The sequence below is a fragment of the Aegilops tauschii genome, chromosome 1, assembly GCF_002575655.3.
Source record: "Aegilops tauschii subsp. strangulata cultivar AL8/78 chromosome 1, Aet v6.0, whole genome shotgun sequence".
In the NCBI taxonomy this organism is placed as follows: Eukaryota; Viridiplantae; Streptophyta; class Magnoliopsida; order Poales; family Poaceae; genus Aegilops; species Aegilops tauschii.
In genome coordinates, this window is record NC_053035.3 from 15,915,699 (window position 1) to 15,987,787 (window position 72,089).

General features: G+C 42.7%; 3 protein-coding genes across 3 annotated transcripts; all 3 read right to left on the reverse strand.

Moving 5' to 3' along the window:
- Window positions 1–20,161: 20,161 nt before the first annotated feature.
- On the reverse strand, window positions 20,162–24,968 carry LOC109738036 (probable inactive methyltransferase Os04g0175900). The gene is made up of 4 exons (XM_020297146.2): window positions 24,541–24,968; window positions 23,993–24,303; window positions 21,613–21,677; window positions 20,162–20,887 (listed from the first exon to the last, which is right to left on the reverse strand). The coding sequence occupies exons 1-4, from the start codon at window positions 24,966–24,968 to the stop codon at window positions 20,588–20,590; spliced, it is 1,104 nt and encodes a 367-aa protein (XP_020152735.1). The 3' UTR covers window positions 20,162–20,587.
- A 7,384-nt stretch (window positions 24,969–32,352) lies between these two features.
- Window positions 32,353–32,973, reverse strand: LOC109775502 (chalcone synthase 2-like). Its single transcript, XM_073503718.1, has one exon. The coding sequence runs from the start codon at window positions 32,947–32,949 to the stop codon at window positions 32,353–32,355; it is 597 nt and encodes a 198-aa protein (XP_073359819.1). The 5' UTR covers window positions 32,950–32,973.
- A 4,902-nt stretch (window positions 32,974–37,875) lies between these two features.
- LOC109775497 (chalcone synthase 2) lies at window positions 37,876–39,479 on the reverse strand. Its single transcript, XM_073506609.1, has one exon. It carries the CDS (start codon window positions 39,061–39,063, stop codon window positions 37,876–37,878), a length of 1,188 nt encoding a protein of 395 aa, XP_073362710.1. The 5' UTR covers window positions 39,064–39,479.
- Window positions 39,480–72,089: the final 32,610 nt, after the last annotated feature.

Below are 72,089 nucleotides of genomic sequence, written 5' to 3' on the forward strand. Positions count from 1 at the left end.
CTACATAAAGATGAGAAAACAAATAGAAGATGAAGAGAATACTACTGAAAGGGAAGAGACTTCCCAATATCGTCCTATTATTTTTTATGATGAATCAGGTAACGAGGAGGAGCCTTCTATTCATCCAATCTCATTAATAAGGAGCTCAAAAAAGAGGGTTGAACCCACACATGATGTGAAGAAGAAAAAGAAAAGACGGAGAAGCAAAGGTAGAAAGGTATCACTCTCAAATGATGTTGCTCCTATTACTCACTATGATGATGACAATTGCTATTCTATTGGTGCTATCCATCCTATTAATGATGAGAGTGATTATGCTTATGATATGAAAAGACCCAAGCTTGGGGATGCTATGTTTGATGAGAATGACATGTTTGAGAATATATTTGATGCAATTAATGTTTGTCCCAAGCTTGGGGATGCTACGTTAATTGAAGATGATATTTCTAGCCTCCCAAGTTTCGATGAGCAAATTTATTATGATGATAGCATGCCTACTATTTCTGATGGCTATATCGATGAAAGTGGGTTTGGAAGAGTGTCAACTTTAGGAAGTAATGATCCCACTATTTTGGAGGGTGTTGAATCATATAATAGTTATGAAAGTGGATTTGGAGAGGTCATTACTTTATTTAGTGATGAATCCACTATTTTGGAAGAGGTTTCAATTGATTGTGATGAGAAAAAAGTTGCTACTTATGATGATTATATTTATAAAACTTGTCATGATTATGATTACCCTTTTTTTAGCATTACTCTTTTAATGTGAAAACAATTTATAGTATTCGAGTCTCTTATGATACTCCTACCATTCCGAATGAGAAGAAATTTGCTTATGTGGAGAGTAATAAAATTTATATGCTTGTAGATCATGAAAAGAATGCTTTATGTGATGGTTATATTGTTGAATTCATTCATGATGCTACTGAAAATTATTATGAGGGAGGAACATACGCTTGTAGGAATTGCAATAATATCAAGTTTCCTCTCTATGTGCTTAAAGTTTTAAAGTTATGCTTGTTGATTATTGTTCCCATAAGTTGTTTGCTCACAAAATCCCTATGCATAGGAAATGGGTTAGGCTTCTTTGTGCTAGTCATATTCTTCATGATGCTCTCTTTATGTTTCAATTCTTATCTTTTATGTGAGCATCATTGTCATCATCATGCCCAGCTAGAAAGGCATTAAAGGAAAGCGCTTGTTGGGAGACAACCCAATATTTACCCTTACTGTTTTTGTGTGTCCACATGATTATGCTACTGTATTAATCATGTTTTATAGCATTTGTTTCAATAAAGTGCCAAGTAAGACCTTTAGGATAGCTTACGGTGATAGTTGTGTTGATCCTGCTGAAAATCGGGAACTTTTGCGCCCAGTAAATTAGTTTTGATAATTCAAAGAAACGTGATTTTGATCTGATTCTTTTTTCTCTGGATTGGTACACAAATTGCTCAGGTTTTCCTAATTTGGTAGAATATTTGGCGTTACATAAGTATTCGAATGATACAAATTACTACAGACTGTTCTGTTTTTGACAGATTCTGTTTTCTATGTGTTGTTTGCTTATTTTGATGAATCTATGTGTAGTATCTGAGGGTATGAACCATAGAGAAGTGGGAATACAGTAGATATTACACCAATATGAATTTAGAATGAGTTCACAACAGTACCTAAGTGGTGATTTATTTTTTTATACTAACGGAGCTTACGAATTTTCTGTTGAGTTTTGTGTTGTGAAGTTTTCAAGTTTTGGGTAAAGATTCAATGGACTATGGAATAAGGAGTGGCAAGAGCCTAAGCTTGGGGATGCCCAAGGCACCCCAAGGTAATATTCAAGGACAACCAAGAGCCTAAGCTTGGGGATGCCCTTGCCCCGGAAGGCATCCCCTCTTTCGTCTTCGTTCATCGGTAACTTTACTTGGAGCTATATTTTTATTCACCACATGATATGTGTTTTGCTTGGAGCGTCATTTTGTTTTATTTTGTTTTGCTTGCTGTTTGAATAATATCCCAAGATCTGAAATTCTTAAATGTTAGAGAGTCTTCACATAGTTGCATAATTATTCGACTACTCATTGATCTTCACTTATATCTTTCGGAGTAGTTTGTCATTTGCTCTAGTGCTTCACTTATATCTTTTAGAGCACGACGGTAGTTTTATTTTGAAGAAATAGATGAACTCTCTTGCTTCACTTATATTATTTTCAGAGTCTTTATAACAGCATGGTAATTTTCTTTGGTTATGAATTCAGTCCTAATATGATAGGCATCCAAGAGGGATATAATAAAAACTTTCATATAGAGTGCATTGAATACTATGAGAAGTTTGATACTTGATGATTGTTTTGAGATATGAAGATGGTGATATTAGAGTCGTGCTAGTTGAGTAATTGTGAATTTGAGAAATACTTGTGTTGGAGTTTGCAAGTCCCGTAGCATGCACGTATGGTAACCGTTGTGTAAAAAATTTGAAGCATGAGGTATTTCTTTGATTGTCATCCTTTGTGTGGAGGTCGGGATCGCGTGATGGTTAACTCCTACCAACCCTTCCCCTAGGAGCATGCGTGTAGTGCTTGGTTTGATGACTTGTAGATTTTTGCAATAAGTACGTGAGTTCTTTATGACTAATGTTGAGTCCATGGATTATACGCACTCTCACCTTTCCATCATTGCTAGCCTCTTCGGTACCGTGCATTGCCCTTTCTCACCTTGAGAGTTGGTGCAAACTTCGCCGGTGCATCTAAACCCCGTGATATGATACGCTCTATCACACGTAAACCTCCTTATATCTTCCTCAAAACAACCACCATACCTATCTATTATGGCATTTCCATAGCCATTCTGAGATATATTGCCATGCAACTTTCCACCGTTTCATTTATTATGACACGTTTCATCATTGTCATATTGCCTTGCATGATCATGTAGTTGACATCGTATTTGTGCAAAGCCACCATGCATAATCTTTCATACATGTCACTCTTGATTCATTGCCCATCCCGGTACACCATCGGAGGCACTCATATAGAGTCATATTTTGTTCTAGTATCGAGTTGTAATCTATGAGTTGTAAATAAATAGAAGTGTGATGATCATCATTATTAGAGCATTGTCCCTTGAAAAGTAAGGTCAAAAAAGGGGGAGAAAGGACAACTAAAAAAAAGAAAGGCCCAAGAAAAGGGGGGACAATGTTACTATCTTTTTCCAAACTTGTGCTTCAAAGTAGCACCATGATCTTCATGATAGAGAGTCTCCTATGTTGTCACTTTCATATACTAGTGGGAATTTTTCATTATAGAACTTGGCTTGTATATTCTAACAATGGGCTTCCTCAAATGCCCTAGGTCTTCATGAGCAAGAAAGTTGGATGCACACCCACTTAGTTTCTTTTGTTGAGCTTTCATACATTTATAGCTCTAGTGCATCCGTTGCATGGCAATCCCTACTCCTTGCATGGACATCAATTGATGGGCATCTCCATAGCCCGTTGATTAGCTGTGTCAATGTGAGACTTTCTCCTTTTTTGTCTTCTCCACACAACCTCCATGATCATATTCTATTCCACCCATAGTGCTATATCCATGGCTCACGCTCATGTATTGCGTGAAAGTTGAAAAAGTTTGAAAAGGCTAAAGCATGAAACAATTGCTTGGCTGAAACCGGGGTTGTGCATGATTTGGATATTTTGTGTGACGAAGATGGAGCATAGTCAAACTATATGATTTTGTAGGGATGAACTTTCTTTGGCCTTGCTATTTTGAGAAGACATAATTGCTTTGTTAGTATGCTTGAAGTATTATTATTCTTATATCAATATTAAACTTTTATCTTGAATCATTTGGATCTGAACATTCATGCCACAATAAAGAAGATTACATTGAGAAATATGCCAGTTAGCATTCCTCATCAAAAATTCTGTTTTTATCATTTACATACTCGAGGACGAGCAGGAATTAAGCTTGGGGATGCTTGATACGTCTCCAATGTATCTATAATTTTTTATTGTTCCATGCTATTATATTATCTGTTTTTGGATGTTTATGGGATTTATTATACACTTTTATATTATTTTTGGGACTAACCTATTAACCGGAGGCCCAGCCCAAATTGTTGTTTTCTTGCCTATTTCAGTGTTTCGAAGAAAAGGAATATCGAACGGAGTCCAAACGGAATGAAACCTTTGGGAGAGTTATTTTTGGAACGGAAGCAATCCAGGAGACTTGGAGTAGACGTCAGGGCAGCTTCGAGGTGGCCACAAGGGTCCAGGGCACGCCCTACCCCCCTGGGTGTGCCCCCCACCCTCGTGGGCCCCTCGTGGCTCCCCTGACCGACTTCTTTCGCCTATATATATCCATATACCCTAAAACATCGAGGAGCACAATAGATCGGGAGTTCCGCCGCCGCAAGCCTCTGTAGCCACCAAAAACCAATCGAGACCCTGTTCCGGCACCCTGCCGGAGGGGGAATCCATCACCGGTGGCCATCTTCATCATCCCGACGCTCTCCTTGACGAGGAGGGAGTAGTTCACCCTCGGGGCTGAGGGTATGTACCAGTAGCTATTTGTTTGATCTCTCTCTCTGTCTCTCTCTCTCTCTCTCTCTCTCTCTCTCGTGTTCTTGAGGTGATACGATCTTGATGTATCGCGAGCTTTGCTATTATAGTTGGATCTTATGATGTTTCTCCCGCTCTACTCTCTTGTGATGAATTGAGTTTTCCCCTTGAAGTTATCTTGTCAGATTGAGTCTTTAAGGATTTGAGAACACTTGATGTATGTCTTGCCGTGCTTATCTGTGGTGACATGGGATATTCACGTGATCTACTTGATGTATGTTTTGGTGATCAACTTGCGGGTTCACCTTGTGAACTTATGCATAGGGGTTGGCACATGTTTTCGTCTTGACTCTCCGGTAGAAACTTCGGGGCACTCTTTGAAGTACTTTGTGTTGGTTTGAATAGATGAATCTGAGATTGTGTGATGCATATCGTATAATCATGCTCACGGATACTTGAGGTGACATTGGAGTATCTAGGTGACATTAGGGTTTTGGTTGATTTGTGTCTTAAGGTGTTATTCTAGTACGAACTCTATGATAGATCGAACGGAAAGAATAGCTTCGTGTTATTTTACTACGAACTCTTGAATAGATCGATCAGAAAGGATATCTTTGAGGTGGTTTCGTACCCTACAATAATCTCTTCGTTTGTTCTCCGCTATTAGTGACTTTGGAGTGACTCTTTGTTGCATGTTGAGGGATAGTTATATGATCCAATTATGTAATTATTGTTGAGAGAACTTGCACTAGTGAAAGTAATAACCCTAGGCCTTGTTTCGAAGCATTGCAATACCGTTTTCGCTCACTTTTACCACTTGTTACCTTGCTGTTTTTATAATTTCAGATTACAAAAACCTTTATCTACCATCCATATTACGTTTGTATCACCATCTCTTCGCCGAACTAGTGCACCTATACAATTTACCATTGTATTGGGTGTGTTCGGGACACAAGAGACTCTTTGTTATTTGGTTGCAGGGTTGTTTGAGAGAGACCATCTTCATCCTACGCCTCCCACGGATTGATAAACCTTAGGTCATCCACTTGAGGGAAATTTGCTACTGTCCTACAAACCTCTGCACTTGGAGGCCCAACAACGTCTACAAGAAGAATGTTGTGTAGTAGACATCACTACGATTGTTGGTAATAAATCAAAACAAAAATACAATACTCTTTCCTTACAACTTCAAGTGAGTGTTACTGTCTTGTGCATATTCGGTTTCCCTTAATTATTACTCGAGGTTATAGTAATTAATGTAACGTCTTAGACTCGAGACGAAAAGATCCCGAGGACTATGCGGACATGTCTAAAATGCTCGACAAGTAAGTTGAATCGATCATTACCGCACCATATCGGCAACTTTGTTCGTTTCATGATATCAAGTAATTGTTTTCACTAGTAGAAAACAGGGCTCTGGTTCGGCCAGAAAAGAGCATTAATCCCGGTTGCATTACGAACCAGGACTAATGTGAGCATTAGTCCTGGTTCGAGCAGCTAGGGCACCGTACAGGCTTTAGTCCCGGTTGAAATGGGACCTTTAGTCCCGGTTGGTGCCACGAACCGGGACTAAAGGGTGCGATGCCCATTAGTACCGGTTCGTGGCACAAACCGGTACTAAAGGTTAGACCTTTAGTCCCGGTTCGAGCCACCAACCGGTACTAATGGGGTTTGAGGCATTAGTACCGGTTCGTGCCACGAACCGGTACTAAAGGTCCCATTTTCAAACTCTACCCCCCTGGATCACCTTTTCAGTTTTGTAAAAAGCAAAAGAAAATGATAAAAACTTCGAAAATTAAAATCCTTCCAGATGTAGTTATGGTACTACATGTACTAGTTAGGAAAATTTAAAAACTTAAATTTGGACATGTTTTGCAAAAAGTGTAGGGAAAATGTAAAACGGCTATAACTTTTCCATACGATGTCAGAAAAAAAACGTATAATATATCAAAATGTCCAGCAAAAAAATCTGCATCCGATTTTGACTGCCTACAGCCTGTTTGCAAATTTTCAGAATCCTCAAATTCTAAAAGGAAAAAAGTTATGCTCAAATTTCATTTTTTTGAATTTTGGTTAAATCAGGTCAAACTTTGGTCAAACTACTTATTCAAGAAGTATTAGTGTTACTAAATAATTATTCAATAATATTAGTGTTACTAAATAATTATTACAGTTTTTTAGAATTTTGGTCAAAACTGGTCGAACTATGGTCAAATCTGGTCAAACTGTGGTCAAACTACTTATTCAAGAAATATTAGTGTTACTACATAATTATTCAAGAATATTAGTGTTACTAAATAATTATTACAATTTTTTGAATTTTGGTCAAATCTGGTCAAATATGGTCAAACTACTTATTGAAGAAATATTAGTGTTACTAAATATTTATTGTTTTTTAGAATAATAGTTTCAAACTCAAACAGTGAAACGTGTGACTTAATGCTCAAGCTAAACTCCTGAGGGTTAATAGGATTGACATCTTACTATTATCAGGAAAACAACAAGTGCAGACTTGGAAACGAGGGGGAATAGAACCCGAAAGTTAAGCGTGCTCAGGGTGGAGTAGTCAGAGGATGGGTGACCGGCCGGGAAGTTAGATGATTTGGAATGATGATGGGTGATTAGAGATTAGAGGGGTGATTAGAGATTATATTGAAAAATAATTTAGAAATTTGAAAATCAAAAAAAAATCAAAATTTATTTTCGTAAAAATACCTTTAGTACCAGTTGGTGTTACCAACCGGGACTAAAGGTGGAGCTCCAGACAGCGGCCACGTGGACGGCCTTTAGTCCCGGTTCGTGTAAGAACCGGGACTAAAGGGGGGAGGCTTTAGTAATGACCCTTTAGTCCCGGTTTCCAGAACCGGGACTAAAGGCCCTTATGAACCGGGACAAATGACCCTTTTTCTACTAGTGTTTCTTTGTCTCGCAGGGTTTGGAAAGTATTCACCGCACAAGTTCCGGGACTGCCGCGGGATCTGCGATGGAAATACCCGAAAGTAAGTACTACTAGCTAGCTAGTTCCGCGCATCTCCCGTTGATTCTAGCTACTTTCATCAATGCCATTTATAATGCTTCATTATCAGTTTGATTGACCTCTATTTTTTGTAAAGTGCTTGTGGCAAGAAGCCGGGAATAATTACTGTGGATACTACGTCTGCGAGTTCATCTACAACGCGGCGGCCAAGAATAGGCGGGGCTACTCTGAAAGACAATATGAAGTGCGTAAGCCAAAATATTCACAAGTTTATTTTATTACCATCATTTCTCTTGAGTTTCATTCATATATATGTATTGACCTCCTTATTCAAGTTAGATGTGGCAGATGCGGAATGAACTCCTACCACAAGATCGCATGCGAGCAATTCAAGAGGAATTGGCTGGATTTTTTCTTGACCACGTCATCAGTAAAGCCGGAGAATACCATGCATGTGGAAGTTGAGTTCGTATGTTAGGGGATTGTAAGAGATCTTACACATTGCATATATATATATATATAGATCTCTTACAATCCCCTAACATATGAACTCAACTTCCACATGCATGGTAGCCAGTAGCGTCGGTAAGATATACAAAAACTTGTTGGTCGACCAATCTCTCGGAGAAGGAGAGGTCTATCACTTCTCTCTGTATATGTTCATGAAGATCTTCTACTTAATGGTTTCCGTCATTTGCTTACTAGCTAGCTAGCGTGTCGAGTCCTCTCTATACATATAGTACGTAGCGTCGACCAAGATGGAGATAAGAGAGGACACTTCTCTCTATTAGCTAGCTAACACAATATATGAAACCCCTAAATTAACCCTACAAAACTCCCAAAACCCCCAACCCCCCCCCCCCTTTCAAAAAAAAATTCAAAAACCCCAGCCCCTGAACTACTGACGTGTGGAAGCCTTTTGGTCCCGGTTGGTGGCATCAACCGGGACAAACGGTCCTCCTGCCTGGGCAAGCGGCAGCGGCCATGTGGAGCCACATCTGTCCCGGTTCCTCGGCGAACCGGGACTAAAGGTATAGGGCTTTAGTACCGACCCTTTAGTCCCGGTTCGGCAACCGGGACAAATGGCCCTCACGAACCGGGACGAATGGGGCTTTTTCTACTAGTGAGATTTCTAAATATCTTATTGGACTCATATTGAAATGAGCATTCAATAAGCAAAACCAAATCGTAAAATAAATAAGTATTCAAATTAGCATGCATTCAATAAGCAAAAGTAAATCATCTCTTGCGTCCGTACATCATCGAATATTATCATTAATACATCCCGAATAGTGTCATACATATAACATCACTAATACAACTAAAACCCTAGCGAACGACGGGTATCGGCGCGAGCGGTGGACACCCAAAGAGAAGGAACCATCACATGATCATAGCTCCACTGAGATCCCTAGAGAACCTGCCAGGTATTAGAGAACCTGTGCTCCAGCGCAACCAAGTAGCGACGGACGTGCGCGTCCTCCTCGCTGACACAATGACGTACCACCTCTGTGGGGTCCTCAAGCCTATCGATCGTCCTTGGCCCATGCGACCGCCACCAAAGAAGGTTCGGGTCAACGACGGGCTGACTCCTCACCAAGCTGTGCCCCCCGGTAGGTTGCGCCTCCCAGTACCAGCCCGACGGAGCCCAGTCCCGGACATGGCCCATCTGGTCAAGCAGGTGTCCTCCGCCGAGTCGACGACGAGGACGCGGGATAGGCATCGTCGACGTCGATGCGGGAAAAAATGCTTTAACTAAAAAAATAACAACAAATGTGACATGTTCAACTAGTTCTATTAATTCAACTAGTTCTTACTAAAAATAAACTTACTATAAATGAAAATAAACTAGTACCTAATTAGTACCTAGTTCGTACTAACTAATTAGTACCTAGGAACTACTTCCCTAATTACCATCTAATTTGATGAACCTAGGGGTGGAAAGTGGTTGCGGATAATCCGAAATTTGATGCAATAGATGAACCCTAACTAATTTGATGCAATTAAAATTTGAAGAACCCTATGCAGAGGTAGGGGAGGGGGAGGAGCAGGCGTGCTCACCTCGGGTGCCTGCGGCGAGGGAGGGGCAGGCGGCGTCGAGGTCGGGGTCGGGGCTTGGGCGCGCGGCGGAGGGCGGCGTCGAGGTCGAGGTCGGGGTCGGGGGCGGCGTCGAGGTTGTGCGGAGAGCGACGGGAGAGCGCGCGGCGGCCGGCGGGCGACGGCGGCGGCGATAGCGGAGGAGTTGAGATTTGGGGGGAAGTGGCCGTGGGAAGAACGAACCACGTGGTTAAGTCAAAAGTAGCAGTAACGCTTTCCGGGAAGTGCACTACTGCTAAGTTAGCTACAGCGCGTTCCTGGACACGTGCTACTGCTACTCCTTTCTATTTTCCCCTTTTTCATTTATTTTTCTTTCATTTTCATTTACTTTTCTATTTGCTTTCCATTTAATTTTATTTCCTTTATTAGTAGCGCCTTTCTGCGTAAACTCGCTGCTACAAAGCATTTAGCGGTAGCGCTGTTCGTTGTAGATCACTACTACTATGTGTAGCCTATCGGCTAAGTAGTTGGAATTTTAATAGTAGCGCTTTTAGCTTTAGGCGCGCTACTGCTACAATTGTATCTGTAGCGCGGTTTACGCCTACGCGCTACTACTACTTAGCACTAGCGCGGTTTTTTGACACGCGCTACTACTAAAGTTCTACGTATAAGGTTTTTCCCTAGTAATGATATGTTAGTAAACTCACTCAGATCAGCTCCCATCTCAGTTGTTTGGACAATTCGAGGACCGTAGTAAAATATGAACTTCACTACATCAGACATCTCGGCTCACCTAATTTTTTTCAACAATGACAGACAAGTATGAAGCAACAACTTAAAATATCCGCACTACAAAATATTTTACATATATATATATATATATATATATATATATATATATATATTACGGAATATTAACGGAGAAAATAAAAATATTCACATACCTACAAATATAGTAAGAAAATTTGCCGGAGCAACTACAAATATTGACATATTAAAATATTTGACATCTACATATATTACGGATATTACCAGAGCAACTTGAAATACTGACAAACCTAATTTTTTGACATCCACATATTGTACGGAATATTACCAGAGCAACTTCAAATTTTCAAAGAACTAAATAGTTCACATCTAAATATATTTACGGATACTACCGTAGCAAATAACAATAATCACACACCTAATTTATGTCACATCAAAACATATTTTCAAATACTACCAGAGCAACTACGAAAAATAAAATGATTGTTAAAATATACCCTTGAAGTGTGCGAGTGAACGATGAACAGCGGCCTTCAATCACCGGAACCGGAGCTTCGCCCTCCACCACCTCCACCACACTGCCCCCACTTCACCACCACCACCTCCACCTGCACTGCCGCCACAACCTCTACCAATGTGCTAAAAAAAGCTCCAACAAAATGCTCACCACGACCACCACGAGCTACCCCATCAGTAGATCGAGGTCTCCCTTGGCTCCCCTAACTACATAGAACCCATTCATGGTGCTAAATCCACAAAAAAACCGGCTCATTTTGGTGTAGAAATTGGAGGCATTTCTTGCAAGAAAGAGGAGGAAGAAAGAACAGATAGGATGAGCTGCTATGCGCGTGGAGAAAGGACGGAGAAAGGGGAAGGAGAGAGGAGAATCCGCCAGCCGCTATGGGGCCCGCACCCTGTCGGCCTTCAGCTGACCTATCGGTCTATAGTGGGCCGACAGGGGCGCCCCGTGACAGACCGCGCTGACAGCCCCTCGCGCCCCCGCGCGATGTGGCCTAGCGAATAGGCGGGCTACACATGGCACACGGACTAGCTGTCAGCCGGCTGTTGGCTCACTAGGTGCAGTCGGCTTGCTGTAGGCTGACTAGGCCCTGTTGGCCAGCAACGGGCCAACGGTGTATTATTTTTGAAAATGTTATATCCAGCATAATATTTATGAAAATTAATAATAAAATGTATTATTTAAAAAAAATGGCAATAAAATAATCATCGGCCCATCACCACCGCTGACTGGCATGTTGTGTTGCCAAGGCGGTGTGCAGTGGCGCAACAAAGGAGATGAGATGGGTGTGATCGAATCTTGCCTACGGAGATGAGTCACGCACTGCGGGCAATATGATCTTTAGTCTTCACCTCCGTCTATAACACGCAAGAGTAGCAAGGGATAGATGGGACATGGAGTATGCAAGCTCGAGCTAACATGCACCCTTTGCTACAGTAAAATCGAAAAACATATTTAAAAATTCAAAAAAGAATTGATTTTTTTTGCAACAAACATTGATCCGTGTTTCACATGCATGCCAGTTTTGGTGATGAAATGACAATTGTGGAGGCTTCGGTAAAAAAAAGAAAATCATGCGGAAAAAAAATGTCTTTGGATGCATATTAGAGCATCGATTTTGTTTTTTTATCGAGACCTGCATGAATGTCGTTTTGTCATGATTTTTGCACGCATGTGAAAAAGACATCAATGTTTGTTATGAAAAAATCAGATATTTTTGAAGTTTATAAATATTTTTTTCGATTTTACTGTAGCAATGGGTGCATGTGAGCTCGAGCTCACAAGAGAACTTTCGGGGATAGATGCACTGACTAACAAGAATAGTACATGCATCGAGTTATAGAATACTACCTCCCTCCTTGTTTATTGGTCCCTTTAATATTTTACGTCAAATTTTGATTCCGGATTTTATTAACAAAATGTTAATGCATGTTACAAAAAAGGTATCATTGAAAACTATGTTTAAATACGAATCTAATGATGTAATTGTGTTGGCATGCATTAGAATTTTGTTAGTTTAAATCTATGATCAAATTTGACACGAAATACGAAGAAGACCAATAAATCAGGATCGAGTACAACGCAAGAAATTTACTTGCGATGAGAGTTTACCATCCCTGCACGGCTGCACGTACGTGTGTTGTTGATTTTGACAATGTAGAAGAAATTATTTGTTAGATCGTCGCTGATTTTGCTGGAATCCTCAACATTGCGGCCGCCGGCCGGACGTAGTTCAGCTAACACTACCAATATGATGTTCCGCTACCAACCCAGGTATATGTGGGCAAATAACGCGCATTCCAGTCCTATTTTCATGGAACGGAACCTGATCTATGCAATGGGGCTCCGTATCTTACATCTTACATTTTTAAGAAGTTGATCCCCACTACCATCAATTCTTTTAACATGCACACTATCCACATCAGCATGATGACACATCAGCGTTCAGTTTCCAAGCAATCTGCCACATCAGCGGTTGTCAACAGCGTTCCATCTCACAAAAATAAAACTGACATGTTCCAAAAAAATTCTGATTAATTAAGTCTGTTCCAATTCCATGCGTTCAGTGTCCTTCGGAGGGTCAATAGCAAGAACATGCAGCCCATTGCTCCACCCACGTGCACAATATTAAATTCTCACCAAATAATTCGCGATAAACAGCAGTGGAATCTTATGAAAGCCGCCGGTCTCTTTCATCTTCTGCACAAAATCTTCTACCTTTTCCCTCATCGTATTTCCTATCGCAGCGCTTGCAGGTTGGCGATTTTTCTTTCTCCAGTGTGTTCACATGCCAACGCTTCCTTTCTTCTACAACGCGAGAGTCATTTATTTCTCCTAGACACCTACCACATCGTTCCATTTTCCATGCCATCAAATCCTACTACTGATTTTCAGTACAAATAGATGGATTCCCTTCTCCTTCCTCGCACACTCCATCTCTCACTTCTTCCCCTCTCCGCAGGAGAGGCTCAGCTCAACGTACTGCCACCACTCTGGCCTCGCTGTTTTTTATTCATGTTGCCACCGGCTTGATCTTTGAAGTGGTACATCTGGCCATCATCATCTTGCTTAGAGTCCTACAAGTCCCGTTTCCTCTTCCTATTGCTGTTATCTTGGCCAGGTACTGTACACCCATGTTAATTTGTTTTGTGGGGATTCTTAGTTTCCTGTTGACAGCAAGTTGTGTTCGTGTGAGAACATTTTCCATTTTCCGTAGTGGTCTAAGCGATTTTTGGTCCGTGACTTTCCCATGTCACTGGCCACTATTCTACTAGAGTAGCAGTATTGGGTACGCTGAAGCTACAAGCATGTGAACTGTCATGCATTTGAATATTCAATAGAAGGTGTCTATATGTTATATACAAATATGTCTAATCAACTCTCAAACAGATTCTGGATTTTTTGAGATATATCGATTACGAAACTACTCCACACACGTCGTTCAGTGAATGATCTCTGGGCGACAAGAAATCAAATGGCTGGGGTTATACTTTGTTTATTCAGCCGTCCACATAGGGTCGCTCTATCCATTAATACATGCCTTGAGGACTCGCCCCTGTTAACTGATGGATGGTAATTTTTCATATCTTACCCATCATTTGTGGACTAGATTAACTAAATTGGATTTCATTATTTTGCCAGGTGTTTTTCCCTTGATTGCAAAATTAGCAGCTCAATTTCTCAATTAGATTGTCACTCCAATTTGATGTGGTTTGGCGGTGGTTATCCCTCTGATGATTCTTCTGTACTATTCATCATGTTGTATTTTTAGTTGTAGGATTTCTTTATTTGCATGCATGGCCATTCTAATACAGATCAATCATTTGAGGTTCAGATCTTTCTTGATTGATGCAAGCAACTCTTCTTTATTTGAGATCTTCTCAATTGTTTCTTCATGTATGTAGATGTTGTAGGTTGTCAGTCAAGATCGAGTATGACATTTTCTCTGTGTGGTCGCTAATGTCAAGTATTAACATTTACAGACGCTTGCATCCCTTCCTGCACCACATTTCTTATATAACATTTACAGGGTAGTTTATTTTTGAAGTGTACTTAAAAACATCGAACGTTCTCAAAGTTAATCTCATAGGTGCATTCGATCGTATAGTTCGTTGGCAGTCAGACTAAGCAAACCTCATTTAAGCTTTGCTAAGCAGCCTTTTGGTTAACCTTTTAGTGCCCACAATAAAAATTTGTAGCACCACACCGCCAATATTTTTCTTCATGTTATTTTCTTCCTCATTCTGCTGATTGGCATGCTAACGGCCCGCAGCAACGCGCGGGAAATCATCTAATTTATATTAGTATTTACTAGTACATATGACCGTGCGTTGTAAAGGGAGAGATATTTCTTTGCGAGAAGAAATCGTAGAGATATTTGATGTGTCCACCAAAAACGATCTCTAAGCGATGCGGTGGAGGAATTGTGGTCTTATCACGGATCATGTTTGTTCCGCGGGATCTGGATAGTGGTGGGGTTAGTCGGCGTGGCTGCAACCATCCAACTCGTGCCTTTTTTTCCTCCGGGTCCGCCTCTGTCTCGTGATTGTATCTACCTCCTCATTTGGTAGCTATGCGGCGACCATCGGGGCATGGTTGTTTCGACCACTCTCTCTTACGGTTGCGTAACAGGATGGATTACTAATTATAGCGCATAAATCTCATTTCATTAGCATATTTAGCGCATAACCAGACATCAATCTCCGTTCTTCATTAGGATTTATTCTCTTTGATTATTTTAGCACTCAAGTTCCCATCATTTTTTTATTCGAGTCAAACCAACATATTTCCATTTTTGGCCTAAGAAAAAAAAGTCCTCCCTCAGACGACCCAGTAGGGGAGTGCGGCTGAGGCCCAATACTGCCTGTGCGACGGAACAATTTTTTTTCCTTGGGCTAACTGCATGGGAGCTACTATATGACGCTTGTTGCGCAAAATAGCTCGTGGGATGCACATCAGTTCGTGTATGGGCCATCGCACTGGTAGGCTCAAAGACGACCTGTGTTTGTAAGCAGCGAAAAGAATCCAGAAAATGAGTTGAAGGATTAAAATCATGCTTAAAAACCGGACTACGTGCTGCTAGCCACTCGAAGAAACGAGTCCTACCAACTAATGGCCAGCTCAAACCATTAAGATCATACTCCAATGTCAGATTGAAAACATTTTTTATTTTTTGAACTTTTCAAAAAATATAGATTGCTGAATATTCCTGGAAACATGAATGATTTGAAAATCCTAAACAATTTTTTGAAATTCTTTATATTTCCAGAAATACATAACAAAATTTTAAATGTTTGAAATTCACAAAACATGAACCTTTTATAATAACATGATTTTTTTTTTTTGAATTTGTGATATCTTTTGAAAAAGGAAACATATTTTCAACATTCAGAATAATTTTTTAAAATGTGTTTCTTTAAACTCGGACATTATTTTGAATTTGCGAACATTTCACTAAAACAGGAGTATTTTTTGTATTGGAACATTTTTCAAATGCAATTTCTATTGGAAAATCTCAAACAATTTTGGTAAACACAAAGAAAAAATGAAACATTTTTTAATACTCTGGACCAATTTTGGAATGAGAAAAAAGATTTAATGTTCTGAACATTTTTTAAAAGAAATATATTTAAATTTATGAACATTTTTGAAAAAAAATAAGTTTTCTGATATTATGAACTTCTCAGAAAATTATCACTTTACTGAAAAAAGGGAGAAAGGAAAATAAATTTGAAAGGAAAAATCACAACGGAAATACGAAAGAAAAATAGAAAAAAATGGAAAATGAAAAATAGAAACATTGCACAGACCTAGAAAAGGAATACGGTTCAGCCCAACTTGGGCGCCCTGTACAACTTTGCGACTATTTTGGAATGAAAACAAAGATTTATTAAATGTTGTCATCTCATCAGAAGTGCCATTAGAAAATTATTTGGCACCGCTTCAGCAGTTTGTGCAGCCAATTTTGATCCACACATCCGAGCAGCCAAGCAGTAAAATACTAAATCTTTATGGCACAAAGGAACTGGGCATCAGAGCAACTAGGTGCTCCGGAGTCTGGGTCCCTGATTTTTTTTCGCTGCATCGGCTCGCCAGTGCAGGGCACCAATGCGCAATGCAGCAACAGTTGTCTTTACACCGGTTTTGGCATACATAGTGGACGGTCTTAGTGCTATTAGTTTTATGTTACTAAATTTGTGGATGTACACACCTGTTAGTATCAATTTGTTGTCATCCAAACATTGTCGCTATGTTGTTGAAGTTATACTTACCTTTCTCATAAAATGTTCAATTTGTTATTTATAGTACATGAGAAAGAACTTGTAGCGTTGTTGTAGTTTATTATAGCTTCTGATGTTTCAGAATTTAATTATTGTCTCAGTAGCAATTAATTCATTTGCACATTGATCTTTTTGAGAAGATATGTCATAATTAACGTTAACCTGTTTCTTCGGTGTTTCAAAATAAGTATTGATGATTTTCTATGTTCCTGTAAACCCATTTCCCCTATAAATGTTACTAATCTAGTTCTAAATATTATAGGATGAACGGGAGTGTTCTTACTTGGAGTGGGTTGATCAAGAGTGGCCATAGTCTTTGAAGATGTGCCTAGCAAAGCTCTGGAGCATGTATGAGGAAGAGAACAGAGGTAGGCTTAGAGAAAGTGTTGTCAACGCTGAATAATATTTGAAGATGCGGGATAAAAAGAGGAAGCTGGAGAATGAGTTCAGATTTTTTAAATCAAACTTTGCTAAGATGGTGTTGGCGAAGGAGGAGGCACTTTCCCAGTTGGCCAGTGCAACACAGGTTCTTACTGAACTGAAAGTAGAGGTGGATAAGACGAGCCTGGATGATCTCGATTAGGGAAATGAATATATTGTTCTAATATTGTTCTTATGAAGTTGAACTACCTATATGATGTATTGTGCTGTTTTTTCAGGTAGCTATCGTACTGTGGCGTTAAAATATATTTATGTGCCGGATATGAAATTGGCAAACATCTGTTCGATAGAAAATGTGAATTTGTGTAATACTGAAATTATTAAATGTAAACTAATAAACCTGCTAAATGGGTCATGGAACTTTACAGACGGTTCTAGCAGTAAAAGCGCTTGTGATGGATAGCCCAATGCCACACGGTTAACCAAGGCAGAGCGTGTGTGATAGTTACACCTATCATACAAGAGCCTATACATAAACCTGTGTGGGATGTACATAGGAACGGAAACTTTTTTCCTGGATTGACTGTGTGGGATGTACATACGAATGAAAACGTTTTCCCTGGATTGACTGTGTGGGATGTACACACAAACGGAAATGTTTTCCCTGGATTGACTGTGTGGGATGTACATAAGAACGGAAACGTATTCCTTGGATTCACTTTGTGTGATATACATACGAACGGAAATATTTTTCTAGGATTCACCGTGTGGGTTGTACATACAACGGAAACGATTGGGTTCCGATGCCACGCCCGATCGCACACGAGCTCATTTTGCCCCAGCCAGTGTGACAGGTGAAGGAAATATGCCCTAGAGGCAATAATAAAGTTATTTATTTCCTTATATCATGATAAATGTTTATTATTCATGCTAGAATTGTATTAACCGGAAACATGATACATGTGTGAATACATAGACAAACAGAGTGTCACTAGTATGCCTCTACTTGACTAGCTCGTTAATCAAAGATGGTTATGTTTCCTAGCCATAGACATGAGTTGTCATTTGATTAACGGGATCATATCATTAGGAGAATGATGTGATTGACTTGACCCATTCCGTTAGCTTAGCACTCGATCGTTTAGTATGTTGCTATTGCTTTCTTCATGACTTATACATGTTCCTATGACTATGAGATTATGCAACTCCCGTTTATTGGAGGAACACTTTGTGTGCTACCAAACGTCACAACGTAACTGGGTGATTATAAAGGTGCTCTACAGGTATCTCCAAAGGTACTTGTTGGGTTGGCATATTTCGAGATTAGGATTTGTCACTCCGATTGTCGGAGAGGTATCTCTGGGCCCACTCAGTAATACACATCACTATAAGCCTTGCAAGCATTGTGACTAATGAGTTAGTTGCGGGATGATGTATTACGGAACGAGTAAAGAGACTTGCCGGTAACGAGATTGAACTAGGTATCGAGATACCGACGATCGAATCTCGGGCAAGTAACATACCGATGACAAAGGGAACAACGTATGTTGTTATGCGGTCTGACCGATAAAGATCTTCGTACAATATGTGGGAGTCAATATGAGCATCCAGGTTCCGCTATTGGTTATTGACCGGAGAGGTGTCTCGGTCATGTCTACATAGTTCTCGAACCCGTAGGGTCCGCACGCTTAACGTTACGATGACGGTTATATTATGAGTTTATGTGTTTTGATGTACCGAAGGAGTTCGGAGTCCCGGATGAGATCGGGGACATGACTAGGAGTCTCGAAATGGCTGAGACGTAAAGATCGATATATTGGACGACTATATTCGGACTTCGGAAAGGTTCCGAGTGATTCGGGTATTTTTCGGAGTACCGGAGAGTTACGGGAATTCGTATTGGGCCTTAATGGGCCATACGGGAAAGTAGAGAAAGGCTCCAAAGGGTGGCCGCACCCCTCCCCATGGACTAGTCCGAATTGGACTACGGAGGGGGGGCGCCCCTTCCTTCTTTCTGCTTCTCCCTTCCCTTCTCCTATTCCAACAAGGAAAGGAGGAGTCCTACTCCCGGTGGGAGTAGGACTCCCCCCTTGGCGCGCCCTCCTCCTTGGCCGGTGGCCTTCCCCTTGCTCCTTTATATACGGGTGCAGGGGGCACCCCATAGACACAACAATTGATCATTGATCTCTTAGCCGTGTGCGGTGCCCCCCTCCACCATATTACACCTCGATAATATCGTAGCGGTGCTTAGGTGAAGCCCTGCGTCAGTAGAACATCACCATCGTCACCACGCCGTCGTGCTGACAAAACTCTCCCTCAATACTCGGCTGGATTGGAGTTCGAGGGACGTCATCGAGCTGAACGTGTGCTGAACTCGGAGGTGTCGTGCGTTCGGTACTTGTTCGGTCGGATCGTGAAGACGTACGACTACATCAACCGCATTGTGTTAACGCTTCCGCTTTCGGTCTACGAGGGTACGTGGACAACACTCTCCCCTCTCGTTGCTATGCATCACCATGATCTTGCGTGTGTGTAGGAATTTTTTTGAAATTACTACGTTCCCCAACAACAGGAGGGCCTATCCCTGACGGTTTCTGGGTCGTGTGGGAAGGACCCCCTATCGACTGCACTCACTTGGCGACGGTTCCAAATGCCGTCGCAGAAAGGGTTAGAAACCGTGTGTATAGCACCTCGTTGTATCAGTGGTTGTCCTAATCCTTCCCTTAGAGTCATCCTCCTATCCCGTTCGTGGAGCCCTCCCAACTTCTTCCTCCGCTCCTATCGAGCTTCGCCCCCTGTTTCCTATCACTCATTTCGCTTTGTTGCATTGTTGAATTGGTTATGAATTTGTGCTATATGATGGATTTGCATGAATTTGAGGGTTTTGATATGAAGAGTGTGGTTGTCTAGCACGACTCTTGAGGGGTTTTCCTGTGCTATCTGAGGTGACGCCCCTTAAAGGCAGACCAACAAGACATTGTGCTATTTGTCGGTCAAAAAAACTTGAGTCTAATATGACTTTGATATTTACTGGTGTTTTTTTTGCATGCTTGTGTTAGTGTTGACTGTGTGCACCTAACTATGTAGAGGCTGGATGTGTGCTTATTGTGTGTGTACCCACTCGATGATTCATCTTGAGCTTACAAACTCCAACCTTTATTGAAAAACAATAAATTACCAATTTTGTTGATCTATTGATTTTTTTTTACTGTATGAACAATTGTTTTATTATTATGTAACTGGGAAAAAGCTACAGTGCCAAAGTGAGACATTGTGAACAACAACTACTCTGTGCTTTTATGTACTTCTTCATGGTAACATATTGGCAATACAAAAATACACCTAGAATACCTCGATAACAAGTTTTTAACATTTTTATTAAAATATAAGCGATACACACAATTATACCAACATCATCATTATATTAAATGGTACAAATAATGATACATATGCATTATATATTTTGATAAAAAAGTCCATCATTATTGGAACAAATAATACAAACAATTATACGAGCCAACCTCACACACATTATCAATAGTAGCCAGCATGGACATAAAATGTGATGGTTACTATTTGGTAAATTCGAGAGCCCAAAAGTTTCCAAAAATGTAAGTTGACTGGAAGGTGCCGCTGAAACCCGATTCCCTAGCCAGCTTCAGAAACTCTTGCACAGTTCTCTCCTTCCCACCCTCTGAGTTATTTAACATCATCACATCGAGAATGTAGAGATTTTGTGCTGCCCTTGTCACCTCTGGAGTAGCCGGCAAGACAAACTCAACAGCGATCAATCGCCCCTTGTCTGGCAAAGCTTGATGGCAATTTTTTAGAACCTTTATGCAGTCATTGCCATCCAACATATGGAGTACCGTCTGTATGTACATTCAAGAAATATTCAGTATCTAGAATATGTTATGTAATATTAAACCTACTTTGCTCGAAGTGTAGTTTAAGTCAGCTCTGCATTCTCAAATATTTAGGGGATTTATTTAGCACAACAGAATGTTCTTTGTTTGTCACAATGAAAACATTGCAGATTCACTATTGTACACGAACGTTGAATTCAATTTTGGCATGTTTGAATTGTTGAGTTGTGGTACGTTTCGCTTTGTTGCAGTGCTGGATTGTTGAATTGGTGTTGAATTTTGCTATATGATCGATGTGCATGGATCTCCATGGAATTGAGGGTTTTGATATGAGGAGTTTGGTTGTCCGTCACGACTTTTGAGGGGTTGTCTGGCACTGTCTGACATCGCACCGCGGAGAAAATCTTAGTAAGAGAAAACATGTGGTTCGATTACTTCTGCACAAGTGCAGCCACCTTAATTGCTTGGACCCTAGATAAATACTTTTATTACTTTACCAATGTGTTTATAGAATTACAAGTCGAACGCGTTGTTTGGCAATAGTAGAAAATTATTTTGAAGAAATATTCTATAGACATCATTTCTATATTTTGGTTGAAAAATACTTTATATATGAATTAATGAGGGTGTGCATCACGTATCTACAAGGTTTTGAGTAATATTAGACTTTACACCATATGGAATACAGCATGACAGAGAATGGAACTAGATACAGTAGTTCGTATATATACCTTTAAGAAAATGACATCTCCAGTGGGAACATTATCAAACATATTTCCAGCTATATGTTCGACACCTGTATTGGGTTGACATTACTAGCTAAGTTCTCAATTATCTCACAGGAAAGCATAGATGAAAGAACTCAACAATAGAAAATGATACAAATAAGATCTAAATGTATAGTCAAAACATCCATGCAAAAGAAGAGAATACAGTTGCAATACAAAAACAAGGATAGACGAAAGAGTTGAGTGATGGGTGTTTGGTTTTGCTGGATAACAACATTTTTTTTACCAGATCCCTTATGAACTCGTGAGAAAAAGATTGGCGTCGATGCTTTTTCTAGTAGAAATTAATCCATTGAATTGAGGAAACTGATGGTATTCCTACTGAGTTGAAAGTTCCGCGCGTACGTGTGCACAACACGTACTCACATGTGTGTTGATCATTCGATCTATAGGCTTTAGTACTTAAAATTAAATTGTTGAGTTTACATGAGACTAGTGATGATGCATACGTCTGGGAGATAAGAATAAGCCGTTTGTGTATATGCTAACAACCAAAAGTACAACCCCTCCAATTAAGATATGCATTCCCAATTTCTCAGGCATTTTATTTGGTAGGCCAACGTGGATGATAATGCCTGGAAAGGAGACTCCAGGCCGGGAGACAACCCAAACAGTCCGATAGGCCTGGAATAATCATAACAAGTCTAATTCCATGAGAATATTACAATGAAGTGGTAGAATGTACAATTATTAATTAATGCAATTTATTAATAGATATAGGATAATCCACTCTTTCGGGATGGGAACATAAGTTGGGCATGTGGTTTTAGGTCTTCAATTTGAGTGACGAAAGATGTGTTATAGCATGTTGTAAAATATATATTTTTAGATTCATCGACGAATGAAAGTTCGAAACTAGTAATTTTATGCAATTTACACATATTTCGCTAGTCAAACTGAATGCCTAAAAACCCATGCCTGGCTTATATTCCCATGGAGGATGTTATATAGGATGTACGCGATGTTTTGCATAATATATTGTATTCTTCATTGTACTATATTCACTAATTCTTATCTGGACACAATCTCCTCCAATTTTGAGAAATTATGAGGTATGTGTTATTGTTTTCATTTGCTCCATTTTTCATACCTAGGTGTGAACTTTGCATGGAGTCTCCATGTGTACTATAGTCAACTAATTATTCTGTTTTATCTCCGTATCCTGCGTTCCCCACCAAATGAAGCTTAGGTGAACCCAGGAAGAGTGTGGAATTTTTATAACCCAGGGTAGGTGATATACACATGGAGACTGACATTTTTGATTTTGTCTTCAGGTGCACTTTGTCGGCCCGTGAACAAAGCGGTGTTTGTCTGTTCAATCGTGTCTCTACTCCTGGCCTTGTAGGGGAATCCATCTGGTTAGAGTATGGCAGAAACTGAAACAAGAAAAGCGCACGCACGCGCGCACACACAGAGACGGAGATTGGTGCATGCAAAAATGCTTCCTAGAACTCGCACGTAAAGCTCAAGCATAGAGGAAAATAGGAGAGTGAGATAGAGAGTGTGTGTTGGCAGCCCGGACCAGCTCCCGGTCCATCGACATAGGTTCAAACATTTTCGGTGTGCATCGGAGAGTTCACTAGAAGCAGAGAGCTCACTGCATTCCAAAACACCAGCCTGAGGAGAGCGTGACACTCTCCCTTATAAGGAGGTCCTAGCTTGCTCCTGTATCTGAGGTGGGACTAAAGTTATTGGCACTGCCCGAGTGTCTGGTTCTTGACACCCCACCCCCTAGGGAAGCCCCCCTTAGGGTGGCGTGGGGCCAGCTCTAATACCACTTGTTAGCAGCCCAGGCTCAGCTCCAGTCCATCGGCATCTGTTCGGACGTTTTCGATGCGCATCAGACACTCAACTAATAGCAGAGAACCCACTACACCCCAAAAGACTGGCCTGGGGCTAGGAACGGCTCTGAACCCACTTGTTAGCAGCCCAGGCCCAGCTCCCGGTCCATCGACATAAGTTCGAGCATTTTCGGTGCGCCTCGAACACTCCGGTATAAGCAGAGAGCCCACTACATCACAAAAGACTGGTGTGGCGAGAGTGGGGCACTCTCCCTTGGAGGCCCTAGCCTCCTCTCATATCCGAGTTGCGACTAAAGTCACTAGCACTGCTCGCGGGTCAGGTGTGTGTGTGTGTGTGTGTGTGTGTGTGTGTGTGTGAGAGAGAGAGAGAGAGAGAGAGCGCGCGCATACAATGGTTAGGAGAGTGTGCTAAGAGAGAAAGAGTAAACGAGCCGTGTGTAAAAGTTTATAGAGAAAGCGCACATTACCCTATTCACAAGGTGACGAAACCAAGTCAAATTCATAAGAAGGAGGTGACATACCGAGAATAGACGGCGCGAGGGAGATGACATGAGGCAGGTCGAAGTTGATGCCCCTGATATGCTTGTACCTGGAGGTGATCATATCTAGGGTAGAACCGGTGCCCCCACCAACATCGACGAGCACGGCCACATCGTCGAACCCGTGGAAGCGCTCCAACAACTTGCTGGTCACCATCACCGAGATCTGCACCATGGCCTTGTCGACCACCCCGAGTAGCCGAGGGTTTCTCCCCAAGTGCTCGCCCATCGGTACCCCATGCGTCCTCTTGAACGCAGTTTGTCCGCCTCTCGCTGCCGCCCCTAGCTGCTGCCTTTGAAATGCACGGCGATGTTAGATTCTATAAACCATAGGCAAATTTTAACATAGTCCCTCTTACCTCCTCTTTTTACATATAAAGTAAAAAGGTAAGAGTTAATCAGACCACCAATTAATGAGATCAACGATTCAGATATATTTTATACTCTTGCCTCTCATGTGAAAAATGGAGGTAAGAGGAACATGCTAAAACTGTTCCAAACGGTAATTGCAGCAGTCATTCGTAGCTTACCAGGCCGTCAAGAAGTCCTGGTCCGTAGTGAACATAGCGTAGGGCGCCAGCGACGGGCCACCGTGGTTGCTGCTGAGCCACCGACACACCGGCGAGGGCCTGTACTGCCGGATGGCCTCGCCGCTTGGACCTGCCTCCGTCACACACTTGACGACGTCGAAGGAGGCAAGCAACCGCATGACGCGGTCCACAGAAGCCGCCCCGCCGCCCTTGTCCATGGTTGGGAGCCGTGCGGCTAATTCATCCGCCGTAACCGCGCCGCTGCTGGCGTTGCTGAGTGCCTCGAAGATGCCCAGCTCGATTGCTGCTTTAAGGGTCATGGAGACAGCAAAGCTGGTGATGAGCCCCCACGCATGCAACCATGTTTCCTCGTCGTCCTCACCACCGGCCGGATTAATCCTACTTCCGCCCACAATATTGTTATCCATTGGTACTTGGGTGGTGCCTATAGGTTGTATAGTTCCTTGGTGGTGCCTGGAAGAAGGTAAGTATATATAGGGAGAGATCACATCTTGTTTTGAATAAATAAAGAAGAGAAATGATGGGTGTGCCACTATACAACTTCTAAATGTGCAGGCTGCGACAACTTTGTTAAATGGTGGTTGTGCCACCAAACCGTGCGGAGAAATTGCACAAAAACCACTACGCGGCATTAGCGATTGTTGCCATCTTCTTTTGGCCCATTTCTTCCTAGGCAAGCCTCACCACTTGACCGCGTCACTAACAATGAAGAGAACATTCGTTTGTTACTTTCATCCGATGTGGCGCTCGATCGAGTCCAACAATATAACCCATACTTTTTGTGCCACCGCCGTGCACACCACAACGGAAATATACGCCGACCTATGCCTGTTTGCAGCTCTTCCTCATCCGTCGCCTCCTCACTGCCGCCGTGTCCTCCCTCCTGGAAACATCTCCTTAAATTTATGTACGATTCAAAATTCATCCATTCAAGTCCGGCAAGCACTCCCAACAATGCCATCCGCTGCGTGCACTAGTTTCCTGCCTCAGTGCACCCTTTTACCTGCCGGAGTGCATCGCTCAAGGCAACATAATCCAGAATGCGCCCCCTTCAATGTTCTATTGGGCCCTCTTGACATGCTAGTAGAACAACCTCAGGATCCCATTTTGCCCGACGGAAATTCACAGGGGCACGCGAGTGCGGGGGCACGCACCTGCCCAGCCCTGCCTGGCCGCTCGATTGCCTCACGGTTCATGTAGTGGTTGAATCTTGCACGGGGGCACAGTAAGTTTTAAGTTTCAGTAGTTGAATCCTGCATAGGGGCATAGTAAGTTTTAAGTTTCAGCGTTGAAACTTACGGATTTTGCATCTGAAATTTCCATGCTTCAACCAAGTTTTATAGATAAAATTTTAAGCAATTTTCTCTGTTGGTCGTAGAAACAAAATACCGGACTATTCTCGGTAGCGCATACTAAGTTTCAGTATTGAAACTTTATATATAATTTGTCAAAATACCGGACTATTCTCGGTAGCGCATACTAAGTTGTCAAAATATATTCAAAATGGATCTTATTTGAAAGTGTTGGTCACGAGAAACACGAATATGAAAAAATAACTTAATTTAGAATTTTCATTTGGAAGATACATAATTTTAAAAATCAAAAGCCAAAATAGAAAAAGAGCAATGCTACAGGGACGACACATCTCGCCGAAATCTGGACAATGGATCAAATCATTGTTGGATGGCATCTTTTAGCAAATCAGCACCGATTAAGATGGACATCGTCCAGATCTCGTCCATGCACCCGCGACTTCCGTGCCCCTGATTTGTCTGCCCTAAATCCTCGTCCTTTTGCCTGGCCGATGTTTGCAGTTGCTATGGCCAAATTTTTCTTCAGCTTTTGTGCAAAGCATTGGCGGGTAGTACTGCCTGGTCAAATACTCCATCGAGCGAAAGACAATTATACAGTCCAAAAAACCTCTCTCTCTATAGCTTATCTAAAGGAATACATATTGTCCCGACGTCTCTCTTGTTCAAAGTATTAGTGGCACATTTGATCAATGCATTTACTAGACCCGTCCAAATGTCTCATAGTGCAGATACGAAAATGGAAGTGGTGTCGCGGCAAACATAAATTGGAAGTTAATAAATTAAACAGCATCTAGTGAACGATTGCGTCAGTTGAATTTGTAGACCAGAGCTACGGGTTACCGCCGGCCGGCCGTGTTGGTTGAGACTTTCTTATACTGCCGGCAACGACGCTTGTCATTTGGTTCGGCGTCACTATGACACCTGCTTGCCTCTATGGATGCATTTGTGCCATTTGGTACGTCCAACAATCTCGGGCTGCCAACGCGTCTGTTTTTTTTTTTTTGCATGACAAGAGCTCGTGTAAGTTGATGTGACAGCAGAAGTGGAACAGTATACCAATTCAAACCGAATTAGGGGCAACAAAAAATCGTACGGGGTCGGAAGCAGAGGTTGATCTCGTGTAGTGTAGTTGATGAGACGGCAGAGGTTCGGCAGTAGTTGTTGGTCGTAGCGCTCGGAAGCATCCGGCTTAGATCGATCGGATGGGGCCAGGGCATCCAGCCGGCCACGTGATATATAGTTCGACCGATACCTGCAGCCTCGCAAGGTTCTTTACATTCAATATGAAAGAAAATACAATTGACAACAAAATATAAACGTTCACTCCCACTGTTCACAAATATAAGATGTTCTACTCCCTCCAATCAATATTACTTGTCGCTGGTCTAGTACAAAATTGTACTAACTTTGTATTAAATCATCGACAAGTAATATGGATCCGAGGAAGTACTTTTTCTACTTTGAATCGGATGAAAATAGACAAGTTTTATGGTGCCTGTTCACTCATTTCAGTCCGTGTTTCATTCATATTGGAATATCAAACGCAACTTATATTTTTGAATGGAGGGAGTACTTTACTTGCATTACAAGTGTGTCTACCAATATACAAGTGTGTCTAGAAAAAACGATAATAGATAAGCTAGTGAATATTACCTAGTGGCCACCACCTGTAGAGAAATAGGGAAACTAGGTCTTCCTCCTAAGAGACTCTGCCGATGCTGGTTCCCTCGCCGTTGGTTACCTTCTGGCGCCAATGAGGTGGAGGAAACCCTCCTATGGGGGTGTCTATGTTGTCCGCGGTCACCCTAGCTAGAGTATGGGTTAAGTATTGTTATATGGCTCGCGCCATCAATGGAGAGGAATAAGATCTACACATCTTTGTGCCGAGCTTCTGCCAGGGGCGAATCTTGTTCCTTGTTTTTGTCTTCATTTCATCTAGGGAAACTTGGAGTGCAAACACAGGGGTGCTCCCGTGCTACGCTTGGCCGAACGTGTGGAAACATAAGGGGCAAACGTAGGAGCAAGGCAACCCGACTTGACCAAGAACACAACTTGACGATTGAAGCACACAGGCCGGGGAAGTCCTAATTAAGTGATAGTTATATTATTAAGTTTGATTATGATCCTGCATGTAATTATCATGAGAGAGGCAAATATGGTTATAGAAATCTTCATGTTACAAAATCACCTCTTTTTGTGATGAATGTTTTAAAGTTGGGATTTTTTTCTCTTAAATGTACTAGGAGGTGATGGATCCGCTCCTCACTCGCCTGTTTTTTTTCTTTTTGGAAAATCCTCAACTGTGGCCTTTCTCGCGTGGCTAGCAATTGGGTTGGGATGATAGTCCGAGTTAAACAGCGGGCACCTCTTCTCCTCTGGAGCAGTGGCCCATTAGAACATTTGACCCATGAAAGATAAATGTGGTGGAGGACAAAACAGAGAGTAGATTTGTTGGCCGAGACCTTCAAAATAACCTGAAAACAAACGGCCAGAAATGCTCAGGCCGTGAGGGGCTGAGATTTCGTTCAGTTTTATTGTCCTAAATAAGATATAACATAGAGAACTGCTTTAATTTAATTCTTCTGTTTGCGGACATGTAGAATCATTTCTTTCGGTGGGTTTACTTTTATAAGCATCTTATATCTTATCATCTATTCTTAAATAGTTGCAACCCACTATCTATTTTTCCACTCCATGCAACTATGTCGCATTTAGCGCACTAATGTATTCACGCAACCATGCCACCTCATGAATCATGCTTGGATTTGTTACACATTTTTGAAGCATAGCATACATATATTTGTATGTTGGACACTTGGAGCAAATATCTTTAGGTCATGTTACACACTTTTGTTAAAAATAGCACCCCGTTTGACTTCAATCCAATGGATATCTCCTTTTATATAATATTTTGTGATGTGCTTCATATAACTTATTATTTTCAGACTATATCCCAAGAGCATGCTTAAATTTGTTTTTGCAATTGTTTAGCATTTTAACATCGATTTTATCGAGGTTTCCGCAGCAACGAGCGAGGCATCATCTTGTATCTACTAATTGGATGCACCATAGATAGCTCCACGTTAATCTTGGAGGTTAGAAATTTCCATCCATAAGATTAACTGATGATGCACAAATAACCATGGGGTGATTCCTACTCCGCCTCTTCTACCCGTAGGAGAGAAGGAATTCTTTCAAATCAATCTTATCTCCTTTCGTGTATAATAAAAGAACTACATCTATTTGCTTTCTGTCTCCTTCCATATTACAAAAAGAAGTAAAAACATAGGCAGGACAAAGTAAATCTAATCATCGCCTCCCGCTAATTGATACGCCGGCGCAAGCTACAGGAGAAGTCGCCTCCATTCCTCTTCAGTCCTTCATAGGCCTATCTTCTCTTCCGTATTGAAAATAAGTAAAAAACGTAGGCCAGACAAAGTAAATCTAATGAGTGCCTTCGGCTGCTAATTGATTTGCCGCCACAAGCTTCAGGAGAAGTCACCTCCATTCCTCTTCAGGCTCCACATGTGCAGCTTCATAGGCCTATCTTCTCCTTCCGTATTAAAAAATAAATAAATAAAGGAGGCCGGACAAAGTAAATCTAATGATCGCCTCCGGCCACTAATTGATTCGCCCGCACAAGCTGCTGGAGAAGTCGCCTCCATTCCTCTTCAGGCTCCACATCTGCAACTTCACCGGCCTATCTTTTAGACGAATGACATGTCATCCATCTATATGGATCTCGCTGTACGCACCTGTAGTAATTGCATGTCTCCGTATGCCCATGATTTCTAAAGGATTGTGAATCTACAAGCATTTAGTGGATGAGTTGAAGTGCTGATGAGGTTCATGCAAAGACATGATTGAGAATACTGGCCAGCTGCAGGCTAGCTACTCGAATGACTATTTAATTTTGTCTACCTCCACAGGCCGGCTACATCATGCCTTCAGATCAATGAAAAAATAGGGTGCTACGGCAAAATAGCAAGGCCTTTAAAATATTCTATTAGCGTGCTATTAGCGAGGCATTTCTCACAACGTTATAGTGTGCTATTAGTGACGCTATAGCACGCTATTTTTTTCAGTGCCCCAGATGCAGGCAAAGGTAAATATACCAATCAGGTTTGATATAATTCATGTGTGCTATAGATTTTGGTAGTTCATATGAGCATATATTTTCTGATGCATATATGTGTATATTTGGGTGCAGGCATTGAATGTTCTGATAATTTTAATGCGAGGTGTGATAACTACACGTATGTATATATTTTTGTCATAATTAGGAGAAATAAATATTAAAAATGATTGTACGCTGAAATCTCCATACCAATTTTACTAACTCAATGTAATAAAAATAAGCCTTATGGCTGTCATCTGCCAGAAACATGTGATACACAGACCCATATATGTGTTGCAGATTAAAAAAAGCTATAATACCCACCTTACCTCAATTAGATATTTTGACATCTATCTGCTGTAGTTTAACAGAAAAGTGCAAATTTATTTTTGACGTACCTTAAATATCACCCCTTGGTAATATATTATGGTCCCAGGATCTGCTCATTGTCGGCAAAGAAAATGAACATCTGCATGCATTCCTGATAAAGAAAGGCTTTGACAATTAATTTTAAAAATTGATATGACCTAAACAAATTTCAAATATGCTGCCAACAGACAATGCTATTGCCGACACAAGACCAAATTCAACAGCTCCTAATGAGCGATCCCCATGATGAAGAAAAATAGTAGGCGCATATAGTACTTTAGTGACAAGAAAATCTGCAGATTGGCCATGAAAGAAGACGGTGTGCTCCTTGGTGAGCGAAGGCGTTGATGAGCACACCGTTGCCGTACAATGTGAAATGCTAAGGATGCCCATGCCAAGAGCTGATGGTGAGTACTGGCCTATTGCAGCTCCATGAGTTTCTTTTGTCTACATGTACGTGGCGATGAACGGGATCCATTTGATCTAGATGCGGGCAATGGTAATTTTTTTAAGCAGGTTTGATCTATGTCATACACGCTAACAAGTTGGTGGTTTGATTATTATCTTGCGTGAGCTTTAGATTTGGGTTGGGCAAATTAGTCACTTAATTTACTGCTTTTTGTATGAAGCACATATATGGCTGGTGATGACATGTTACTATATTTAGTTGGTTCATTGACTGCAGCGCGTGGGATTTGCCGATACTTTGGCACAAGGTATGATAACTACACATATATCTACTTATGCCATTGATAGGAGAATAGTGCAAATTGTACTAAAATCATCATGTGCTCAAATTTCCATGCTAATATACCGCTACAAGGTTACAATATTCAGCCTTCCATTTATCATTTGTGAGAAAGATCTCATGCACACACACAATTATGCATGTCATGAACCGATATGACTTGTGTGTTTTCAATGGAAAATAACTAGAATTCCCTGCTTTTCCTCAATAGGTTTTTCATAGAAATTTAATCATAAAAAATCAGGTCCCCTATTTGATGAATTTTAACCAAAAAAAACTCTAAAAAATGACAATATATTTTCATTTAATATAAATGGTTCCAATATCGCATTTTTTCAGACAGAATGAATAAAGTGCATGGATTCACTATTTATTACCAGGGGGAAATGAATGCCCACATGTACTCCCTATAGAACACTTTGCATGAATATCTTATGTAAATTTGATTTTAAAAATGACACAATCTTAAAGATAACAGTAAAGATGTTATCGAGAGCATGCTCAACATCTCTAAACCATAACACCAAACTCCGTCATAATTTGTCGAAAAAAGGATAACAAATGATACATCCACCAAATTTTGCATTTGCAAAACTACAGCCACCAATACACAAGCAACCTTCATGAATATGGAACATTTTTACATTTATTATAAACATAAAGTTCCTGGGGTGAAAAATAGTTGTGTCTCGATTGATGGTTGGAAAAGAGTATACATGCAAACAGTACAATCACAAATGGTTGGAGCTATTTAACTCGATCCTTTTATTTATACAAAATTAGAAATTAAATACTATTACACTGATCAAAATAGTGTCTTGAATGTCCCTATATTTGAAACCCGAAAACACTAAGGGGTTAATAACTAGTATGCAGTAATCGTGGCAAAAGTAAATAGATGGTTAAGAAGCTCAATGATCATGATGAGAGGGAAAAGAGACAGGCAACTGAATTGTACATGTTTGAGGATGTAGACACTGCAATCCATACATTACATAAAATTACTAATAAGAAACATAATGTTGAACGTTACTAAAATACACGAGGTACATCAGGAGCACATACAACAGGGTTTGGGGAGGAAAACGCATATGAATTCTTACAGTAGAAACACAACAAAAAGTGAAAACCAGTGATAAAGGAAACTCAGAACAGCCATCACACCGTCGCTCTCGTAACCACTTGTAGTACTGGTGATTTTATGTTGTTGGCGAATAAATAATAAAGTGTCATTTGCTGATCGATCATGTAGTGGCTGTGATCGGGGCGCTGTAGAGGACGGGCGTCTCGATGGTGAGGCCGGGGCCAAAGCCGAAGAGGACACCCCACTCCTTACCCTCTCCAGTGGTTGCTTGGCCATCCTGGGAAGAGGTCTTACGCATCACGTCGAGGACGAAGAGGACACATGCGCTGGACATATTGCCGTACTCCGACAGGACCTCTCGGCTGGCGCGCATGGGTTCCTTGTCAAGGCCAACTTTCTCCTCAACCATGTCCAGGATCGCCGGCCCGCCAGGGTGTGCAATCCAGAAGATGGAGTTCCAGTCGTGGATGCCTAGAGGCTTCAATGCGTCCTCGAGCACTTGCTCGATGTTCTCGGAGATGAGCCCGGGCACGTCCTTGAGAAGGTGGATGGTGAGCCCTGCCTCTGTAAGGTGGCAGTTGATGGCACCCTCGGAGTCGGGCAGGATGGTCTGGCTCGCTGATACCAGCTGGAAGAGTGGCTTCTCGAAGGGCACGTCGGGGTCAGTGCCGATGATGGCAGCGGTCGCGCACCCGCCAAAGAGCGCATGTCCGACCAGCGAATCCAAATGGGACTTGGAGGGGCCAAGGAATGCCATGGCGGTAATCTTCGAGCAGACCACCAACACACTTAGCGTTTTCCAATCTCAGTTCTTCTTCCCCCCGCCGCGCCGAACACCGCGACGCCGCCAACCAGCTGATACGTCTCCAATGTATCTATAATTTTGATGGTTCCATGCTATTATATTATCATTCTTCGATGTTTTGCAATCATTTTGTAGCAACTTTATATCATTTTTTGGGACTAACCTATTAACATAGTGCCCAGTGCCAGTTGCTGTTTTTTCCTTGTTTTTTACTTCGCATGATATCAATATCAAACGGATTTCAAACACAGCGAAACTTTTTGGAGAATTTTTATGAATCAGAACACCCAGGATTGCCAGAGAAGTACCCGGGGGGTGCCCGGAGGGGGCCACAACCCACCTGGGCTCGTCTGGGCGCCCAGGCGCACCCTGGTGGGTTGTGCCCACCTCGGTGGCCTCCCACGCTGCCTCTTCGCCCTATAAATTGTCAAATATTCCAAAAACCCTCTGGGTAACCCTAGATCAGAAGTAACACCGCTGCAAGCCTCTGTAGCCACGAAAAACCAATCTTGACCCCGTTCCGGCACTCCGACGGAGGGGAATCTTCGTCGGTGGCAATCTTCATCATCCCGGCGGCCACCACGATGAGAAGGGAGTAGTCCACCCTCGGGGCTGAGGGTCTGTACCAGTAGCTATGTGTTTAATCTCTCTCGTGTTCTTGAGATGGCACGATCTTGATGTATCGCGGGCTTTGTTAATATAGTTGGATCATATGGTGTTTCTCCCTCTCTATCTTGTTGTGATGAATTGAGTTTTCCCTTTGAGATTTTGTTTTATCGGATTGAATATTTTTATGGATTTGAGAGCACTTGATGTATGTCTTGCTATGAATATCCGTGGCGACTATGGGGTATCATATTGATTCGCTTGGTATATGTTTTGGCACTCAACTCATGGATTCCCGAGGTGACATTGGGGTAATCTATGCATATGGGTTGATGCATGTTCTCGTCTTTGTTTCTCTGGTAGAAATCTTCGGGAACTCTTTGAGGTTCTTTGTGTTGGATCTAGTATTATAAATCTGAAATTGTTTGATGTGTATCGTATAATTAACTCATGGATACTTGTGGTGACATTGGAGTATCTAGGTGACATTAGAGTTGGTTGATGCGTATCATATGGTGTTATTTTAGTACAAACTCTTGGATAGATTGAACGGAAAGAATAATTTTGTGTTATTTTAGTACGAACTATTGAATAGACGAATGGAAAGAATAACTCTAAGGTGGTTTCGTACCCAACAAAAAATTCTTGTTATGTTCTCCGCTAGATAAGAACTTTGAAGTGATTCTTCATCGCACGTTGAGGGATGATTATATGATCCAATTAGTTTAGCATTGTTGAGAGATTGCACTAGCGAAAGTACGGACCCTAGGCCTCATTTTCAAGCATTGCAATACCCTTCGTGCTTTGTTTTATCAATTTCTACCTTGCTGTTTTTATTGTTCCTATCACAAAAATCAATATCAACTATCATTACTACGCTTTTATTACCATCTCTTCGCCAAACTAGTGCACCTATACAATTTACCATTGTATTTGGTGTGTTGGGGACACAAGAGACTTTTTATTATTTGGTTGTAGGGTTGTTTGAGAGAGACCATCTTCATCCTACACCTCCCACGGATTGATAAACCTTAGATCATCCACTTGAGGGAAAATTGCTACTGTCCTACAGAACTCTGCGCTTGGAGGTCCAACACGAGTTTATAAGAATAAAGTTGCGTAGTAGACATCAAGGTCTTTTCTGGCGCCGTTGCCAAGGAGGTTAGGTAAGCGGCACTCACATCCCGTAAACGAAGCTCTTTTCTGGCGCCGTTGCCGGGGAGGTGAGTGCTTGAAGGTATATCTTTAGATCTTGCAATCGAATCTTTTAGTTTCTTGTTTTATCACTGGTTTGGTTTATAAAAGAAAACTAAGAAAATGGAATTGATGTTGCATCATATTATTCATCTTTATAATGTCTTTCTTGAAAATGATGGAAAGGAAAATTGTGCTCAATTGATAGAAGAAGAATTCTATAAAAATTTTTTGGCATAAATGATGATCATGATTGCAATGTTGTTAGTATGAATTATTTGAATATCCATGATGCTAGTGATATGCAAAGCCATAAGCTTGGGGATGCTATGTTTGATGAAGATGATATTTTCAGTCCCCCAAGTTTTAATGAGAAATTTTATTATGATGAAAGCATGCCTCCTATTTATGATGATTATATTGATGAAAGTGGATTTGGAGAATCCACTATTTTGGAAGAGGTTTCAATTGATTATGACAAAAAGTTGCTATCTATGAAGATTATGGTGATGACATGTATGGTATAAAGAATAATGATAACCATGAAACTTGTCATCAAGATTTTAATTTTCAATCACATGATAGTTATTTTGTTGAGTTTGCTCCCACTACTATTCATGAGAATAAATTTGCTCATGTGGAGAGTAATAAAATTTCTATGCTTGTGGATGCTTTATGTGATAGTTATATTGTTGAATTCATTCATGATGGTACTGAAAATTATTATGGGAGAGGAACATATGCTTGTGGGTATTACAATAATATCAAGTTTCCTCTCTATGTGTTGAAAATCTTGAAGTTGTGCTTGTTTTGCCTTCCTATCCTAGTTGATTCTTGTTCCCATAAATTGTTTGCTCACGAAATTCCTATGCATAGGAAGTGGGTTAGGCTTAAATTTGCTTGTCATGTGATTCATGATGCTCTTTTACATGTTTCAATTATTATCTTGTATGCGAGTATCATTGAACTCATCATGCCTAGCTAAAAGGCATTAAAGAAAAGCGCTTGTTGGGAGACAACCCAACACTTTTACCTACTGTTTTAGTTTGTTCACATGATTATGCTACTGTATTGCGCTTGTTGTGGATGATAGTTGACTTTAATCTGTGTAAAAACAGAAACTTTTGCGCTAAGTCCAGGAATTTTCAAAACTCACTGGAACCTGCTTTTAATCTGAAGTTTTTATAGGTGATATATATTAAAATTCCCTACATTATCCTAATTTTTCAGAATTTTTGGAGTAGCAGAAGTATGGTAGTTGTCCAGATCATTATGGACTGTTCTGTTTTTGACAGATTCTGTTTTCAATGTATAGTTTGCTTGTTTCCTAGTTTCTGTGGCTTATATTGCTCAATATAAATTGTGGAAATGAGAAGGTACAGTAGGCATTGTGTGAGAACAATTATGAATCTTGTCTTTGACAGTACCAAAGTTAATGATTTGCTTTATGGTACTAACCTATCTCACGAAGTTCCGTTAAGTTTTGTGTGATTGATGTTTTCATGTTTTTGTCAGATATCGATATGAGGAGAATAAGGAGTGATAAGACCCTAATCTTAGAAATGCCCAAGGCACCCCAAGTTAATATTCAAGGAAGATCCAAGCAACTAAGCTTGGGGATGCCCCGGAAGGCATCCCCTCTTTTGTCTCCAACATTATTGGTAATCTTACTTGGGCCTATATTTTCATTCGTCACATGATATGAGTTTTGCTTGGAGCATCACTTTATTTTGTTTTTATTTGCTAGCTGCTATCTATAATAATTTTTTGCATCTTTTATTTCAATGAAAATGTCAAGTATAGCCTTTGCCATGCTTATTTTGCGAGTATATGAGTTGCTGTTTCAAAACAAAAAATTTATCGCTGTTGAAAAAATTCTCTAGAAAAGTAAGAATGTGATAAAATGTTGAAACTTTTTGCACAATAAGCTATGATAAAATTTCTACCGTGTGGTAATTTTTCTGAATTTTTGGAGTCAGAGAAGCATGAGTTTTCTTGCATCCTTTACAGACTGTCCTGTCTAGATAGATTGCTCTTATATTTGCATTGCTTGCATATGTTTGCTTGTTTAATGATTCTATTTGAGGATACGAGTATTAACAAAAAAAAATCTATAAAATGACTCTAAAAATGACAATATATTTTCATGTAATATAAATGGTTTCAATATCGCATTTTTTCAGACAGAATGAATTAAGTGCATGGATTCACTACTTATTACCAGGGGAAAATGAATGCCCACATGTACTCCCTATAGAATACTTTGCATGAATATCTTATCTAAATTTGATCTTAAAAATGACATGCTCTTAAGGATAACGGTAAAGATGTTATCGAGAGCATGCTCAACATCTCTAAACCATAACACCCAAGTCCGTCATAATTTGTGGGGAAAAAAAGATAACAAATGATACATCCACCGAATTTTGCATTTGCAAAACTACAGCCACCAATACACAAGCAACCTTCATGAATATAAAGTTCCTGGGGTGAAAAATAGTTGTGTCTCGATTGATGGCTGGAAAAGAGTATGCATGCAAACAGTACAATCACAAACGGATGGAGCTGTTTAACTCGATCCTTTTATCAATACAAAATTAGAAATTAAATACTATTACGCTGATCAAAATAATGTCCTGAATATCCCTATATCCCTGAACATTCTATCGTAGATGGGTTTAGCATCCCAGACATATGGATTATGCAGTTATCGCGGCAAAAGTAAATAGATGGTTAAGAAGCTCAATGATGAGGGTGAGAGGGAAAAGAGACAGGCAGCTGAACCATACATGTTTGAGGATGTAAACAATGCAACCCATACATTATAGTATAAAATTACTAATAAGAAACATAATGTTGAACGTTACTAAAATACACGAGGTACATCAGGAGCACATACAACAGGGTTTGGGGAGGAAAATGCATATCAATTCTTACAGTAGAAACACAACAAAAAGTGAAAACCAGGGATAAAGGAAACTCAGAACAGCCATCACACCGTCGCTCTCGTAACCACTTGTAGTACTGGTGATTTTATGTTGTTGGCGAATAAATAATAAAGTGTCGTTTGCTGATCGATCATGCAGTGGCTGTGATCGGGACGCTGTAGAGGACGAGCGTCTCGACGGTGAGGCCGGGGCCAAAGCCGAAGAGGACACCCCACTCCTTACCCTCTCCAGTGGTTGCTTGGCCATCCTGGGAAGAGGTCTTACGCATCACGTCGAGGACGAAGAGGACACATGCGCTGGACATATTGCCGTACTCCGACAGGACCTCTCGGCTGGCGCGCATGCGTTCCTTGTCAAGGCCAACTTTCTCCTCAACCATGTCCAGGATCGCCGGCCCGCCAGGGTGTGCAATCCAGAAGATGGAGTTCCAGTCGTGGATGCCCAGAGGCTTGAAGGCGTCCTCGAGCGCTTGCTCGATGTTCTCGGAGATGAGCCCGGGCACGTCCTTGAGAAGGTGGATGGTGAGCCCTGCCTCCGTAAGGTGGCCGTTGATGGCACCCTCGGAGTCGGGCAGGATGGTCTGGCTCGCCGATACCAGCTGGAAGAGTGGCTTCTCGAAGGGCACGTCGGGGTCGGCGCCGATGATGGCAGCGGCCGCTCCATCGCCAAAGAGTGCATGTCCGACCAGCGAATCCAAATGGGACTTGGAGGGGCCACGGAATGCCATGGCGGTAATCTTCGAGCAGACCACCAACACACGTGCGCCGCGGTTGTTCTCGGCGATGTCTTTAGCCATGCGGAGCACCGTGGCACCGCCAAAGCAGCCTTGCTGGTACATCATGAGGCGTTTGACCGTCGGCGAGAGGCCAAGCAGCCTCGTCAACTGGTAGTCGGCGCCTGGCATGTCCACGCCGGAGGTGGTGCAGAAGACGACGTGGGTGATCTTCGACAGTGGCTGGCCCCACTCCTTGATGGCCCTCTCTGCCGCCTCTTTCCCAAGTTTGGGCACCTCCACGACGACAATGTCGTGGCGCGTGTCCAGCGACGGCTCCATGTGGGAGCAGATGCTAGGGTTCTTTTTCAGGATCTCTTCGGTGAGGTGCATGTGCCTCTTCCTGATCGTGGACTTCTCGCACATCCTCTCGAACTTCTCCTTGAGGTCCGGGAGGTGCTCGCTCTTGGTGACTCTGAAATAGTAGTCCGGGTAGGTGGCCTGGTACACGCAGTTGGCCGGGACGGCCGTGCCGATTGCCAGCACGGTCGCCAGACCCACCGCCTGCTGTGCCCTTCTCACTTCCTCCAACTTCACCGCCGCCATTGATCAGCACCAAGGAGTACTAGCTAAGTAGCAAGGGCTTGCTAGCAAGGGTCGTTTGTCAGGTGCACTTAACGTAAGATTGTATTTCTCAACTCTGGTGATAGAACTCACTGGGAGTGCTGCCACTTTATAGAACATTATTTGCTAACGGATTCATTTTTTCTCTAGAGTTGAATAGACCGACGACTGGGCTTGTTTGTTTTCTTAATTCAAATGGGACGCCTGCAGCTTAGAGAAAATCTACCATAATGGCCGTCTTAAGGAGCATGTCGTACAAAAGTATCAGCTTAATTTAGCAGTCGCGGCAATGTTTCCAATTTTAAAAGCAAGAAACATAAAACAACTCTGCCAGTGAGTTTGCCGTGTTCCGCCCGCGGCAAACAGGTCTGCAATCGTTAAGATTGCTGAGTTCTTAATATCAGGAACTCGACAAAACAAAAAAGCAACTACTGCCGAGTACGTAAAAAGGAGAACTCGTCAAACACAGGGTGGTAGACGAGACGTGCCGTTAACGGCGATGCCACATGGCATGCATGTTTGCCGAGTTCCATCTAAGCAGACATGAGAATGGTCATTGGCGTCATGCTTTGCAAATAATTGTGAAAAAAGTTTAATTGATGGGTTAATCAAAAGCCAAAAAATATGCTGTAAAATTCCATGTTCATCAGAAAATACTAGACATCAATATAAAGGATCTTTTACAATTATGAAACCATGACCGCTTGATTTGCATAACATAGCATGGTGAACAAGAAATGACATATAAAGACCAAATAGACCATCATGGTTAACTTGATGTTAGCCTAAGCCAGAAGAAATGTCATATTTGTACGAGAAACTACCCAATCTCTACTGCTAAGCCAGAAGAAACGTCCTATTTGTTATACGAGAAAAGCTACCATAGCAAGCTGCGCCATGGCCGCCGGCATTCCATGACGCAATTACTTGGCTGGCCGGCTGCAACATCCTTCAAGTGCCGATCAAAATTTGAACGATAAAGAGGAAATAAACAGTAGTGGCACCAGTAGCCCGCCGGCCGGCCTGCCGAAACGTCCTCCTTGGTATATATGAGTGCCCTATACCAGTTGGCGTTTTCATCAATCATAGCAGCTTTGACCTGAGGAGGCTGGTACTTGACCCATTATCTCAACTATCCAAGCCTAGATGGAAGTTCTCCTTGGATGCACGTCTTTCATTTCTGTTTTTAAATTCTTTTTTGCTGTCTTCCGTTAATAATCGGACACATGGAAGCTGATGTGCGTTAGCGATAAAGCAACAGCTAAATTGGGGGAAGCAGGGTACATCGGATGAGCGAGCATACCCCCAGATATGTGTCTTTCCACGTCCCAACACATGAGCTAAAATATAATGCCACCTTCCTCCTACAGCTAAATTTATATCTATATCTATATCTATACCTACTAATAAAAAAATATGTATTCTTAGTCCGTCGTGCTATTTTATAGTAAACCCCCTGATTTTTCTGACATTAAATCCGTAGTAGATATCAAATGTTTTTTAAAATACTCATATCTTCTAAACCGTAACTCCAAATTTAGTCAACATTTTTCATATACACACTTTCAAACATTTTCAGATGCTTGATTAACATTTTCCAAATAAAACATTAACATTTTTGGATACATGGTCAATCTTTTTTGTATGCACGTTTTAAACATTTTATTCAAATGCTTGATTAACATTTCCCAAATCCATGAAATGTTTTTTTGAACACATGGTCAACATATTTTCTAAACACATTTAACATTTTTCAAATGTTTGATTAAAATTTTTCAAATACTTGACCAACATTTTTTCCAATTATTGATTAACATTTTTATATACATGATCATTTTTTTAACATTTTTAATACATGGTCAACATTTTTTCTATACACATTTAACATTTTTCAAATAGTAGTTCAACATTTTTTCAAATACTTGATTAAACTTTTATATACATGACCAAATTTGTTTCATCATTTTTTAATACCCTGTCAACATTTATTCCAAAAAATGTTATTCAACCATTTTGAAAATGAAAAATGTGTATGGAATTTTTTTTGAACATGTTCCAAAAAATGTTAAATAATGCATTTAAGAAATATTAGTTAAGCATTTGAAAAAAATGTTAAATGTGATTTGAGAAATGTTAATCTTGTACTTGAAAAATGTTGATCTATATTTTAAAAACTGTTAAAAATGTGTATAGTACAAATGTTGACCATTTATTAAAAATTAAAAAATTTAACTTGTGTTGAGAAAAGATAATTATGTATTAGAAGAATATTTTTTACATATAAAAATTGTAGAATAAAAAACAAAATAAGCAACACAAAATCGAAAAATAAAAACTTAAAATGGAACAAAATAAACAAAAAATGAAAATAAAACCGAAGGAAAAATGCAGAAAGAATAAAGATGAAAAAAAATTGGAGAAGAAAAAAGAAAAGTAACGGATGAAAACAAAAACAAGAATAACATTTTTTAATACAAGGTCAACATTTATTCCAAAAAATGTTATTCAAGCATTTAGAAAATTTGGTTTCATTATTTTTTAATATATGGTGAACATTTATTCTATACACATATATCATTTTCCAAATGCATGCTTAACATTATAACAGACGTGTTCAACATTTTTAATAATAGTTGAGTTACTTTTTTTAAAATATATCGTCAAATTCTTTCATAAGCATTTTATATTTTTCGTATACATTTTCTGTATACGTGATAAAGATTTTTTCTATACATATTCATCCTTTTTCAAATGTTGGTCAATATTTTTAGATGTTCTTATGTAGAGTGATTTTTGCAAGATATTTATTCAGAATATTTGGAAGCGCAAAGAAAATTAAAAAAATTAAGCATAAAATGAACGGAGAAAACATCAAGAAACGGAAATTCAGGCTGTTGTTTCCTGCGCGCCTCGGCCCACCCAACTAGCGGCTGCCTTTAGCGAGGGTTCCCTCTGTCTCGCTGAAGGTGAGATATAGTGGCGCCCGAACTAAGCAAACCTACGCGCAGCGCCGTGCTATGTAGTGGGCCGGCCCGCAACTGTGGCCCAAAAACCCTAGCGCTCGATCATGTGGCTTTCTCATAGCCTGCCCAACTGTCGAGCATTTGGGCCTGAGAGAAGCAGGCTGCTGAACAGGCTGTCCAGGTTGGGTTTCCAGCTCCCGCTCCCGATGGCCCGCTGTGAACCGGCTGGACAAGCGGATGCCCTCAAAAAAAGGAAAGCTGGGCCAGCGGATGCGCTCCAGACGTTCGACGTTGAGCTCTAGCGCTGGCACCTGCGAAGACGAAGCCGCCATCATCGTCTGGAAGCCTAAGAGACCTGCGCCCACCAGGTATTTGACACAAGGCTCGACGTGTCGGTGCAGTGCACGGCTCCAAGTTCTACCTCAACAATGGCACGTCTCGTGGGCACCCTGTCCCACCCAACATCATCAGTTGCCTCGGTTCCAGTCTGCGCAGAGGCTGAGATGGCACCTCACGATTGCACTTGTTGTGCACATTCATGACCAAAATAAACGTTGTTTGAGGCAGGGACGTGCGACCCCAAGTATTATCCTCGGGATTAGGAGAGCTCCAGCAGGGCACATTTTTTTTGGAAAGGAGGCTCCCCCCGGCCTCTGCATCTAAAAGATGCATGTGGCCATATTATTAAAATGTACGAAGGAAACAAAGTCCTAGATCCATTACAGCTCACAAAAGGAGCAAAAAAACAAAAGTAAAAAAGGGAAACTCATTGCCACAACTGGCAGGATAAATAGGACTAGAACACTAGACGCCTATCCTATTATGAGACCGCCATCCAAACTGGTTGAATATGGCCCGTACAACCATCTCTCACTGGTTGCACCCAGTAACCAGAGGCTCCCTGAAGTCCGTAGGAGTGAGACCACATACGGATCCATGTCGTAGCTCTGAAAATGACCTGCAAGAAAGTTAAAGTATGTTGTCTGTTAAATATCATCTCATTCCTGCAATTCCTTATAGCCCAAATAAGCGCACATATTCCAATCCGAATACAGGACACTATAATAAGATCTACTCCAGCTAGCCACGTTTCAAATAACGTTTCAATGCTATTTGGAGGGATAATGTTAAAGGCTGTATGAATCATTCGCCAAAGTAATTTCGCAAGAGGGCGATCTATTAATAGGTGTCGTATTATTGTCTCGTCACGATCACAAAAACAACATCGTGCACTTCCTACCCAATGTCTCTTTATTAAATTGTCTTTGGCGAGGATCACTTGCTTGTGGACAAACCACATGAAAATCTTGATACGCAAGGGAACTTTAATTTTCCAGATATGCAACGATCTTGGGATTGGGACAGAATTAATTAGATCCATATACATAGATTTGACCGTGAAGACACCGTTTTTGGTTAGTTTCCATTGGAAGGAATCAGATTGGTCGGATAGTTGAATCTCCATCAACCTCCGCACCAAGTGTAACCAGGAGTTTCAGCGTTCCCCAACTAAGGATCTCCTAAATTGTATATTTAAGGGCACCTCCTGTAGTACAGTAGCTACGTAATCCTCCTTACGTTGTACAATATTATATAAAGCGTGTTCTCCCAAAATCTTATTGTCATCCCATTGCCAATCAAGAATTTGGCCCTACGAAAGAATATATCTTTCGTTCTCATAATTCCCTTTTAGAACGGCGAATCATTAGGTCTTGCGGTAACTTGGGCCATAGTTTTTGATTGTAAGTACTTGTTTCGTAATATTTGTGCCCACATACCATCAGTCTCTACTGATAACCTAAATAACCATTTACTCACTAGGGATTTATTTTTAATCTCTAGGTTTTCAATACCGAGACCCCCTTATTCTTTAGGTCGACAAATGATATCCCATCTTGCCAGGCGATATTTTGTCTTAATATCATCCGACTGCCAAAAAATTCGAGATCGATAAAAATCCAGTCTCTTTCGTACCCCTTTAGGTACTTCGAAGAAAGATAATAGGAACATCGGCATACTCGTTAAAACAGAACTAATGAGTACCAACCGACCTCGTGCCCCTGTTTTTTGTGAAGCATTTCCTTGGACGCCTTGCATGTTGCAAGTCATGAGTCTTGACTGATCATGATCCTAAAATGGCTGTAGTAGGACAGGGCAATGTAGGGACGCTGAATAGCTGAAGCCTGCAACTATGCCATGCACAAGCTCAGGTAACTGGACTATGAGAGGTGCTGCTCAGGCTAACATCAGCCATCTTTCTGTCATATATGGGTGGCAGATGCAGGAAAGAGGCTTGTTATATGTTGATTCAGTTTGTCTTCGGAAATTCTGTCATATCATGTTTTGCCTTGCTTTTGTTGATACTCGGTGTCAAAATTAATGCGTCAGCTGAGACCTTCATGAAAAGCCTAACGCTTTATTATCCTTTTCCCTGCGCAGAGGAGCACTACATAACCTTTCTGGTCAAGGTGTTTGTTCAGGGGCAGCAGAAACACCGCGATATGCTTCCTTCAGGAGTCCACCTCCATACGCACTCCGAGTCACTAAAGCCCTCGCTCTTGCAGTGCTTGGCACATGGCTGATCGTCGCATTCAAGAGTAATATATGTCCCGCTTAGCATCGAGCAATTCTTACCTTCAGATCCTGCACTCATGGTAGCAACGGATAGATCATGTACACCGTTTCAGGAAGAAATTAACATCAGGCATGTGGTATGAACTTTAAATGTGGCCAGCAATGACAAAGACATAGTACAGCCAAATTGGAAATATAGCAATTGTATTTGCTTCTCATGTATTTAGTACAGCCAAATTCGATTTATTTCTCACATGGTATACAATAACAGAATGCAGCCACAATAATTGAACATTGTATTGCAGAATTGAACCATGCAGTTAAGTAAACACCACAACAAATGAACCAAATGTTAACTGAGCACCACATTGCACAAAATAACATACTCCTAATAGAAGAAGAGACAGTTAACCAAACCAAGCATGCTTAACAACTTGGAAATATAGCAATTGTATTTGTTTCTCATGTATTTAGTACAGGAAAATTCAATTTATTTCTCACATGGTATACAATAACAGAATGCAGCCACAACACGAAAATCGCATTGCAGAATTGAACCATGCAGTTAAGTAAACACCACAACAAATGAACCAAATGTTAACTAAGCACCACATTGCACAATATAACATACTCCTAATAGAAGATTAGACAGTTAACCAAACCAAGCATGCTTAACAACTTGGAAATATAGCAATTGTATTTATTTCTCATGTATTTAGTACAACCAAATTCGATTTATTTCTCACATGGTATATAATAACAGAATGCACCAATAACAAATGAACATCGCATTGCAGAATTGAACCAAACAGTTAACTAAACACCACAATAAATGAACCAAACGTTAGCTGAGCACCACATTGCACAATATAACATACTCCTAATAGAAGATCGGTCAGTTAGTCAAACCAAGCATGCTTGACAACTTGGAAAATTGCACCCTGAAGAATTGAACATCACATTTGCAGAATTGAAGCAAACAGTTAACTGAACACCACATTTCATGACATATAGAACATATACTCTAGAGCGGAAGATTGCATGGTAAATGTAGATAGCACAATTCACTAGAATTTATTAAGGAAAGGCTATAGCTAGAAAACTGAACATGGGTCCTTATAGTGAGCTAATAAGACAAGCTACTCCTCATTGTCGGAGATATTGATGATGATTGGCTCCTTGGACATGGAAGAGGGCGCGGCCTCCGCTTCGTGGGTGCCCTCATCGTAGTGGTGGGTTGCCTGAGCCGCTGCGGGCACCAACCTGCTGGCTCTCGAGAAGAGGTAAGCACAGGCGGCTGAGAAAACACCTCGTTGTCTTCGTCGAAGGCATCGATGGTGGCCTCAAGAAAACGCCCCGAACTGTCGTTTAAAGCACCCAACTGCGTCGCGGCATCGACACGTGAGGTGTCGACGGTGGCCTCGACGGCGAGGTGCTCCTCCAAGATCTGGGGGTCGGCACGAATGGTAGCCATCGCGACCTCATCCGCGCGTGCGGCCGCGATTTGCTTCTCCGCTACCAAATGCTCCTTGAGATCCTGGCTATACTGCGTGCACCATGGCTTAGGGCGGCACTTATTTGGTGGAGGGGTAGGTGATTTAGGTGGAAGGTGTCGCGCTCGCGCCGATGGTTGGGGCATGTGGGATGTGGAAGGAGGAGGAGGATGGGGGTCGGGTGTGGATTACCTGCCTGGATAGGCCAGGCCGAGCAGCATGAAGGAGGGTCGCCGGCGAGGAGGCGGCGCTGCAAGCAAGGAGTGAAGGTTTCGACTTGGAAAGGAAGGCGGAAACAAGGGAAATGTGGCTTTTGGTAAAGGGGAGGGGGCGGGGAGGTAGATATTTCCGCGGAAGCCGAAAGTTTGGAATCGCTTCAACGAAAAAACTGGCGCGCAAAGTGTCGTCAGACATGGTCTCTTATTCAAAATTGTGTACGATATGTGAACATCACAGACGATTCAGATAGGTTAACCCGTGTGATGAGTTTGAACGTCAAAAATTTTGGTTCGAATTTCCATGGTAACAGTGGTCATCCACGTCATTGCATAATTTGGGTACACAAAGGAGACTACAGCACACCCACACTTCTTAATCGAGCAAGTTCAGTAATTAAAAAGAGCTAGTTAACCTAAACATTACTCTAACGAGTTAAATACTAGCCCTCTTAATTAAACAAAACAAAGATTACTACTACGGCTGGTGCTCGTCGATCTCGGCCGCCGCCTCCATGTCCAGCTCGCGCCCGACGGTCTCCTGGGGAAGGGGCTCCATGGCATCCATCGCACCATACTCGGCAGGCATCTCGCCATCCGCATCCGCCATCTCTTTGGAAAAGGACGCCATGAGCTGGGCGTCGGCGGCCGTGATCTGGGCTTGGACGGGCTCCGTCATCGCAAGGTATGCGGCGGAGAAACGGACAGCTGCTCGAACGCTCTCGGCGATTGCCAGCTCTTCGGCCGTGGGTTGCCGACCGTTGTCAGAGAGGCTTCGTTCGATTTGTGCGGTGCCGACAGGAGCTGGGCATGGGCGGCCTCGACATGGTCGTGGGTGGTCTCCATTAGGGCTAAGGTCGGCGCTGCGGAACGGACAGTTGCTGTGCCGCTCTCGCCAGTTGTTATCCTCGAGCCAGATATTGCTGCCGCCACCTAAAAAGCGACAGCGGCCGTTTGGGCTGCCATGGCCGCCCAGTCGCATATTGCGGCCGCGCTCATGCACCTTGTTAGCACGCGCATGGCGGTTGCGGTTGTGCTCTCGCAGGAGTGGGCCACCGAAGTTGCCCGCACGACAAGGGTCCACGTGCCCATCTTTCACCGACGACGATTGAACAATGAAATGATATTTGGGAGCGAGCTAGTGTGCTTGAGACGCCGGCTGTGGACTGTAGCCGACGCACCTTCTCGCGTAAGCCATAGGCGTACTATACACCGACCGTGCTCCAGGATAATGAACTGTGTGCGATCTACTTGATTTTTCATCTTGATTTGAATTACATAATGGGGTCACAGTGGCAATGAATGGTGTTTGGATTGCTATACCTTTTATCTGCAGTGAACATGCAACTATATGTGTGTCATAAAAGAATTGAAATTAATTGAGTTTTCAATGCATTCATGTGCATAATTCAAATTTGAACTACATGCACATGCTCTAATGCATATAAATTGGTTGAAAATTCAAATCTTTGTCCTTGGTTGCATGCTTAGGTCCCATGCAAGAAATGGGAATGAATGTCACCACCCTGCCATGGTTACTCGGCGGCAAACATTGAGATACCTGGTTTTTAAATTCTAGTAAATCCAAAGCTCGTCTGAAATTCATGAAACTTGGCATGCTATCATGGAGCGGCATGAACACACCGTGGTAAAATTTTTGTCCCATTTGGGGCAGGTTTGGGGATATGTTCCTCACAAAGCATAGCTTCTCACAACAAGCCTGATGGTTTCGGTAGGGAACGTCCCACCTTTGGGGACGAAACGATATACATTGCCTCTTATTGCTTTCAAAAATTTTCTCGTGTCAACATTGAACAACAGGAGTGTTTTGTCAATTTTTGCGATTTTTCGGTGTTCGTTTGGAAATTTATGCATTAACTGAGTTTTCAATGCATTTATGTGCATAATTCAAATTTGAACTACATGCACATGCTTCAGTGCATATAAATTGGTTGAAAAATCAAATCTGTGTCCTTGGGTGCATGCTTAGGTTCCATGCAAGAAATGAGAATGAATTTCAAACACCAGGGCGCCGTTGATTGCCGGCAAAACATTGAGATGCCTGGTTTTTAAATTCTAGTAAATCCAAAACTCGTCTGAAATTCATGAAACTTGGCGTGCTATCATGGAGCGGCATCAACATGTTGTGGTAAATTTTTTGTCCCATTTGAGGCAGGTTTGGGTATATGCTTCTCACAAACCAGAGCTTCTCACAAACCAGAGCTTCTCACAACAAGCATGATGGTTTTAGTAGGGAACGTCCCATCTTTGGGGACGAAACGATATCCATTGCCTCTTATTGCTTTCAAAAAATTTCTCGTGTCAACATAGAACAACAGGAGTGTTTTGTCAATTTTTGGGATTTTTCGGGGTTCGTTTGGACATTTTTATGCATTAACTGAGTTTTCAATGCATTGATATGCATAATTCAAATTTGAACTACATGCACATGCTCCAGTGCATATAAATTGGTTGAAAAATCAAATCTGTTTCCTTGGGTGCATGCTTAGGTCCCATGCAATAAATGGTAATGAGTTTCAATCACCAGTGCACCGTTGATTGCTGGCAAAACGTTGAGATACCTGGTTTTAAAATTCTAGTAAATCCAAAACTCGTTTGAAATTCATGAAACTTGGCATGCTATCATGGAGCGGCATCAACATGCCGTGGTAAAAATTTGTCCCATTTGGGGCAGGTTTGTGTATATGCTTATCACAAACTAGAGCTTCTCACAACAAGCCTGCTGGTTTTGGTAGGGAACATCCCACCTTTGGGGACGAAACGATATCCATTGCCCCTTATTGCTGTCAAAAGATTTCTCGTGTCAACATAGAACAACAGGAGTGTTGTGTCAATTTTTGTGATTTTTCAGGGTTCGTTTGTACATTTTTCTGCATTAATTGAGTTTTCAATGCATTCATGTGCATAATTAAAATTTGAACTACATGCACATGCTCCAGTGCATATAAATTGGTTGAAAAATCAAATATGTTTCCTTGGGTGCATGCTTAGGTCCCATGCAAGAAATAGGAATGAATTTCAAACACCAGGGCACCGTTGATTGCCGGCAAAACATTGAGATACCTTATTTTTAAATTCTAGTAAATCCAAAACTCATCTGAAATTCATGAAACTTGGCATGCTATTATAGAATGGCACGTCACATGCTGTGGTATTTTTCGTGTCCATTTTGAAAGAAGGCGCACTCAAATAATGACTGCCAACAAAGGCATTAAAAAAAATAGCTGCCACTTTAATATCTCAAACGTTTGTATAATTCAAACCGTGTGCATTCTGTTAACCATTCACGTGACGGCACGTGTCTTGGTTTTTAATGGCTGTAGGAGGTGCCGTGCGGACAGCTCCTTGACCTTGACTGAACGGGAGGCGTGCGAGCACAGTCCGGTGTGCAGGCTGACCGAGAGGCGTGCAAGCTGTTCAACGCAGGATCTGTGCATTTCTTCAACGCAAACGGTTGAGATTACAGTATGCAAATTAAAGTCAGACTTCGGCGCTAAGCCAAGAGACACTGCAATTTGTCAAAATATGCAGCTAAAAATCAATAACACTATCTATTTTTTGCAACTAAAATTCTGTAGTTAAGCATAAATTACATTCATAGAGATTAAGCAGTCGTTCTCACCAGGAAGCAAGACAGCCTTGGACCGCCGCCCGCCTCGCTCCCACTGGTCTATATTAATGGCTCTGCCGAGCGGCCGCACCCCCCCCATCCTCGCCACACACACAATCCTCTCTCTTCGCCTACATCCTCGATGCCGCTCCGAGTGCTCAAAGCCGTCAGTGTACGAGGATGCTGCCGAAGCGCCCCATCGGAGGGAGTGGCGACGCCGGGGCTGCTGAAGCATCGGAGCACGGCGTGAATATGGAGACAGAGGTTTCCGTTGCCGCCGACGAGGTGGAGAACGAAGCTGCCAACAAGCGGAGGCTGGTTGAGAAAGAACCGCAAGCCACTGCAGTAGGCCTATACTTCATCAACAACCTCCTCGATGATATGTTGATAGTCATCATATCCCTCCTCCCAATCAAATATCGGGCGAGGACAGCCGCCTTTTCCCGACGGTGGCGCCCCCTATGGCTCCTCACCCCTGTCGACCTCCTCGACGCCCACAAGCTTTGCCATGGCTATCGCCAAAGTTTGGATGCGTTCTCCCAGATCCTCGGCAGTCACCATGGCCCAATCAAAGGCCTTATCACGGGAAAGTTCCGTTCCAATGGCAAGGACCGAGCCAAGCTTGACGAGTGGTTCCGATCCCTCGCCATAGATCAGCTCGAGAAGCTCAGTTTTAATGATGGGCATATGCGCTTGCTGCCAACGTCCGTGCTCCGCTTCGCGCCCACGCTGCGCCTCGCCAAGTTCATGAACTGCCACCCCCCTTAATGATGCGCCCGCTCTTTTTCTACCACGACTGAAGCACCTCGAGCTCGTCGCCGTCCGCATCCCAAAGGATGACATGGAGCGCCTGTTCCGCGGCTGTACTGCACTCGAGTCCTTTATCTTCAGGCGATGAATTGGTCGAGTACCTTGCACATCACCTCTAGGACTCTCCGGACTATTTATGTGTGTTGCTGGTGCTACAACAAGAGATCACAGAAGGTGGACCACAATATGGTCATCCAGGACACACCTTCACTTGAGAGATTACTTGCAGTTGATCAACAAGGTCCAATGAGAATCAATGTCATTTCTGCACCGAAATTGAAAGTGGTGGGCTACTCATCTGTCAAATACTACAACTTTCAGGTACAACAGTCGCCTTATACCTCTCCTTCTTGATATCAATGTTGTTTCTAGTTTTAAGATGTATGTTCGTCTGTCATCCAGCAAAGCTTCACCCAGACTCTGGGCAAAGTGAAGGTCTTGGCACTAGAATCTGTCGGCCCCAACCTGGGCCAAGTTGTCAATTGCCTGAGATGCTTTTGCGTGCCTGAAGAAGCTGTATATCGAGGTGATGTTCCTTTCCTGTTAAATGTTAACCATAAGGGATTCTATTTTTTGCACCTTTTCCCAAGTTTACAATGACAATGTATTACGTTTTCTGAAGGAATTTTGGAGGATTTTAGGACATACATCCCCACCCCATATTGGTTGCTTCATTCATATGGTTACAATCGTCCATAAGCATTTCTCCTTTGGATTCATCTGTACTAGTTTTCTTAGGGAATTTTTCATCCAATCCAACCTCTTGTGAAGAAGCCTACAAGTTTCTAGATTGTAATCAAATGCCCATGTTAATCATGCCAGATCGAAGATGACACGTTGGTGCATTTTACAAATCCTGCAAACCAAATGGGCATGTAGGAGTGTTCAAAACTGCATGTAGGCACTAACACGTTCTCTTCTTTTGCAGATAATAATAGGCCCGGAGGTGGATAATGTTTATAAAGACAATCACATCGAATGCCTGGATCTGCATCTCACAAATATTACTTTGAACTCCTACCGAGGGAACTTACTGGAGATTACACTCGCCAGGTTCTTTCTTGACAGAGCAAAGGTGCTGAGGGTACTGAGGTTGAACACACATTTAATTAGGAAATATGAATGTTATGATTATCAGAGCCGGCAGGTACTACAAAATGGAAGAGCCTTCAAAAATGCCAAACTTTGTATTGGAAGAGCATATGGCAAAGCAATTGGAAGTCATTGTGTCGAACCCATACATGACTTGTCAGCGGCTGATCCCTTTTGAGAATGACGCGGTTTACAATGTTTTAATTTGGCCGTTGTAATCTTTGAATTTGAACCTTGCAATATTTATAGTATTTGTTATATTGAACCGTTTCTGTTCTCTTGTCTCAACGCAAACAGTTCATCCGAGTGAACCGCATGTTGTATATCGCACACACCTTGATCTGGCTGACCGGTTTTTTGTGTGTTGCCTAATCACAAACAGTTCATGCGAGTGAACTGTATGCTGTACATCGCACACACCTTGATCTGGCTGACCATTTCTTTTGTGTTGCCTAATCACAAACAGTTCATCCGAGTGAACCATATGTTGTACATCGCACACACCTTCATCTGGCTGCCCGTTTCTTTTGTTCCTCCTCATCGAAAACGATTAATTGAACTGAACCGTATGTCCTGCATCGCACACGCAACTAAAATCTGAACCATGTTTGATGCATCCTCCATCGCAAATGTTTTGCACCTTTTTGACGGGTTTTTTACACTACCGTTTGCGATTATGGCATCGCACACAGTTTCGTTGAAGTGTCTCTGATCGTAGTGTCGCGTTAGCAGCATCCTGCAGTAGTGGTAGATCTGCTACACCAGAAGCTCTATATCATTAAAACATTGAAAATATAGAGGTTTAAAATATTTACATGCCTATAGAGTTGAGAGAGTAAAACACTAATAAGGATGTTTAGCATCGACCAAGCTGAAAATGGTTGCTTATGGTTGTAGGTTAGAAGTTTAGTTTTGGGGTGGTAAACAAAATAAAGTGATACAATCACGTCTACGTGCCAAGAAACATGGAAAAGCGGGCATTTGACGTATGTATTTGAAAAACAGTGTATGCAGTAGACAAATGGACGAATCGCATGCAAGCCTGTTAATATATCTAAGGTGGTGTGTACGGATGAGATTTCAGATTAAATATTTTTTTTGGAAATGGAGGTATACCCCCGACCTCTGCATCATAATGATGCATGCAGCCCTTTTATTAAAAATTCAGAAAGTATCACCACAAAGGTCTTACAGCTCACAAACGGAGCAAAGCACAGGACATTAAACTGAAAAGTACAATCGGACAAGGACAACCGGTACGGTGATAATGAGGACAATCTCTCTAGACTCCTATCCTGTTATGCGACCGCCATCCGAACCGGTTGAATATAGCCCGAGCCACCATCTCCCATTGGTTGCACCCAGTAACCAAAGGCTCCCTGGAGTCCATAGGAGTGAGTAAGGACCACGTACGGATCCAAGCTGTAGCTCTAAAGATAACCTGCAAAAAAGTTAAGTTGTGTTGTCTGGTGAATATCATATCGTTTCTGCAGTTCCGTATAGCCCATAATAACGCACATATTCCAATCCGAATACGAGCTGCCGTGAACTGTTCAACCCCAGCTAACCACGTCCCAAACAAAGACGCAATATCTACGGGGGGATTGATATTAAAAGCTATATGAATCGTTCTCCAAAGTAACTTGGCAAGTGGGCATTCAATAAATAAATGTTGTATTGTCTCGTCTTGAGCACAAAAACAACACCGCGAGTTACCTACCCATCGCCTCTTAAGTAAGTTGTCCTTTGTGAGTATTACTTGCTTGTGAACAAACTACATGAAAATTTTAATCCGCAAAGGAACCTTAATCTTCCATATATGAAGTGACCTTGAGATGGGGCCAAAATTAATCAAATCCGTATAAAATGATTTCACCGTAAATATCCCATTTTTAGTTAACGTCCAGTGTGTGGAGTCTGGCACGTTGGAGAGTCGAACTTCAATCAATCTCCGAACCAGGTGCATCCAGGCTGTCCATCTCTCACCCACTAACGTACGTCGGAACTGGATGTTCAAGGGAATATTTTGAAAGACAATACCTACGTAATCTTCCTTACGTTGCACAATATTTTAAAGGGTAGGATATTGTAAGGCCAGAGGTGTCTCTCCTAGCCACGTGTCCTCCCAAAATCTTGTTGACATCCCGTTGCCAATCACGAATTTGACCCTACGAAAGAAAAAATCCTTCGTTCTCATAAGTCCCTTCCAGAACGGTGAATCAGTCGGTCTGATGGTAACCTGGGCTAGCGTTTTCGAGTGCAAATACTTATTGCGCAGGATTTGAGACCTCATGCCCTCCGGCTCTGTCTCTAACCTATACAACCATTTGCTCATAAGGCATTTATTCTTAATTTCCAAGTTCTCAATACCGAGGCCCCCTTGGTCTTTAGGTCGACAAAGGATATCCCATCGTGCGAGACGGTACTTCCTCTTGGACTCATCAGATTGCCAAAAGAAACGAGATCTAAAGAAATCAAGCCGCTTTCGGACCCCTTTCGGAATTTCGAAGAACGAAAGTAAAAACATTGGCATGCTAGTCAATACGGAGTTAATCAAAACTAGTCGACCTCCATATGACATCAGCTTGCCCTTCCAACAACTGAGTTTTTTTTCAATTCGTTCTTCAATACATTTCCATTCCTTATTGGATAGTTTACGGTGGTGAATCGGAATACCCAAGTAACTGAATGGTAAAGCACCTAATTCGCATCCAAACAATTGTCTGTAAGTATGTTCCTCGTCTTTGGCCTTCCCAAAACAGAACACCTCGCTCTTATGAAAATTGATTTTTAATCCAGACAATTGTTCGAATAGACATAAGATAAGTTTCATGTTACGTGCCTTAGCCATGTCATGTTCCATGAAAAGGATAGTGTCATCAGCATATTGTAGAATGGACACCCCTCCATCAATCAGATGAGGAACTAGACCTTCTACATGGCCATGTTGCTTGGCCCTGCCAATAATGACGGCCAACATATCTGCCACAATATTGAACAGAAGAGGTGACATGGAATCCCCTTGTCTCAACCCCTTATGCGTCTGGAAGTAGTGACCGATGTCATCGTTCACCTTAATTCCGACACTACCTTTCTGGACTTGAGTATCCACTTGGTGCCTCCAGGTTTCACTAAAACCCTTCATACGCATTGCCTGCTGAAGAAAAGGCCATTTTACTTTATCATAAGCCTTCTCGAAATCCACTTTTAAGATAACCCCGTCTAGTTTCTTTGAGTGAATCTCATGGAGTGTTTCATGTAAGACAACCACTCCTTCGAGTATGTGTCTTCCAGACATGAAAGCTGTCTGACTAGGTTGAACCACTGAGTGAGCAATTTGTGTCAATCTATTGGTTCCTACCTTTGTGAAGATTTTAAAACTCACATTCAGCAGGCAAATGGGTCGGAATTGTTCTATTCGGACGGCCTCATTCTTCTTCGGTAGTAACGTTATAATACCAAAGTTGAGGTGAAACAACTCCAAATGGCCATCGAAAAAATCGTGAAACATAGGCATAAGATCATCTTTAATGATATGCCAACATTTCTTATAGAATTTAGCTGGGAACCCATCTGGCCCGGTGCTTTATTCGGCTTCATTTGAGTTATGGCCAGATGAACTTCTTTTTCAGTAAACGGTGCAGAGAGAACATCGTCCTCCGCTGCCTGTAATTGAGGTATATCATCAATCACCGACTCATCAAGAGACACCGTGGAAGTAATCGGGGGTCCAAAAAGGCTTTTATAATAGTTGGAAATATACGCTTTCAGATTTTCATGCCCCACGATTGTTCCTTCGTCCTGTTCAAGCTGTATGATCTTCTTCTTCCTATGTTTACCATTTGCAACCATATGGAAGAATTGTGTGTTGTTGTCCCCTTGGACAACCTTAAGCGTTTTTGCACGCAACGCCCACTTGAGTTCCTCCTCTCTCAAGAGAGCACGTAGGCCTTGCTCAGCCTCAGACTTGGTGCGATGCTCATTAACAGAAAGAAGAGTGGTTTCAGCCTTTACATCTAGTGCCTCAATGAGTTGAGTTAGACTTTCTTTTTTCTTCTTATAAATCCCACTCTCATTCCTGGCCCATCCTCTCAGAAATTGTCGGAGGTGTCTAATCTTATTCTGCCATCTCTCGACATGTGTCCTACCCATAACTGGTTTATCCCATTCGCGTGCAATCATCTCCATAAATCCTTCTCGCTCAAACCAACTTTGCTCGAAGGAGAAGATGTTTTTGTTTGCAACATGGGTAGCCTCTCCCGAATCTAAAAAGAGTGGTGTATGGTCCGAGATCGCTCTTTGCATCGCATGAACCGACACCATCGGATATTTTTGTTCCCACTCCACACTAGCAAGTACCCTATCCAACTTCTCATAAGTCGGAATAGGTAGCGAGTTGGCCCATGTAAACTGTCTACCGGTGAGCTCAATTTCTCTCAAATTGAGGCTCTCGATAATCATGTTAAACATCATAGACCAACGTCCATCGAAATTGTCATTATTCTTTTCTTCTCTTCTCCGAATGATATTAAAATCTCCCCCGACTAGTAATGGCAGATTTTCATCTCCACAAATCCGCACTAAATCGGCAAGAAAATCGGGTTTAAATTCAGGTTGCGCTGCCCCATATACTGCAACTAGCGACCATCGGAACCCATCCAATTTTGATCTCACCCTGAATTTAACCGAAAAATCTCCCTGCACCACATTAAGCACCTCTAACATCTCACACCGTACTCCTAGTAAAATCCCGCCGGATCTTCAATGTGCCAGTCAAAGTCGATACCACTGGAAAGGGTTTGGAGGAATTGGGATGTGAAATTATCTCGTCCAGTTTCTAAAAGTGCAATGAAATCTAAGTGATGCTCTAAAGTTGTCTCTGCTAAGAATCTTTGTTTAGCCAAGTCTGCTAGACCTCTGCTATTCCAAAAGAGTCCTTTCATAAGTCATCATGGAATTTTTTCTTAAGTTTTACTCTAGCACTTCTGCGTACTGCCGAAGTAGGATAAATTTTCCGCTTCCAGGGTCTTTTGGGCTTCTCCTCAGCACCCTGCGGTACGAAGGAATCATCTATGACAGACACTGCCTCCTCCATCAAGAGAGGCTCCACCGTATCTGTGTTCTCAACATCCTCCTCATCTTCAGCCTCGACACTAGGTAAGAGATTATTACAAATATTTGTAAGATCATTAATTCCTAAATTGTTCATGTCATTTTCATTCAAAGGTTGGATAGAGGCAAGATTATGAATGATCTCAGAAGCCCTCTCCGCTTCCATTCTAAAAGATCATTAACGGATTTGACAACCTCGGTTTCATTTGACCCCAAAGAAATGCCTAAGTCGTTTGCCTTATCAACAATTTCATTCTCAGAGAAGTGTAAAATGGAACAACTTATATCAAAGGACGTACCTGCAGTGATCTCAGCATGACGAAGCATGGCGGCCCTCTTGGCACGCGCTAGCTGCAGGTCGTCCGCATCCGGTTGCTGACACGCCTGCCAGCCGACACCGGATCCGCAATCCCGCCAAAGGCGATGAGCTCCTCCGTGGTCCTCCCGCAAAGGGTGCGGTCAGGACTCCCACGCCCCTCCCTTATCGTCGGTGAAGGAGGGTAGGGCGTGGTGGAGTGGACCTCCGCCGCGAGTGCCACGGGGGAGCAGGCCCGTGGAGACGCCTGCTCACTGATCCCGCCCCCCTTGTCACCCGCGGAAACCGTCGTCCCTCGACCGCCCTGCTCGGTGCAACACAGTGTAGGGGTTGCGACACGGGACTCCTTCCCGCATCTCACCCCCGGCACGCCACTGTGTAAGATATGATCCTGTGGGGGGGTTATACATGGGACTCCTTCCCGCACCTCACCCCCAACTCGACCGGAGACGTCGAAGTAGGAAGAACGCCACAGACCTCCTGTCCAGGCGCCCCTCCCGCGGCCAACCTATCAGGATCGACCCGCGCCCCGGGTGCAGACTCCGCAATCGTCACATCGCCGACTAGTTTCGGCACTGGTGGCAGCTCAAGCTCTGCCGGGTCGTCTGCCTCAACCCTGGTGCTCCATAACCGGCTAGGAGCCGACCCCGGTGCAAATGAACCAAAGCGAAGCGTGTTCATCGGAGTAGTGGACGAGGGCGCCTGTTTGGTAGAACTGGCTACCTTATCTGGCGCAGGCCCCTTATCCGACTCCGGCAGTGTATCATCGGCCCCCTTCTCCTGGTTCCCGGGCGCGCCGCCACCCTCAGTCGTATCCATGTCATGTGGCCCATCCCCCTCCTCGGAGACTGCAGTATCCTCGATCTCGAGCTCTAAGACATAAGTGACTCCAGCATGTGTCCAGCTGACCACATCTGGTATATGCTCAACACTCACCACACTGACCAAGAGCCTGACAGCATTTTGTGCGCGAGTGAAAGGCATGTCAACCTTTTCTGTCTTACCAATCAGACCACCCAAACTCCAAGCAATCAGAAAATGTTTTACATATTTAGGTGGCACCCCATAAAAACGAACCCAGACCTTCCGTAGAGGTGTACCCTCAGGTTCCTCCTGCTTCCACTCGTCGAAAGCGATAACAATGTTTGTGCTCGTAACTCTGCATAAACCCCACTTAAGAAAATGCATCTGATCCTCTTTAGTGGGACAATCAACCTTATAAGACTGACCATCTAACTGCTCCAGATGCCACTGATAATTACCCGGCACTAACTCACGTAACTGTCTGACGATCTGAGCCTCGGTCAACTGCCCATTAGTAACTCTGATAGCTACCGGGAAAGAACTCTCAACCATCTGTGGTAGAGGATCTACCTTCGTTGTCTCAAAAAACATCAACTCCTTGCAGCAGACCCCAAAAATGTTAATGCCAGGCTTGGGACCGGAGAGGAGAGGGCATTCCTCGGTCACATGCTGGGAGTGGAGACAATACTCGCAAAGCTCATTCGTACACTCTGCCACGAAGTGACCCGGCTCACCACATCTATAGCAAGGCAACTTCTTCTTCTTAATCGCCCACTTAGAGAGTTTTTCTCCCTCCACTTTCTCTGACCCTTGGTCAGACGTGCCCTCCCGATGTTTGGTCCCTCCCGAAGTCCCCGGAACCTGCACTGCTGCCAAAGCCCTAACCGCGTCAACTGCCGCTGCGGGTAGCGTGGATGGGTCTCCCATCTTAGCTGCTCCGTGCTCGAGCTCCTCGCCCGAAACCATATCTATAGCTGGCGGTGGTGGCGGTGGGTAGTGCCGTGGCGGTGGTGGCCGTTTCCCTCTCCCACCGCGACGATATCCACCACGGAAACGATCCCTGGGTCCGGCAACACCTTCAACAAAATTACCGGGCGGACCTTGAAAATGTCCTGCGTCCTCATCAGAATATCGGTTATATCCCCGGCCGCCACCGGACGAAGATCCACGGTGCAGTCCCTCACCATATGCATCATATCCATCATCTCCCCACTGCCCGTAGCGGTTGAAATTCTGTCCATCTCTACTGTAACCACTATATCCACCACGCCCTTGCGCACCGCGACCCCTTCCTAGGGCCAGTGCCTTGGCTGCCGGTGGCTGAAGTGGTTCCTCCGGCTGGCGCACGTTAGTCTGAGCAGCATGTGTCAACGCCTGAGAACTGGCAGAATCGACCACCGAAACCTGCCGCGGGGCGGTCTGAGCACCCCGGCCGGCCCCGGCTCTGGGCTGCATCCCCGCAGCCAATGGCCTCTAAGGAGGCAGGCCACCGCGTCCGACACTGCCTTTCGCACCGGCAGGCGGGGCGCCGCGGCCGGCACCACCAGCGCCAGCGGCCAGCGCTGCACCAAGGGCCGGCGGAGCACCACGCCCAGGACCACCCGTAGGAGAGGCGCCAACAGCGGGCGGCGGCCCTCGTCCGGTCATGTCGCATGCGCAGGAAACTTTCCTCGCCCGTCCCGAGCCCAGCGATGGAAACCCCGAAACCAAAACCCTAGATGCGATCGATGGTTTCTCTGGCAGCGGCGATACATGCACGTCCGCATGATTTGGATGCAAGGAGGCTTGGGCCTCTGGCTGGGCCTCGCCCAAGCCTAGAGAACCCACGACCGTCGCTGCATCTCTCGCTGCATCCACCCCAGGCCCAAGGCCCAATAACATATTCAAACGAGCCCGTCTGGCCGCTGGAATATCGCTCGCCGATCTCGCCACCGGCGATCTTGGCGGCGGCGGCGGCCGGCCAATCTTTCCTTTCTTCTTCTTCCGCGTGACCATAGTCCAATTTTCCGGCAAAAATTCTGACAAAGTTACAGGTTCACGGATTACCTTAGGGATCGGTCCGATCCATGGTTTCATGGACGGTTTGGAGATTTGAATTTTTGATCGACGTCGAGCGGTTGTGACATTGGGCTCCGGCAATGGACTCGCAACCTGCTAGGTCAAGGGCGTCCCTGTGGGAACATGAACCTCCACCTGTTCTTCGTCCTCACTCTCCAAAAGTACCAAAAATCGTCCACCCGGTCGTGCAAGGGCTGTCGGTGCCGTCAGATCGACCACCTCCGACGCCTTAGGACGCAAATCGATCTGCACGCATTCGCCAACAACCACTTCATACGCATCAAATTTGAATTAAAATCCTACCTCAATATGTCGCTGTTCGGAAAATATTCGCCGGCGAGGACGTCGTTCTCCAAATCGAGAAGTGCCATCCAGTTTGAGTGCGAGGTGAATCGAAGACGTCCTTCGGTCCAGATGCCCGGATCTGTCCCGACAGAGAACATAGCCCGCCATTGATTCCATCTTCTCTCCTCCCGTCCGATCTTCTCCTGCGTCAAGGCGCCACGATCCCCGCCCGATCCCGTCGGTCCCTCCTTTCCTCCCGGCGGCGCCGCCGCGAGGACACTGGGAGAGCGCGGCCGGATCTGCGGTGACCCCCCTACGCAGCCACCCGACGAGGACCGAGTTTCCGGCGAAGGGAATCCGGTCGCCTCCGGCGGCCTCGTTTCCGCCTCGGCCTCCCTCATCGCCTCTTTTGCTAGCTTACCACCCCGAACATCCCCGTGCGCCTATCAGATTAAATAATTAAGAGCCACTTGTCTCACTTGATTGTGTTAGGTTAAGACTCGAGAGGGGCTTAGCACAAATAATTAAGAGCAACTTGTCTCAGTTGATTGCGTCAGGTTAAGACATAGGAGGTGTGGACACAAATAATTAAGACCAACTAGCCTCGATCGGTTGTCGCAAGATAATACTACTACAAACATGGGTCAGCATCTTCCATACGATTTTTTTAGCTAAGTGAAATTAGAGAGGAGGAATTGTCACCGTGGATTTCGCTATTTAATGGGAGAAGTCACTGCAGATTTTCATGACGATGAATAAGCATGTTTTGCTATTTTTTCTAATTTTTTTAAGCAATGTCGCAAAGTTTTATTAAGTCATTGAATTATTTACCCGGGAGAAAGAGAAGATCACCGTCCTTGTTCATGGGAGCGGCTATGTGCCGCTCGCTGCGAATCCTACTAAGGCTCGCCTGCAGGGAACTGGTTTTGGGCCGACCGAGTCGCCACGGAGCGTCTGCTAAACGTCAAGTTGTTTTTATTGTGTGTGTGTGTGAGTGTGAGTGTGTGTGAGTGTATGTGTGTGTGTGTGTGTGTGTGTGTGTGTGTTTATAAATTTTGTTTTTATTTAAAAAATTCTAAATATATATAATCGAAAACTTTACATAAATTTTTAATCTTTCAACTGAATTTCTTCAATGTGTATAATGAATGTTTTTGAGGTACATGAAAAAGGTACAATGTACATCAAACAATAGTAAATGTTAATCCTGCATAAAAAAACGTTACTAAATTAAAAAATCGTGTTATTATTTTTTTGATTCCATACATTAAAAAATATGTGAAGATGTTTCAAAAATATGTTTGAGGCATTTCTAAAAAAATTGATTGTACAAGGTTATTCTTGCATTTGAAAAGTGTTTAACATTTGTAGAAAAATGTCTCTGCCATATACGAAAATGTATAAATTTGAATGTAAAATGTTACTGAAAATGTTAATCATATGTACGAAAAATGTCTCACATGTGTACAATTTCTTTAATGAGATATACAAAAAATATGAAAAATATAAATATTGGACATTTCAATAGAAATATACGTGAAATTTTATAAAATGTTTATAAAATTGTAAAAACCATATGTGTGTAATTCAATAAAAATGTTTCGTAAATTCACAATTTTTTTTTCACATTTGAAAATATCTTCACAAGTTTCACAAATGTGTTTGTGACATTTTCAAAAAAAAATTGCATAGTGCAAAAGAAGGTTTTTATCATTCAAAAATGTTTCAACATGTATTGTTAAAAATAAATGCAAAACTTGCTTCTGTTTGATTTGTAAATCCAAAGTAGAAAAAAAGAAAAAAAGAGAACAACATAAAAGAAACATAGAAAAGCGAAGCATAAGAGAAGAATAAAGGAAAAAACAGAAAACTAGTGAAAAACAAAAGGCCGAATAGAAGACAAAAGAACATGAAGAAAAAACGAAAAAAGAAAAATACGGAAGAAGCGAACTCTACTGCGATCGCTACGAGCGATAATAAATAAATGCAAAACTTGCTTCTGTTTGATTTGTAAATCCAAAGTAGAAAAAAAGAAAAAAAGAGAACAACATAAAAGAAACATAGAAAAGCGAAGCATAAGAGAAGAATAAAGGAAAAAACGGAGAACTAGTGAAAAACAAAAGGCCGAATAGAAGACAAAAGAACATGAAGAAAAAACGAAAAAAGAAAAATACGGAAGAAGCGAACTCTACTGCGATCGCTACGAGCCATAATAAATAAATGCAAAACTTGCTTCTGTTTGATTTGTAAATCCAAAGTAGAAAAAAAGAAAAAAAGAGAACAACATAAAAGAAACATAGAAAAGCGAAGCATAAGAGAAGAATAAAGGAAAAAAACGGAAAACTAGTGAAAAACAAAAGGCCGAATAGAAGACAAAAGAACATGAAGAAAAAACGAAAAAAGAAAAATACGGAAGAAGCGAACTCTACTGCGATCGCTACGAGCGATAATAAGCCGCGGGTGCGAGGGATCGATCCTTGGATATCCAGGTTGCTCCAGGGGACTGCCAATCACTACGCTGAGTTCCTGATCATGTATAATAGGTAGGGCGCATCTTATTAGAAGGGAAATAGCCGGGTTTCAGTTTTCTTCTTTTTTTTATTTCATTTCTTTTCGTTTTTTCTTCTCAATTTTTTGCATTCATTTTGCATTTGTTTCTTCGTTTCTAATTTCCTTTTTTGGTTTATTTTGTTTCTTTTTCTTTTTTTGTATTTATTGGATTTCAATCTACACATTTTTATATTTCAACTACTTTTTCTAATACATAGTCAATGTTTTTATACATGTTTTAAAGATTTTTCAAATGCTTTATTAATAGCTTTTCAATACAAGATGAACATTTTTTGAATACATGGTTAGCATTTTTCATATACACACTTTCAAACATTTTCAAATGCTTGATTAACATTTTCCAAATAGAAGATTAACATTTTTTAATACACGGTCAATCTTTTTTCTATGCATGTTTTAAACATTTTATTTAAATGCTGGATTAATATTTCCCAAATGCATTATTAATTTTTTTGAAGACATGGTCAACATTTTTTCTAAACAAATTTAACATTTTTCAATGGCCCAACTAGTGGCTCATTTTAGTGACGGTTCCCTCTGTCTCGCTGAAGGCGAGATATAGTGGCGCCCGAACTAAGCAAACCGACGCGCAACACCGTGCTATGTAGTGGGCCGGCCGGCAACTGTGGCCCAAAAACCTGGCGCTCGATCATGTGGCTTTCTCATAGCTTGCCCAACTATCGAGCATTTGGGCCTGAGAGAAGCAGGCTGCTGAACGGGATGTCCAGGTTGGGTTTCCGGCTCCCGATGGCCCGCTGTGAACCAGCTGGACAAGCGGATCCCCTCGAAAAATGGAAAGCTGGGCCAGCGGATGCGTGCCAGACTTTCGACGTTGAGCTCTGGCGCCGGCACCTGCGAAGACGAGGTCGGCATCATCGTGTGGAAGCCTGAGAGACCTGCGCGCCCACCAGGTATTCGACACAAGGCTCGACGCGTTGGTGCAATGCACGGCTCCAAGTTCTACCTCAGCAATGGCACGTCTCGTGGGCACCCTGTCCCGCCCAACATCATCAGTTGCCTCGGTTCCAGTGCGCGCAGAGGTTGAGATGTCACCTCACAATTGCACTTGTTGTGCACATTCATGACCAAAATAAACGTTGTTTGGGGCAGGGACGTGCAACCCTATATATTATCCTCGGGATTAGGGGAGCTCCGACAGGGCACTTTTTTTTTGGATAAGGAGGCTCACACCTGGCCTCTGCATCTGAAAGATGCATGCGGCCATATTATGAAAAAGTACGAAGGAAACAAAGTCTTAGATCTATTACAGCTCACAAAGGGAAAACTCATTGCCACGACCGGAAGGATAAATAGGACTAGAACACTCTTATTATGAGACCGCCATCCAAACCGGTTGAATATAGCCTGTGCTACCATGTCCCACTGGGTGCACCTAGTAACCAGAGGCTCCCCGGAGTCCGTACGGATCCATGTTGTAGCTCTGAAAATGACCTGTAAGAAAGTTAAAGTATCTTGTCTGTTAAATATCATCTCATTCCTGCAATTCCATATAGTCCAAAAAAGCGCACGTAGTCCAATCCGAATACGGGACGCTGTAATAAGATCTACTCCAGCTAGCAACGTTCCAAATAACGCTTCAATGCTAACATGGTTTGGCTATATGAATTGTTTGCCAAAGAAATTTCGCAAGGGGACAATCTATGAATTGGTGTTGTATTGTCTCGTTACGATCACAAAAACAACATCGTGCAGTTCCTACCCAATGTTGCTTTATTAAATTGTCTTTGGTGAGAATCACTTGCTTGTGGACAAACCACATGAAAATCTTGATACGCAAGGATTAGGGGAGCTCCGGCAGGGCCCATGCTGTGCCCCTATTTTTGTGAAGCATTTCCTTGGACGCCCTGTCATGTTGCGAGTCATGAGTCTTGACAGATTATGATCCTGAAATGGCTGTACTAGGACAGGGCAATGCAGGGACGCTGAAGAGCTGAAGCCTGCAACTATGCCATGCTCAAGCTCAGGTAACTGGACTATGAGAGGTGTTGCTCAGGCTAACATCAGCCATCTTTCTGTCGTCTATGGGCGGCAGATGCAGGAAAGAGGCTTGTTATATGTTGATTCAACTTATCTTTGGAAATTCTGTCATATCATGTTTTGCCTTACTTTTTTTCATACTCGTTTTCAAAATTTATGCGTCAGAGACCTTCATCAAAAGCCTAACACTTTATTATTCTTTTCCCTACGCAGAGGAGTACTACATAACCTTTCTGGGCAAGGTGTGTTTGTTCAGGGGCAGCAAAAACACCACGATATGCTTCCTTCGGGAGTCCACCTCCATACGCACTCCGACTCACTAAAGCCCTCGCCCTTGCAGTGCTTGGCGCATGGCTGATCGTCGCATTCGAGAGTAATATATGTCCCGCTAAGCATCGAGCAATTCTTACCTCAGATCCTGCACTCATGGCAGCAACGGATAGATCATGTACACCGTTTCAGGAAGAAATTAACATCAGGCATGAGGTATGAACTTCAAATCTGGCCAGCAATGACAAAGACATAGTAGATCATGCATCAAGAAACTATTTTCTTTAGGTGAAAATTTCTGGCAAGAGCTTACCGGGGCTTCCCCTCTCCTCTCGTGTCACCCCCACGGGCGACCGAGAGGGCAACCCTAGCCGCCGGGAACTCCATCTCCTCCACCCACCCCCCTCCCTTGCAACCACCGGGCAAAGCCTGGTGGCGTCGGCGGTGGTAGGCAACTCTCATTCCTTGATTCAGCGCTGGGCCGGCGCGGGTAGGCCTGCTGGACGGGGACGCCGTACTTTCGCGCTGCCGGCAGCGCGGGAGCGGGTGGCGGCGGTGTGCACTGTGCGGCGGACGGCTGCGTCGGGCGTGAGGGTTGGCCGCATGGCGGCTGCGAAGTCCTAAGCCGTGGATCTGGTACAGGCGGAGCTTGTGGGTGGACGGTGGCGCCCCGGCATGCGTGCGGGGTGGCGTGCGGTGGCGGGGCTAGATGTGGTGGGTGACGGTGGGCCGTGGCCTAATGCTTTTGGCGGCAGCGGCGGGTCATGCCTCGGCGTGCTCGAGCTGGAGTCTCCGGCGTGCGAACCTCTTCGGGTGACGCGAGGCGACCTCCTCCCTGGCGTACTGCTAGGGGCTTTGGGTCAGACCATGGCCGATAATGGCTGTAGTGGTGTGCAGGGGCTCCGGCTGCCGAATTTCGTGGTGGATCTAGGGTTGGGTTGTCGAGGTCCTCGAGGGCTGGACCAGATCCGACCCATGGAGGCCCACCGCTCCGGTGCTTGTGTGATTGGGCTGCCCTGGCGACGATGGTGGCTGACCACAATGATCCGCGCACCCGACCAAGGTGGAGCTCCCTGCGTGTGGATCGGCATCGGGGATGTCCTATCCTGACTGACGGCGGTTCCGCTCTCTCGTTGCCCGTGTCCGACTGCCCGTCCTAGGTCGTCATGTCACTTCGTTGGTGGTGGTGGGTTCGTCTTGGATGTCAGGGTGGCGGCCCTGGATGGTGTGGCTGCATGGGTGGCTCTGCGGCGGGCAGCGTGGCAGCGGTGGTGGCGCCTTCTCTTCGCTATGTGGGTAGCAACGGGAGGGATCACTAGTGGTGAATCGGCCATTAGTCCCGGTTCATAAGGGCCTTTAGTCTCGGTTCACCAACTGGGACTAATAAGTCGGGACTAAAGGCCCCACTTTAGTCCCGGTTGGCATGACCCGGGACTAAATCCCTTCCATGTGGCCGGCAGCATGCGCCGGGGGCTGGGGACCTTTAGTCCCGGTTGGTAACACCAACCGGGACTAATAAAGGTTTAGGGGTTTAGGTTTATGGTTTATTTTTCCTTTTAATTTTGTGTTTTCCATTTAATTCTTTTTCATTTCAAACATATTTTACGCTACTACCAGTTATGCATATATAATAGAATTTCTCGTAGAACCAATCATATATCATAGAATTTCTCGTATGACCATGCATACACACATATATATACATTTTCTCCTACAATTTGCAGATCATTACATGCAGGCATTAGGTGAAATGGTATTCCCCGTCGGGTGCTATGACCTGCCGAAGCAAAAATCCGCAATTTCCTCTTGAAATGCTCATATGCGGTCCTTTGGTATGAGCTTATCCCGCATCTCCTTCATCTTTAAGGAAGGATATCAATATGAATATATTAGTTGTGGAGTAGTGCATTTTGGAGACCGAGCTCCATGGAGCCCTTTATTTTGAAAAATTCAAAATTCGTAAATTTCAGTTTCAAAAAATTCTAAAAAAAAATTACACATGTATGTAAGGATGTAAAGTGTATGTGCGAAAAATTACAGGATGAAATACCTTGAATTGCGAGCTACACAAAAACAACAAAATCATGGACTTTAAAGATGAACAGCACATGTGCTAAAAAGCCCCAGATTTGTCTTTTTTGTGTAGCTCACATTTTAATGTATTTTGACCTGAAAATTTGCACACATGTACAGTATGTATCTAGGTATATGTGTATTTATTTTCAGAATATTTTGAAACTGAAAATTTTGAATTTATAAGTTTTCAAATATAGGCCTCCATGGAGCTCGGTCTCCGTATGGCATTTTCGTTAGTTGTGTATATGTATTAGATCATGATATAAAAATTATGAACAGTGTTCTGGCAAACATACCCAAAGTTGTTTTGCAGATGTGCTACTTTCGGACGTCATAATGTGAATGTTCTCGCAAACGTAGTATGCACATAAATTATTCCCCTTCTCCTGCCTCATGCACTTTACGAGAATAGAATTCAATCAGATAATAATCAAGCATGATAATGGTATTGAAACTATAGAAGTAAAGAGATGCGCGGAAGTAGCTAGTACTACTTAATTACCCCGAGTCGCACCCATTTTAGCTTGGTTCCTATGCACCAACCATCTCTTTGGTGAACTTTTTCCAAACCCTGCCCGACAAAGAAAATGAATAAAGGAGTTATTAATTAATTACTTGATATCAGGAAATGAAGTAATTAAAGAGGCCGACATAGTGCGATAATGATTGAAATTACCTGTCGAGCATCAAATACAGGTCATGGTATTCTTTAGGGTCTTTCTCTATTGAGTCCAGTACTTCAACTTTTCCCGCATCAACTCTAATGATTAGCATGATCCAGTGGAAATTGCGCACACGTTTGTATAAGCGGGCATGCATAACTCATCAACTACACTTAACATCGAGTAAGCAAAATAGAATTTGTAGTACAAGACAGTAACACTCACTTGAAGTTGTAAGGAAGTATTATTTATGTTTTGGCATGTAGTTCGTTCAAAACTGCAGCAAGTTGGCCTCTATGTCTTCTGGGTACTTACGTAACACCTCTTCATAAACGATATTTGGGTCAATGAACCCAATGCCATACACTCCATCTCAGTTCATTTCAAAAATCTTCATTCTGCATAATACCACACAAAAGAATATAGTGAGGATAATTACAGGCAATGAACGAGCTCAGCTAGAGACTTAAATTACAAAAATAAATCACTTACAAACAATAACAACTGACGAGGGATTTGTCGAGTGCGTCTTAATTGAATAACTGAAAAAAGATCTAGAAAGGCAATCCATAGATCTTTTTCATTGAAGAAATGCTCTGGCTTGACATTCACCATGAGGCTCTGTAAGTGCATCTAGTGCCCCTTAGTGATTTTGGTGTATTGAAGACTTATACGTTAAGGGACTAATGTGTTTATGAGTGTACACAGGTCTATAAGTCTATGAGAAGTTTGATATTTACAGAGAAAGTCGACCCCTAAAAATGAAGTTCTTCGACTGAAGACTTTGGATTTCTGATGACTTTCTGAAGACTTTGAAAGTGAAGAAATTGGTGTTACCTTGAAGACTTGGTATTCATTTGAGGAACATGAAGCGTGAAGACTTTTTTTTCATAGTTTCATTTTCTCTTTCTTGAGTCATAGGAAACACCGTACTATTAAAGGGGGTCGAAGAAATACTAAGGAAAAATTTCCATGTGATGCTCAACTCAAAATCCTACACCTATCAATCCCTTCGAGTGAAGCCATTGGAAATCTCATACAGTTCAGTCATATTCTTCAGTGACAGAGACGAAGTTCTTCTGGTCTCTGAGGAATTTGTTCTGACTGAGGAGTTAGGAATTCGCCAGTGCGGATTGCCTACACAGTGAGGAACATGATAGCCCTGAGGAATTTGATACTCAAATTTCCGACCGTTGCTGTGCTACGCGCCAGCTGTCCCAAAATATCGACCCACCTAACGGTCATATTATTGAAGGGCATTTATGTCTTATCATGTCGGGCTGCTCCCTAGGCTATAAATAGCCGCCCCCTATAACCACTAGCTGGTTGGCTGCTCTGAGAGAAATTGACACTTGTCATTTGAGAGCATCCCATCCTCCAAGGACTTTGAGCGAAAATCATCGAGTGAGGAAAACCCAAACCCAAACGCCTACAAACCCAAAGTGATTGAGCATCACTGAAGAGATTGATCCTGCGTGGATCCGACGCTTGTTACCTTTGAAGACTGTGCTTCTTCCAGACGGTTAGGCGTCATGGTCTAGAGCATCCAAGAGGAAATGTGGATCGCCGAGTGACCGAGTTTGTGAAGGTTTGGAAGTCACCTGAAGACATACCACGAGTGTTTGGGCAAGGTCTGTGTGACCTTAGCTCAAGGAGAATATGGTGAGGACTGTGTGTCCTCAGGTTTAAATACCTAGCCGCTCCAACCAGATGTACAACTGAGACAACAGTTGGAACTGGTCTACCAAATCATTGTCTTCATCAAGCTTACTGGTTTTATTTCCTCAACCCTTCATTTCCTCATTACAGTTGTTGTGTGCTTGTTCATATCTGTTTGAAGACTTTGACTGAAGACTTTCTCAATTTCCTCAGTTCAATTTCTTCAGTCTGTTTGTCTTCATCCTGTGTTATCCTGTGTTTACGCTTTCTGTACTCTTTGCTTGTCTTCAATTCATCATGATGACCATGCTTGTGTTCTGTTATGTTTACTTCTGAGTACTTATTCCGCTGCTAGTAGTTCTTCGCTAAGGAATTTCATAACCCGCAAATTCCTAAGTGAAGAATACATAAAAATCGCCTATTCACCCCCCTCTAGTCGATAGAACGCACTTTCGATTGGTATCAGAGCAAGGTACTCCCTTGTTCTGTGTGATTTTGGTTTAACCGCCTGGAGTTTTAGTTATGTCGACCGCAGGTATGATCAAGGTCTCTGCTAGGTGTCCTACCTTCGATGGGACGGACTACCCCTACTAGAAGAATAAGATGCGAATGCATCTTGAGGCAATTGATAATGATCTCTGGTATGTTGTGGAAAATGGTGTTCCCTCAGTCACACCTTCTCTGAACGCTACTGATGTGAAGAGATTCAAGCAACTCGATTCTCAAGCGAAGAATATCATATGTGGCCATCTGAGCAAAGGACAGTATGGAAGAGTGAGTGCTTTGGAAACTGCTAACCTTATCTGGGATAGGCTGTCCAAATCAATGAAGGAGTCTTAACACAGCGTGACTCTCGAGTTGATGTTCTTCGCAATCTCTTCAACCGCTTCAAAAGACTCGACAATGAAAATGTGAAACAAACCTTCGATCGCCTCACCGACATCTCAAATGAGCTTCAAGCGCTTGGTGCCACTGACATCACCGACCATGAGGTGGTGAAGAAATTGCTGAGATCGCTTGATTCCTCATTTGATACTCTGGCATTGATGATACAAGAACGTGCTGATTACAAGTCACTTGATCCCGCTGATATCCTCGAGAGGCTAAATACTCATGAGTTCCATCTTGCTGAGAAGAGAGATCTCTATGGTTCGAGCTATGGCAGATCTCGTGCCCTGAAGGCCAAGGCTGTCTTTGAATCTAAAGGTGAAGATTCTGGTAGTAGCCTTGGTGATCCTGAAGAACTGAGCCAGGAGCTAGCACTACTCGTGAAGAAATTTCAGAGGTTCTCAAGACGTGGTCACTTTGGAAAAGTCTCAAGGAGCAATGATTCCTCATCCAGTGACTACAAGAAGAGGCTTTGTCACAAATGCAAGAAACCTGGACACTACATTCAAGATTGTCCTCAGTGGGAAAAGGAATCAAAGAAGAAGAAATACAAGGATTATAGTTCTAATGATGCGAAGAAAAAGAAGAAATCCTCAAAATCTTCATCATCAAAATCCTCAAAGTCTTCGTCCCACAAGAAGAGCAGCTCCAAGAAGGCTCGGGCATTCATTGGCAAGGAAATGGACTCTGAGGCTGAATCTGAGGAACATGAGGAAGAGGAGGCATCTGAGGAGTCCAAGTCAACTATGAAGAAAATAGCTTCACCAACAAGGCTGATGAAGGCAATGATGACTACGCTCCCACCTATTGCTTCATGGCAAAGGGTGCCAAGGTACTCAAATATACCTCCTCTGAATCTAGTGAGAATGAATCTGATGAAAACCTCAAGCCCATTTACTCTAAACTTGCTAAGATTGCTGTGAATCAACAAAGGGCTTTTGAAAAGGTTCAAAACATGCTGGACAAAAGTGATGATATGTTGGGTGAAGAAATGGACCGCACTAAAACCTTGACTGAAAATCTTCAGAGACTTCAGACTAGGTTTTACAACCTTCAAGGTCATCATAACACTCTCTTATCTGATCATGAGAAGCTTTCTTATGAATTCCTTCAGAGCAAGGAAGATCTTGAGAAGCTAAGAGTGAGTTATGAAGATCTTCAGAAGGAGCGCGATTCATTACTTGCTCAACAAATCAACGCTTCCCAGGAAGAATTTGTTCCTCCATGTTTGAAATGCATTGAACGTGAATCTGCTAATTCTTCACCTGAATGTTCAAATGCTTCTAATGCTACAAATTCTTCAACTGTCTCTGCTATCACTAATTCATCATCTGAGGACATTGCTAGTATCACTGATGATGCAGCGCTGAAGGAATTGTACATGACAGGCATGTACAAAAGCCTCAAAGGGCATCAGACTCTTTGTGATGTGCTTAAAAAGCAGATCCTCAACAAGAACCCTAGGAAAGAGGGTATTGCCTTTGAGAGGAAACTCAATGCTGACGGTACATATTGGAAGCCTGAGCAGTAC

Bases quoted from the DNA above. Each gene is read 5' to 3' on its own strand.
- LOC109738036 (XM_020297146.2), bottom strand. From the start codon at position 24,968: ATGGATAACAATATTGTGGGCGGAAGTAGGATTAATCCGGCCGGTGGT. The intron at 24,304-24,540 runs GTAAGCTACGAA...TGCATTTCAAAG, and splicing joins CAGGACTTCTTGACGGCCTG to GCAGCAGCTAGGGGCGGCAG. The intron at 21,678-23,992 runs GTATGTCACCTC...AACCCAATACAG, and splicing joins CCTCGCGCCGTCTATTCTCG to GTGTCGAACATATAGCTGGA.
- LOC109775502 (XM_073503718.1), bottom strand. From the start codon at position 32,949: ATGGCATTCCTTGGCCCCTCCAAGTCCCATTTGGATTCGCTGGTCGGA.
- LOC109775497 (XM_073506609.1), bottom strand. From the start codon at position 39,063: ATGGCGGCGGTGAAGTTGGAGGAAGTGAGAAGGGCACAGCAGGCGGTG.